At 47.8% G+C, this 71,843-nt stretch overlaps 1 protein-coding gene and 1 long non-coding RNA gene across 3 annotated transcripts; one reads left to right on the top strand and one right to left on the bottom strand.

Annotated features, from left to right (window-relative positions):
- Positions 1-12,440: 12,440 nt before the first annotated feature.
- Positions 12,441-31,480, top strand: LOC144156764 (uncharacterized). The gene is made up of 5 exons (XM_077688394.1): positions 12,441-12,599; positions 14,773-14,938; positions 22,097-22,995; positions 26,883-26,949; positions 31,440-31,480. Exons 1-5 carry the CDS (start codon positions 12,441-12,443, stop codon positions 31,478-31,480), a joined length of 1,332 nt encoding a protein of 443 aa, XP_077544520.1.
- An 11,805-nt stretch (positions 31,481-43,285) lies between these two features.
- On the bottom strand, positions 43,286-52,770 carry LOC144141320 (uncharacterized). 2 transcript variants are annotated; one of them, XR_013316528.1, is made up of 5 exons: positions 52,553-52,770; positions 50,848-50,915; positions 49,735-50,230; positions 47,963-48,256; positions 43,286-43,514 (listed from the first exon to the last, which is right to left on the bottom strand). It is a non-coding gene; the product is annotated as an uncharacterized LOC144141320 (long non-coding RNA). The 2 variants fall into 2 exon arrangements; XR_013316527.1 differs by having other exon boundaries at positions 47,963-48,259; positions 52,553-52,769.
- Positions 52,771-71,843: the final 19,073 nt, after the last annotated feature.

Here is a 71,843-nt window from a genome sequence, read left to right as displayed (position 1 = left end):
GTGGCTCAAGATGGAGTTTTATATATGGTTTAAAAGTTTTATAAACGGTTTTATATGAAGCTTCATAAGTGGTTTATAGCCTAGGCACGAAGGTGAAGAAGTACGTACTGCAGCTCCTCCGTTCACGGGCTGCGCAAGTTTAGCTACTTGCGCCGCAGTCAGTCTGGCGGGAGCACAGAGTGCGTATTGGTTCTCTGCTCCTTCCTAAATAATGTAAATGCGAAGAAGTGCGTACTGTCGCTCTTCTGTGCGCTCGGAGCGGGTGTAGCTTCTTTTGTTAGGGGGCCATATGTGATGGATGTAGCTGAAGAATGCTCCCCATTAAAATCATTTTAAGTTTAGAACACAGCAAATTAAATCAGAAAGGACTGTAAATTTCCTTTACCGCGCCAGATCAGACAGAAACAATTAGTTAGACACACATTGCTCATACGGTGCCACGTTTAAGCTCCGTGGAAGAAAAGACGTGTTTCGCTAGTCGATCGGGGGCGTATTCGTGTGCTTCGCCTGCTCGATTTCGGTCAAGTCGAACCACGAAGGAACGCTCTACCTTGATCCAGCCCACTGATCTCCACTTAGTTGCCGGATGGCGCTTCGCCGCTGTCGCGGCCGGGCGCGCGCACGGCCACCGGAAGTTCGACGGCTCGTCCCGGAAGTTAGGCGTCTGCTACGCTTCTCAACCGCTGATAAGCGTCCCCATTGGCGCATTTTGGCATTTTGTTCTCACTTTATTGCATTTTGGCTATACACATTGCGTTCAGATCGCAACTTATGCTATACCGAAATATGCGACGTTAATATGAAGCAGAATTTAATTGCAAAGGAGAACGAAAATGTCACTTGGGTCTTGGTTTGAGAGACGACGCAGCTCTAACGGGATTTATGTTAGAAATTTATGCTAGAAAGAAAACAACGTGGGCACGGCGTCAGGCTGTAGCCGAGTTCGTGCGCCCGTTCTGTCAAAACAGTTGTCAGTAAACTGGTCACTGCAGAGCCTGCTGCCTGGGGATGGAGCCCATTTGTCCCTTCCTAATGTATAATCTGGTTACACGGGCACAGTTAACCACGCTTAAGCGAACCGCGGTTAGACAAAACCGCAGTTTGCTGCGTTACACTACAGACGAAACTGCGGTTACGTCGCTAACCATGGTTAGCGCAAACTGAGCTTGGCCACCTAAGTTCGCTCACGCTAACCGCAGTTTCCGCAGCCGCAGTGCTCAAAATCGCACAATTCAGTTCGGACGCAAGTGGCGGCGCATCAGCGGAGGCGAAAAAATTCCCCCGCATTTCCCCGAGGGGGAGAATGTGAAAGTGCGAATGCACGGTTGTCGGCCCGCTTGCGGCGCTTGCGCTCGGCCCCCGCAGCCCACCGCCTCGCCGCATTCTCTTCCATCTCTTCCATCGGGTTTGTAGTATCACGTGTACACCACGCAGTTATCAAGCCGCTATTACGCCGCTGAGTCGCCAACGCACGCCGCTGACGACGTAGTTTGAATGCGTTAAAGATATAAGGCGCGTCACTAACACTGATATCGGCGTCGCGTCCGTGGCGTGGTCGGTAGAGCGTCGCGCTGCGGCCGCAAAGTCCTCGGATCGAAACCTGGCGCCGGATGCTGTTTCTTTTTTAAATATTGAGGAGCACTGCGGACGCCGCCGCCGCCGCCGCCGCCGGCGGTGGATGGTTTGGGGTCACTTCTAAAGTGCGCACTTAAAAAAAATCACCTGGCGTTCGGAAGAGACAAAGGTTCTCAAATAGCGGGCGCCCAAAAGCTGTCCCCAAGACGCGTTTGCGTTCTTTGCATCGCCCTCGCAATCAGCGCGACTGCCCGTCAGCAGCGGCTCGTTTCCCGATCCGCCCGATCAACTACGACAAAAGCCGGGCTAAATTTGTAAATTCCGCGCGTCGTCCGCCAAACATGGGCATAGCAGGCAATCTTGAAGCATTTTCAGCCCTCGGAAACAATCGGCGCGCGCGTCGGTCGTGCCTGTAAACACGCCGGCGCGCCTGCCCGCACGGAACTGCTTGCGGCACTGGTCGGCGACTTTGGCTAGTTTCGGTTTCCGAAATTGTGGCGATCCTAGCGGCACGGTGCTGCGGCGTGGCCCTTCCCTTTCCCTCAGTGTTTTTTTCTTTCCACACCGTCAACGCTTCCGCTCCTCCTCACGCATGCGCAACAGCTCACCGGCGCCAATAATTTTTTTTCTTTCTCTCGGCGCGCACGGCGGGCCAGTTCGGTACGTGCGTGAGCGAGCCGGCGTGCGAAGGGTTGCGCGGATTGCCTAAACGCTTCTACGGGCGGAAAGTTTCGCTGCATTATAAAATACATTCGAATGTATTCTAAATATGGGGCAGCGGAGGAAGGAGTGTTACCACTCCTGCGCAGCTCTGTGGTGCAGCAACACAGGGCGGTACAGTTCGACCAAGTTTCTCGCCTTCTCCAAAGACGACAGGTAAGCAAATTAGCTTTGTACAAGTTATAGTGAATTCCTTAAAAGCCGACTGATTGCACTCTTCTGTTTTCAAAATAATTCGTGTATGTAACGTGAAGTTAACGAGACTCGTCTTGGAGTGGAAACTATGTGCAAATATATCCCAGCTGTGCAGGTACGCAAAGTTTTAGTAGAAGTAAACGCGTCTTTGGCACGCACACACTTGCTCGCAAGATCAATTTGTGGTGGCATTGCCGCTTTTTGATGATTGCCTTAGTAACTGCTGGAACGTCAATTCAGTATACTTATCAAGGTATTTTTTGTTGTTTCGTGCAGCAGGTATGAGTCTAGGTTTGGGCCCCAAGTCGAGGATGGTTTGCGACTTCATTGGACGTTTCCTCCGGTGACTCTCCTCAATCCATCCAATGTCATCACGACGCACCTGCTCACAAAGAAGGCAAGCTCAACTGTACGCGCTTCTTGCCTTTCATGGCGTGCATACTACCACATCGATTGATGACGTGGAGGTGCTGCGCCCTAAGCATTTTTTCCTCCCCCGTCTTGCTCCAAAACGTATATTTGCGGCGAAACTACTGCCAAGCGTTGCTTCAGAGCTCCGAAAAATGTGACGTAACTCCGCGGTGTTCAACGCAAGTCGATTTTCACATGAAGCAGTGGAAGGCCAAACCGAAATACATGCGTTGTCTGCAGCCGCCATTGCAAGCGTTTCGCTCATTAAAAAATAAATAAAACCAAGTAGCATTACCGGCTTTGCTGTTCAATCTAAACTGCGCGCCCGCGCCTTGTCATCTTATCGCGAATGGGTTTGGTGTTCCATAGTTCTGAAGTTAGAATGGGCATGCCGTATCGGACAGGATGAGATAAGAGGCGCTGCCCAGACGCGAGTTAGAGGGTAGTTTGTAACAACCTGGCCGATATCTGCGGATTAGAATGCAGGCAAGCTTCTTTTTTTTTCTGGGTGTCTTCTCCCCCCCCCCCCCCGCCTTCCCTCCCACCCCCGGTAAGCAGACTGTTAATTTACGCGCCATTAAAAGAAAAGACGGGTGCGTTCGATTTGTGTTCTGTGTTCTACGACGTGCACATGGTTGGGCATTGTTTTTGTACGTAGATATAATCCAGCAAAGAATGTCTACAGTGCGGTCATTGTGTTGCAACAGTTTTTTATGGCTGCATTTTGTTGGTGTGAACATGATTTCTCGGAAGTGTATGCAGGTCAATGGGCGGGTCAACGCTTTCTTTCAGAGTTTGCGTTAACTCGCCCGAAAGGCAGGGCTTGAAGCATACGTGTGCGTGCTTTCTTTTAACATATAGATTCCCAATTATTGTGTCTCTGAACTGAAACGAATTTTTTAATGTCTAAAGAACATTCCTGTCTCGAGGTGAGCCCAAGAAATAAGTATACATTAAGTGGAACTTTCAAGTTCTTTTCTTCTCCCGCCGCGGTGTGCGCGAAAAAAAATCTGTGTAGGGACTAGAACTTTCGAAGTTCTTCTTTCGTAATCAAGTATTGTGTACCTAAATGTGTATTCATGGCTGTAACTTTCGCGCAACTTTAGACGGAGACCGATACAAAAAGGGACTCGAAGACCTGTACCTGTCACCGTGTAAAGTTGCGCAAAAGTTACAGCCATGAATTCAGAATACCAACTAGCCCGCCTAACCGTGTTATTGTAAATGTGTATGTAGCACGTTTTTTCCCTATTGTACAATGTTGTATGCCTAAATTTGCATATGTCATATTTTTGCTTAGTCCAATACTGTGTACATAAAATGTATGTGCAATATATTGGTGTAGTACATGTGTTTTCATGACTTCGAATCAAAGACGTCCTCATATGAATTTTGAATAAATGCATAGCAAAAATAATGTTTGTGTAACACTCCAATTATTATCGCCACAAAGACAACAATTTGACACCAGAAAACGTACTATTACCTACATGTTTTCTTCGTTAAATTATTAAACACGTTACTGCACACATAACAAATGACGGGCGGCGGCCATTTCGAGTCATCGGCGCCGCTCGTCCAACTTTCGCGCCTGGTGCCATTGCCGAGCGGCCCATGAGGCAGCGACCGGCGGCAGACGCGAAAGTTGGACGAGCGTCGGTTTCAGGGGCCGGGGCGCGGCGGCACGGCCTGGCTGCCGCGGGATAAATGACGTCAGCAGCGTCCGCGACGTCAGCAAACGCCCTTTCCCCCCTCGCCACTCGTTGCCATGGCGATTAATGCAACGTTTCTCAGAGGCCACGTACTACTAGGGAGGATTTGGCGCTGCTGGCGCGAATTACGTGGGACCACGGTGGATGCGAGAGAGGCCGCCCCGTGTTTGCGGCCCGAACCGGCCCAGACCACGGCAGCAACAGCTTATCGCATCGCCGCTCTTCGAAATCAATCTGATCGCGGAAAAGAACTTCCGCATTTAAGAAAATGGATGTTAGTGCGGTGAAAAATTGGGCTATGGATTGTAATTCGCAGTTGTAGAGATAGCGGTGGTGAAATATCTACCGCGATGCTAAGCTGAAAGTTCCCAACACCGAACAGACCTAAACAAACCAAGCCGGTTGCGAGCTATTGGGGAAGCCCCTCTTCTCGCCGCGCACGAGTGCGTTGCGTTTGTGTCAGAAGCGAATGCTTATTATGCTTTAACGATATTTCTTTTTGTCTACACTGCTTCTCTTTTGTTTTTTATCGTGAAGTTAAAAGTGTGGTAATTTATTTTTGTTGCGCTCATAGTCAAGTGACTGCGGTTACCAAACTTGCAATTTCGCGTGTAACATCCAAAACCGCAGTTGGCGATAACCGCGGTTAAAGTTCAGTAACCACGGTTAAACTTAACTGCGGTTACTTTCGCCGTGTAACTAGGCTATAAGTTTGCCACCCAACGCCGGTAGAAATCTGGCTTAGAGCGAGGGAATCGAGAGCCACATCTTAAAAGCGACACTGATATGACATTTGCGTTTCGCTGCGTATCACGCACGTCGTGCAGAATATTGTAATACTTCCAAGTAGAACGTCTTCCCAGACGACTTCTCTGGTCTGCTTGTGCAGTTGACGGCACAACAAGCAGGCATTTTTGGCGGAATGCGTGCGAAACCAGCCCATGCGTAGCATGCGCAATGCTGGAACAGCCCGACTTCCGGGACGAGCGCTCGAACTTCCGGCGGCCGTGCGCCGGAGAGCTCGAAGCGCCATTCAGCAACTCTAGTGGAGGTCAGTGATCCAGCCTGACGAGATTAAGAACTGGACAGGAGGGGGGAAAAACAATATCTTTATGGAACAGTCAGCCCGGGGTATAATAGTCCTCATTACAGCACCCCTTGAGACTGTCCAGCTTCTTGGGCTCTCTTCATCATGCCGAAGCTCTCGTCAGGAATTCGATAATAACGTGCGCAGCATATTTGGACGAGGGACAGGGACAGTGAAAAAGACAAAACCTTACAATGTTTGCGCACCATCGTAAGGTTTTGTCTTTTTCGCTGTCCCTGTCCCTCGTCCAAATATGCTGCGCACGTTATTATCGAATTCAAGACTATACCAACTAGCCCCTAAACATGCCTTTATTAACTCTCGTCAGGGCCTGAGCTGACAGTTCTCTCTCCCTGTGCTTAAGGAGGGGAAGGGGAGGCGGCTACGTAGAGGCTATGATTACAGCACTACATGATATAATTGATGGTACCCGGAGTTTCGCTGAAGCGGCATTGAGAGAAGCATGCGCGGTGGAGGCCAGAATCGCTCTAGTGGGGTGGGGAAGGGGCTTATTTTGGGTGCTTCGTAGGAGACGGGATTTTTTATTTTGTGGGCAGGTGGGTATGTTTTTTAATCTACGAGCTAATGCTGTGTGATCTCCTGGAAGGACAGCACGGGACAGTCCTGTCATTGCTCGTCGAACGCCTGATTTTTCCGGTGGGTCAGCTCCCGGGCATGCTGGTGGGCCGCTTCGTGGCGGGGCCATGGCCATGGCCCAAATAGTCCTTACGATGTGTGTGTGGGTGGGTGGGCGGGAGGGGGCGTGTTGCAGAAGAAATTGTCCTGTGATTCGTCAGATGAAATTGTTGGAGAAGGTTCTACATGCTAAAGTCCAAGAGAGAAGATTTTTGTTACATCCGGTATACATGCCAGCCGTATCAACGCTCGATGCTGGACTCCGACATTTTGTTCTTGTTTCTGTGTGCCACAGAGAGTTAGAGTGCTGTGCCGCATTGCGTTATTAGCAGAAGCAATAACGATTTACTTTAGAGATGCCTTTGTATGGTATCGCTTTTCTTGAAAGCTCATCATAAGGATATATGAAAAACGTATAGCCCATGCGTAATGGTCGCTATTCTCATTCGTGACTTGCGTGGTCTTATGTGCCAAGCGTGCGTAGCTCGCTGGATATGAAGTTTTGCGCTTGCCTGCTTATTTTAGCCAACAAAAGGCACTCAGCAGCAGTGGTGTACGTGGGATTTTATTTCGAGAGGCAACTGCCCCTCGTAAAGAGGGAGGATAACGTGAAAAGAGTAAAAAAAAGTAAAAACGGACATTTTTAAACAAGTAAGCACTAAAAATAAAATAATAAACTTTGATTGTGTAGATCCAGCTGAGATGATTTTCGACTGTTTTTTTTTTTCTTGCATGTTTTTTTCGCGGGTATCTCAGGTTGGTTGATTTTCGGGGAGAAAGCAGACGGGGAGGCTGCATAAGCTTCGTGAGGACATAGCTTGCTATACAAAAATATACATTTGTAGTAGTTATTCGATGATGTGGAGATGTAGTTGTGGACTCGCGCACCCCTCCCCCCCCACGCGTACGCCTTTGCTGAGCAGCATGGGCGATCTCCGTTGAGACTGGTACGTAATGCGTTTTTCGTATTTAATTACTTCTTTTAGCAAATAACTCATTTCTGTAAAAATGAACCTGTAACGTAATTTTGTTACTTTTCAGACTGAATAACTATTGAGCAACGTTATTTTGTTTCATTTCGACGCGAATGCGTACAACGCTAGTTGCACTACACTGTTGAAACCAAGCTCGTACCTGTGACTTTCACTATATTTCTGACATGGTGAAGGGTGGACTCGGCGAATTCAGATGAAGTACGGGTGAAGTAGTGCACCTGGAAACTTCTGAGGCGTTTTCTTTTCGAAATGAGCCAAATCCGCAAACCGAAACTAAGTCAGATAAACCTGAAGTGACAAGAAAAACTTGGCAACTTTCTTCTAGAAAAGAGGTGGCAAGAAAATAGGTGAGCTAATGCCCTGCAAATGTGTGCGGAGATCGCCGTCCGTGTCGAAAATGAGCCAGATCCTGCTGTGACACGGGTCAAAGTGAGCCAAATCCATTTGCCCAATGGGAGTTCGCCTATGGCGTGAATGTTCGTACTGTTTCGTGAACGTTTTCAGAAGTTCTTTATTTTCTTCGCTTTTCGGAGCTGCCTTATTATGAATTCACACGGAAATTAAGAGATCGGCGAAAGTTCTGTCGATAGACGTCGACAACAAAGTGAACAGGCGACGAAGGGAACAAAATGAAACTGGAAGATGTGAGACAATCATTTCATCTCGTCTCCCCCGTGCCTAGTTAATAAATAAGAATAAGAATAATGTTTATTGTGCGTTCATAAACTGTGTACATAAGTGAATATACAGAAGGAGGTCCCATAGCACTAGGCTGTAAGGGGACCTCCTAATCGGGTTATTTTTATTTTCTTTATCTGCTCCAGAAATTACGGGGAGTGCTCAAGACTTTCTAAGATTGTGAAGGTGAAAACCCAGTTGGAACTTCTGTTATCTGCCGTTGAACTTTGTGTTGAATTTTGCGGCGTGCCTTTCACCACTTGACCATCTACCAGGAGTCAGCGCAGCACTCTCCGAAGCTCGTTACGCTCGCTCGCCCTCTCCAGGAGCCCTTTCTGCTGTTTCCCTTTCCCGGAGCGCGATCCTCCGCTCATGCTCTTTTTTTTGTACCTCAGCACTTTTTGTACCGCACAAAGCGTGGCCTTGGAGCATAAATATCTAAGGCGTTCACCTTCAAAAGTGCACGAGTACTCACGTGAGATTTTGCTCTTGACCTCACTGCTGCAAATGCACCCTTTTGGTATGAAGGAGGAGGATGACAAAAATTACGCCCACCTCCCCTCGCGGGAACCCTGGTGTGATGCAGCGCATCTCATGGGGGGTTCCATTGGCGTTTTCCATCGTATTGATTACGCTTATAGCAGGGATTCTCACGCGAAGAGGAGGTGGGCGTAATTTTCCATTTTCACCATGCAATGCACATGCAGTACACGTATGCTCAGGTACGGTCTTTATTGCAGACGAGAATGAGTGCCTTGTGGTCCGTAAAGTGCACAGTTAGGGGCTCGATGATTGGATCAAGCAACCATCGAGTACTGCGAGAGAGTGCAAGCGTAACGCGGACGACCATCGACTGAGACCGTCGGAGCGCGGCATGCCGCTTTACGTTCACAGCGCCCGAAGGAGAGGAGAGCGCGGAGAGAGAGAGAGTACTGCACATGCGCAGCGCCGCCCACCGGCGCCTAGCAACGGAGTGAGAGCGCGCTGCGCCAACCCGCAGCTGTTTGGGAGAGAGTGTTCGCTATCGGAGAGAGGAGAGGAGGAGAGGCGCAGCTGTGCGGACAACGCCGGACAGACGCAGGAAGGACAGAGGGGCGAGCATGAGATGCGTTGCATCTAAAAACGTTTATTGAAACCGCTATCAAAAGAAAAGTTCATTCATAAAATGAAAGTGACAAATACATCGGTTACGTCTTAGCTTCGCCCCCCCCCCCCCTTTTTTTTTCCTTTTGGTGTTTCGTTTTACTAGTTCATTGCTATGCACCAGCTTCAACGGGTCGAACAGTAAACTTCCTAGCTTTGGTCAGTCCCTCCTTGCGGTATGTGCAGAACTTGTTGAGAGCATCGTCATCATCAGAGCATCGTCATTATGCAGAGGCTGGGCTACATTCCTAGTAGCTTGTTTCCACTGGAGGGCGCCACCTTATTTTCACTCCGCCACTGCAGGTTGGTCATTTCGTTAGGACTGCACGAGGTTCAACGAAACACTTTTTTCAACTTCTATCAAAATCCTAAATGTTTGCAGAAAGTAGTCAACCAACACACCCAGTACTCAGATTAATGGGTCACAAAGTATCTCAGCCAAATATTCCTGCTCTATGCCCATCAGCTAACTTGGAAACTTGCTCAAAAGATTTTTCTCTCCTTCCTCTTTCTTGGCGTTCTTCGACCGCTTAAAGTGCGTCATTACAGCGGTGTAGCGCCTATTGGCCGGCTTTCCTTCAGTTGCAGCAATAAACCCACTCGCCAGCCGATTTTTAAAAAATTGCCACAAAAGCAAAGCAGAAACAGAAGGCGTATCTGCTGTGACAAGCAAATCACGCTGTGCTTCTCCGTGCTGGCGATAACTATAGCTTTCGAAGTGCTTCCAGACGCGAAGAAAGGAGTGAAAGCGTTTATCGGAAGTGTTAGGCCCTAGAGTTTCTCAATATCACCTAGAGTGGAAAGTGTCGCTGCGATCGCACGCCGCCATGAGAATTGTGGGTACTGTGGGAATCGGATTGGCAGCAAGTGGCTAGTGCAAAGGGCTATTGATTAGGCTTCACGGGCCCTATGAAGTGTTTGTTAGTTAGTTTTCGGTATGCTTTTCCGTTTTTGGGGTGCCACGTTCTGGCATTCAATGGCTATCACAGATATGTCTAAATAACAGCGTGATTAGTACATGGCGCATGTGATCGCGTTCACGGGGAGTTTCTTAAGATGAAGGGATGACCACCACATGCAGCGACAGCGACAAGCGACGCGGAAAACGCAACTAAAAATGTAGAACAAAGAGTGTACTGGGCGACAGCGACGAGCGAAGGAAATTAATACACTGCCGCCAATGCCCTCCGTCGTCGTCGCTCGTCGCCACATTTCATTGTATCGTCGCTGGCTTGTTGGCTGCTTCTGGCCGGCAAAAAGCGAGCGAGGGCCCCGGCGGCCTGTGTATATATTTATACCGCTTGCCGCTGTCGCAGTTACGCCAGCCCACACTATCCGTTTCTTGCACCCATTCATTATGATTTTCGCGTCGCTCGTCGCCGTCGCTACGTGAACTTAGTTCTTGAAGGATGCGCTGCCTTGGGCAGGCGCAATGAGGCAACATACATAGCGACTCGACAAGCCAATATTTATTTGCAATTTAAAGCATTCATGCAATTTCAAAAGCCTTTGCGCGCGTGCTTGAAGACTTACTCGCGATAATAAGCTTCGCCTCTAGGTTTATTTATATCTGCTTGGACAAAACAAATAAATACGACGGGATTACATCATTCTTGCTTCTCTATGTTGCATATGCCTCGCCTGCCAAAGCGCGTAGCATACGATAATATTACTGTATTGAGAGGAAGCAAGAACACAGTTTAAGACAATGTAAATAATTTTTTTAGCTAAATATAAAAAAAACAAAGAAAACCTCATCCAGTTTGGAGTATGTAATAATTTAAAAATATACCCGGGATGGCGCGCTGTATCTGGCGGCGTGAGCCAAAGGCCGGACTTCTGTTTTTTTCTTTTCTTGGGAACCCCCAAATTTGTTTTGCAACATAAGCCCGCTAACAGAGTGTCTTATACAAAAAAAAAAACTTTGTCAACAGCGTCACTTTTGGCAGAAATTTTTCAACAAAAACAAAATTTTCGTAGCCACAAAGTCGTTGCCGGCCATGCCACGCCGAACTTCCGGCAGAGCTACAGTGAACTAGAATACTTGTAGTTCACTATAGCCGAACTACACGGTATGGCGGCACCCATGGAGGCGTAGAGCGCTTTCGCCGAATCACGTTGACGTTAGCGCCAGATTCCACTCTAGGTGAGCTAGTGAGAAACTCTATGTGTCAGGCCTCATTCACACAGCCGTCACCGTCTCCGTCACGACACCGTCACGCCATCGCAATGGAGTAGCGTCGTACTGGAGCTCTCAGTCAGAGTACAGGGTCATTTGCCGAGTGACCAGTTTAGCCTAGAATTGAGCGTGCCTAATCGGAAAAGTAAGAAAATGTCGTTATGCGTATGATGCGAGGCTACTAGATTGCTGTAATGCGAAAATAAAATTACGCCCACCTCCCCTAGCGGGAACCCTGGTGTGATGCGACGCTGAGGGGGGTTCAAGCGCAAGCGGAGAGCAACCGTCGACCGAAAGGCGGCCGGAGAGCCGCACACCGGTTATATGCGCAGCGCGCCCGAAGGAGAGGAGACCGCGGAAGAGAGAGTACAGCACATGCGCCGGCGCCAGTGTGTCTGCCGCGGCTATGACGCAACACAATCCAACACAATCCACTTTAATCCAATCCAATCCAAATCCAAATCCAATCCAAGCCAAGCCAATCTATTCGAATCCAATCCGAAGCCCCTCGCGAGAGAGGGGCATCGGGGAGGAGAGGGGGTGAGCGGCGGATAACGCAGCTCGCGCGGTGAGGAGAATGGGAGAGGGGCGGACGACAACAACGCCGACGACGCTGCATGGACAAGGCGAGTGAATGAGATGTAGTCGCATCTAAAACAATGGCTTAGATTTTTTACTTTGCCAACCGCAAACTCACTTTTCCCTAAATTTAGCCGTAAAAATTTGAGTTTTCTGATAAGCTGGTTTACCGCGGGGCGTGGTGCCGTCGCGTTGACGGAACGGAAACGCAGAGCTCGGCTTCCCGTCACCGTCGCAGCGTCTTCGGCGAGAAATCGCCCTAGAAACCGTCGCCCACGGCGGAAGACGGTGACTTGACGGTGACGTGACGGGGTGAAAAACGGCTGTGTCAACAATGCTTTACAGAGTCCATTCAAAAGTGCGATGCGAGACGGGGCCGAAGAAGAGGGCGAAGTGGGCGGCACGCGCCACCCCGCGGCACCCGGGCGAGGAAGAAGAAGCGCTCCGTTCGGCCAGGGCTCGCCCGTGACGCCGCGGTCCACCCACGGTCACAAAATTAGGCGCCGGGGGTCGAGTGGCCAAGTGCATGGATGGACAGCGCTGCCTGCGCTGACTACCTCGTAGTGAGCCAGATACTCGAGTACGTGCCCGTCAGCGACCTGTTCAACGCCAGCGAGGTCTGCCGTCTCTGGAAAGCCATCAGTCTTGCTCTGCTCAAGAGGAAGCTCAGATACCTCTGCTACTGCCACGTAAGCCGCCAAGCATCGCATGCGGGGCGGCAAAGGGGGTTCACAGCTGGCCGAGTAACCGGGGTCCGCAGACGGAAAACGCTAGGATAGGATGAGTGCGCAATCTCCGATGGTCAGCCAGCATAATATAGGATTACTGGAACCATACGACGCACTGCGTTATGGCCGGAGTGGCTTTACGAGTTGTGTAGGCCTTGCAATGTAGCCTTTTTTTGGATGCTGCTTTGCTCCCGCCTTCGCCTCAGGGAAGCACGCACAGATAAGTATTTAGGCTAAAAATTCGGGCTATAAATCTCTGCTCCTCTTCTGACGCAGTTACCATGCTGCATCTTTTATTTTAAAATGAAATAAGGCGTGTAACGTGACGGCTTGTTCTACCCGCGTTTTCTGCTGTCTATGAACTCTATGAACAGTATAAGCGCAATGTCTTAATTTTCCATGGCTTTCGTAACTCTGTTGTTCGCACATAGGAATACAAGAAAACTGGAAAGTATCCAGTGAGGAACATTTAAAACACGCGAAGGATACATTCACAGCTATTATACCCAGACCGCTTGAGGGCACTCAAGAAACTGCTTCTATGAGCAGGTGATATTAGTAACTCTACTGTATGAATAACGCGGCTATCGGAGTTGAGTACGAATAACGCGACGATCAGAGACGTGAACTTATAGCTGGCCATGTAGGCGTTGAACACGGCTGTAATGCACACGTGTCTGACATCGTGCAGAGAACTTGCTGTACAACTCTCTTGATCTCAGCTTTCCTAACGGCTAAACTGAACATTCCTATGGCTACCAATAGTGCAGTATGCCCCCTTCGAGTAGGTTGAAAACAGAGGGTCAACGGTGGCACATATTTGGGGCACGAACAGCCGTGCGTAATTTTGTTCGGTCACAAACCTGCCTGCAAAGCTCAGCTTCTGGGACTTGTGGTCTCCTTATGTCTTATCGCGAGGTAATTTAGACACAATCTCGGCATTACTTGGTAGCCGAAGTGGGTGGCTTCAGTCCCCAACATTGGTTTTCTGAACTGCCTGCGTCTACATTCAGAGGTAAAAGTGGAATCAAGGTCTGAATGACCTTCAAAACCAAGTCTCACCGGACCGTTTTAACACAACCATAGTTGCTACGGCGTAACAAAACACTCGCTGCATCTAAGATTTCAAACCTCCCCTTGCTTGAGAGAATACGCCTTACATCGGGAAAAAACTTCCATCCCATGCGTAGGATCGAACCAGTGACTATCGTCTGAATGGCTATGGCGGTAAGCACTCCACAGAATTGCCTCTATTGTTCCACTGCAACATCCCTGAGGGATTTCTGTTTTTTAAAGTTCTGTGCCTTTCATTGTCGATGGCATTTGTTCTTGGTTTCTAGAAATATCGTATAGTTACTTACAAATCGGATGAGTTGCAGCTGGATCGGGATTTTTGGCACAAACCTCAATGAAAATTTTGCTTGTGGGCAGTGTATGAGCGGGTCGGTAGGAGGAGCAGGATCACATTTATTGTTCCATAGACACTTTTGGCCCTGTCTGCGCTTTAAAGGTACACTGAAGGAAATTAGCCCAATTCTTATTTGTGGTGGGATTGGGCAGTTTCAGCGATGTAATTTATTATGTGACTCTTAAGCGGGTCTCTGGAGCTTTAGTTCATTGCAATGACCGGCAAAAGAGAAAACATTATGCGCCGTAGGCGGCGACCGCGTGAACAACCGCGATGGCGTCACACTGTTCTTAGTGTGTTCGAACTCAAAACAAGGCTTCATAATTTTTATTTTCTGCCACCGTAGTTCGGCCCGGCGGGCTTGCAGTTTGTCGCCGTAGCCAAAGACAGCAAACAGCTGGTGAGGTAAACCGGTGACGTACAAGGTATGTGGTGTGAGGTATGCGGCAAAGCCGGTGAGGTGCGAGGTGAGCGACACTTTCGGGTGCACTTTCTCGTGCAAACACGAGTATAAACCGGCCTAAAAAAAAAAAAACTCACACAATGGGGTACGCGCTCTAGATTTGGTTGTTTGTCAATTTTTACTACTCATTTCTGTTGCCCTACTGTCTTTCTTTCTCGCTGTTTTACCCTTCTTCGAGGAGCCTTATCTGCACTCTCCAAAAGTGCAATCTGATTGCGCAGGATTGCGGCCAATGCTTTTATTCTCTTTCCGCGATTTTGCAGATAAAATCGGAGGAGAAATGCCAAACCACAGCAAGCGGACAGCCAAAGTTTCTGGAAGACTTCTGCCGGGATCTCAGCCGGTTTATCCAAATTGCCCAACAAGCGGAGTGCAGCCCCACGTTCGGTTTCCTGTCGTATTCGTCCAACCCGAAGGACGAAAAAGCTGGTGAGTGGGCGCTGTAAGCGCGACCCTGTACAGCGCACTACGCGGCGTATTTTGCTACCGGGTGCAAAAAAGAGAAAGAAAAACCTAACGCGGGTTCCAGTTCGGGTTATCGGACATTTCGTTCTTCTCTTGACTAGCTCTTCTGCGTGACAAAGGAAAATGTGGTTGATGCCTCTTCCATAGGAATAGGTAAAACACGCAAGTGAAATGTGCCTTCACAGGAGCGTTTAATGTGCACCCATATGAATTTCCACATCGCTATTTATATTACGTTGGTATGGCACCGTTAGACGCATCAACGTTACACACTGGATTGCACGCGCCGGAACATTGCGTAAATCCGACTGAAGCCACATCTTGAAAACCATGCGAACGAAGCGGAACCGAAACCGAAACTGAAACCGAAAGCAGTATGTGGCGGAGGGTGCCTCAATTCACCCGCGTCCCGCGCATAGAGTTTCATACTAATATATATTAGTATGAAACTCTATGGTCCCGCGTATACGAAGACGCTGGCATAGAGGCGCGAACTGTCGGCGCTCATTAGTGTCATGATGAAGTACTTAGCTTCACTTCTCCTAGGCGGCAGTATATCCTAGACCGCGTCTGAATGAAGAAAGTAGAAGGAAAGATATAAGGCGCGTTCGTAGACCTACTTGCGCTTGAATTCGTAGGGCAGTGGGCAGAGCGCTGTGTATCTCCCATTACGGCGAAAGAGTTCGTGGCTCGAATCCGGGCGCAGTCGCGTGAATGGAACTTTTTCTGGCGACGTCATTTCTGTGACGGATATGACACCGGTCAGATATAGGTGTACTCGGGCATAAAATACTTTCGTGTTAAAAAAAACAGTGTCGTTCCGCTCTGTGAAGCTGGATGAGCAGCGTAGCTGTTTTTGGACTATTGGTTGGCAACGAACTCCCGCTCAAACCGTCCCGGGGGATTGTAGCCACGCCGACGTCCTGCGTTTTTTTGCCTTGCGGTATTCGGGATCCCGAAGGGCATCGCGCTTACGCTTGGCGTCCATGGTCCGGTCATAGTGGTGTACAACCATGTTTGTGCAAATTTCCGCCTATTCGTTTCTTTAAAATCAGGCTTCACTGTGCAGCACTTAATGTGGGAAAAGCCACCTTACAAAAAACAAGTTTACTCCGATCTTCATAAAGTCGGCTTCACTTTTAAACACAAAGGCATTGCTGGGAAGGCATTATTTTCAAGGGCAACATACGACAGTTTGTATCAAAATCTGAAGCGCAGGTTATCGCGGGCCGATAGGTTATCGCGATAGGTTATCGCGAGCCGAAGTGAGGAGGCTTTGAATACTATGCATAAAGACGAGAACGCGTACGTGTACGCACGCACACAACAGACACAACACACATAAACACACACACGCACACGCAAACACATACACACATACATACACACACACGCATTCACAGAACCCACAACCTACGAATTACCCGTCCGATGACTTTACAATTCGGCTACCGGGCCGGCTGCGTTCTCCGACAGTTTGTGGTAGTGGGTTCTGATGTGGGATCCGCTTTGCGGACGTGGGTGCCACATCCGATGATTGTGGTTTCGGATCCCACCAGGAGCGCATGTTTTCCTCCGTTTTTCTTCAAGCATTTCAATAAAACTATTTCAACACAATAAATAATGACTTACTTCTCCGCTGGCTTTCCTTTCTCTGTAATGTATGTTCGCGAGAGAAGCGGCTGTCAAACAGGCCAACAAAGATTCCTGGTTGTGGCGTCATCTGGACCGCGCACATTTTTAGGTGCAAGCTACCTCGAACCGCGTTCATTACCCGCGGGTCTCGCCCGGGTCGCCTGCAGTGAACATCTCGATTCTCAGGGCTAAGTGTGTGTTGCGGCCTGTACAATTCAGATAAAAAATAATTGGCGGCCCGCGCTACGCATATATTGTGTAAGGCCATTGTGCGTTGCCACTGTGGATACGAGTCATGTTATTTTCTGGCTTAAGGTACTTACAATGCCGTATTTTATGAGCAAAATGCTGATCTGAACGTAGCCCGCGGTGTGGTATTCTATATGGTCGTTGCAAAAAGCTTCCTTTACTCGAGAGCTCAGGTGAAGGCTCGCTTGCAGTTATTTTGTGCAAGCAAATTTCGCCCTTTCCCACGCAGTACACTCTTCGCTGAGGTTACAGTTTTAAAATTTCCCAGTTCTGAAATATTTTGACCTTAGCCGCATATACGGCGCGATTAGTCTTTCGTTTAAGCTATTGAGCGCAACACCTTATTGTTTGCTGCGCGAAAGTTGACGGTCGGCTTAATGAGAAAGCGTAGCACGTAAATATTTAGAAACGGAGTCACTAAGGTTGGTTTGTGTAGTGCAACACCCTTCGTTTCCCGAGCCGCTGCACTATTGATAAGATGTTCAACTCGTAGCCGTGCGATAGCATAGTTCGAGCAGCGATCGCTTGAACGACTCAATCGCGGCATAGGTGGCAGAGAGAGAGAGAGAGAGAGAGAGAGAGAGAGAGAGAGAGAGAGAGAGAGAGAGAGAGAGAGAGAGAGAGATAGATAGATAGATAGATAGATAGATAGATAGATAGATAGATAGATAGATAGATAGATAGATAGATAGATAGATAGATAGATAGATAGATAGATATATAGATAGATAGATAGATAGATAGATAGATAGATAGATAGATAGATAGATAGATAGATAGATAGATAGAAGAGAGAGATAGATAGAGAGAGAGAGAGAGAGAGAGAGAGAGAGAGAGAGAGAGAGAGAGAGAGAGAGAGAGAGTGAGAGAGAGAGAGAGAGAGAGAGAGAGATTTAATAAATACAGCAGAAGTTAGCCACTCGAATGGCGGACATGTTACTTCAGGTGGGGTGAACATAGTGAGACGAAAAAAAAGGGGGGGTGGGAAGGCACAAACAATGAAGAGGGAGAATAAAGGGAAATAAACAAGAAGGGCAGAAAAAGAATGCACTATCAGGAGAAAAGATCTGAGGGTCTCAAGGTTATACAAACTCGGGCAATCCAGAGTCATTTAAAAGAGTCAAAAGAGCTTCTGTGCCTAGCACCGCGTCAGCAAAGGTACGCCGTGTTCCTAGGAAGTGACAAAGTTCTAAGGTGTTTTCTCGTTTTGCAGTCAAACAAGTGTTCCTTTTGTTGTTTCTAGTTCTGTGCAACATTGCCGACAATAGCACAGGAGATGCTTGAAGTCCTCCTGCGTAGAGTACACCAAGCACAAAGGGGAATCTTCCCAGCCTATTTTAAATAAAAAGCTAAGAGTTAATGCAATATTTAGACGTAACTAGGGCAGGTCACCCTCAGTTTGTTGGGATAGGCCTTCAGGAAACGTAACGAGGCGGATGCGTTGAGACCTAGCAATGAAAACCGGGCGCGGGACCTGACGTCCTACAACCGCTGCATTTTCCTGTGTCCGATGCTGTGTCATTCTTTTACGTCGTGGCTTCTTCGGACCGCGTACGACGTTTACGGCAGTCGCTCTTAGCCATGCAAATGACAATAGGGCGTTTTGTAGCGAAAACTACAGCACGCTACCTCGGGCAGTCTTCGCTGGGTGACGAGTTTTGGCCTTGAGAGCTAGAGGTCAAACCCCACCCCCTTCCGCAAGCGCCCGGATTGGAGCAGCGCCCGATGGCGGGTAGATATAGGCTGGGAGGGAACCATGGAGGAAAAAAAAAGCTTAGGAGAGGTCCCCAGCTATCCCCGCGCATTGGCAAAAGTGTGGAGGAAGTCACGTGTTTTCGGCGGCCATTGGAGGTTGCGTTAGCAACGGCGTCCTAGCAACGGCCCGCCCGCCGTCCGCCACTAATGGAGGAAAGGCCTTGTCCGATTGCGAAGATTGCTGCTTCGCTTTGCTGCGCTGTGGTCTTGCGGAACTCGAAAAGGATGCTGCGAGTTGCGACATCTGCGCCGATGTGAATATGTCATTTAATTTCTACTTGCAAGTGCACCTTGTACCGCGTCAAGCTTTTGCTGCGGTCGCGATCACGACGCGACTATTAATTGAAGTGCAGATATCGTGAACGCGCCGTCCCGTCGTACGCGCGGACACCCGTCAGGTAGATTTTCGGGGCGTGATACACGGTGTGCAGTACGTAGGCGACTTGCAACTGAACGATTCGCAACTCAATTTTTTGGGTATCGTCGCTGCATGTAGTTTGCTAGGCCGGCAATGCGCGGCAGTGCCTTTGCAATTGTTACAAGGTAGATTCCCAGTTGATATAATTCCATCGTCCTATTACCTTAGTAGGTGTCCGTCTGTTGACTGGAAGAGTGCTGGATCTGGAATCGGGATCTTTTTGTGGTCTCGCTCTGGATTTCGCTTTTCAGCGCTTCAGACTGCGAGGATATAAGTGAATGAACGTTTTCAACTGATATCACCTTGAATTTATTGACACTGAGACAAGTTGAAACTTGGCGAAAAAAAGGTTATTGACGCCACCCACCCTCTCCTTTTTTTTGCTCAATAAAACGTTTTGCCTCCTCCTCCTCCTCCTTCGCAAAAAATTCTATCGAGGGCACGCGAACAACGGTAAAAACATTCCACAATTTTTTAGCTTGAAATCTGCATGAAGTGCTGCTTACCTGTATATATAGAACGGCCGTTTAATTGACTAGTCATCTCTGAGATTGCCAGTGAAACTGCAACGCAAACTTGGGCACTTTCCAGTCCGGTAGCCGCACGGCGTTCGCCCACTGTTTGCGGCGTTCTACATCGCTTGGGAACCTATAAACGGCAGCCGCTTCGCAAAACTGCTGCGGCCACAGTGAAGGCCGTGTAACGGTGTAACCGCGCGTTTAGGTTCACGGTCACGCGCTGCAAAACGGCCTTCTATCTGCCTATCAGCTGATTTCCGCCGGCTCAGCGCTGGCAGATGCAGACGACAATTAGAGAGGCGATACAGGATGGAGGAGGCGGCGAAGGTGCACCGAGGGAGAGGGAAAAAGAGTCCGCCATTCGACTTACAAAAATGGCGTTTCCGGCTGCGCTGGGTGTGACGTCAGGGACTCTCCTAAGCTTTTTAAATGCGAATGCATTTCTTAGTCGAGCCATGTCAGGCGCCGTGCGGCGTTCACGCGCCCGCAGGTGTTATCTCTCCGCTCTCACCCCCTTTCCCATAGCAACAGCTGCAGAGCGCGCGCGCTCCTCCTCTCCCCTAGCAACCGGAGCAGGTGGTGCGGGCGGATCAGCGGCGAGTGAGTGGAGAGGAGGAGTGCGCTCGGGCGTGTGAGGGCGCTCGCATCGCGGGAGCTCGCCGGAGCTTCCGCGTGTGTGGGAGAGTGTAGGCGAGGGTAGGCGCGGTGCGTCGGTGCTTCTCCTCTCGACGCTCGCCCCACTCTCCCACGCCCGCATGCTTCTCAAAGACCCTTTGACTGTGCACTTTACCGACCACAAGGCAGTGATCGTGGCCGTCAAGTACAACGACAACACAAACAGGTGTTAAATAAATGGTTACGCTACAAATCACCGTCTCCTCATTAATTATAAATTCCGCGCACTCTCGCGCAAAAGAAATGCATTCGCATTTCCTCACGATTCCCTTCGGGGAGGTGGGGTAAATTTTTTTTTCCTCGAACGGAGAAGCGCGCGGGACCCGTGCCGCCACCAGGCGGAGGAAGGCGAAGACGTCGCCGCCGCAGTGATAAGTGCCCGCGATGAAGGAAGGCGACGTGCGCGCGGAGCCGTGTGCGCTGGAGTAGGACGAGCATCCAGCTGTGGTCGCTCGTACAGCGGTGACGCTTAAACAACGCCATAAGGCGAGAAAAAAAATAAAAAAAACACGCTACTGTTGCGTCCAGCTTCGCTACCTTCAAGTCTTGCGCGTTAGTGTGAGCTTCCTTCATTTTTTATTACTACAACGTGAAATTCTTTGCGCCTCTTTTATGCGCACCCAAGTACCAAGCCGATGCCCTCTCCGCAGCTTGTTATTATGCGCACAAGGGCAATGGGAAATTTATCACTGCGTCATGACGGCATTTACTGAGGTCCAATGAGCTCACAAAAAGTATCGCAATATTAAAGACGATAGTATTTCTTGGGCTACTTAAATCCAGAAATTTTGGTCTGTCTATCTGTCTGTCTGTCTGCGACTCAATTCAGCCTCCGGGTCAAAGCAAAGGAAATATTGTGCAATAGTCTTATATAGCCACAGCCAAAGGTAACCGTCTAAGCCCGGTTTATATGTTCATACTTGTCAACTTTGTTAAACAAGAACAAGACATTACGCAAATATAAGACAGGAAATTAGTACACAAGGGATATTTACAGTGTTCATTTATGAAAAAATTCATGGATTCTTGGTTTTTCGATAGCAAATGATATTCTACATCTACTGCAGAAAATGCCGCATTCTGTTGCCCGCGCAACTTCCAGGCGGTATATGAAAAATCACGCGACAACAGCTGCGAAAGACGATGATGATGATGATGTCCTCAAAGATTTTCGCACGCACCCACAAGGGGGGATTGGCCAGGGCTAAATCGCTTGTTCCACTAGCTTGGTTCCACGTTCTGCTTGGAACGCACGTGGAGCACGGCCACGTGGTTCTATAAACTTTGAAGTCAGTCGCCTCGATTCACACGCGTCACCGCCGTACTGCAGCTCTGACATCGAGGAACCCGGCCTGTAGCAGTGGAACGCGGTAAATTCAAATCGCCTTGAGCAAACCCTTGGTGTGTTTACCTTGGGATGAGTGCTACGGTACAGGAACAGCATGAGAGGTGAGCGGGAAAGCAAAAGGGGGCATTTCCATGGCAAATGTCTACAAAGACATTTTGACAACATTTTGACAAAAGACATTTTGACAAGGTCTTTTGACAACATTTGCAACGAAAGGAGCAGATACGCGGCCAATTGTTCTCAACGCCGTAAATAAATCACCTGAGGTGGACGGACGGAGATAGCCTTGCGCACATCATTGGAAGCCTTGGGCTTGAAAAAGAAAAAAGGTAATCGTACAATGGTGCGGAAAGGTGGTTCGGGACGCAAATAAAGTGTATTTTGGCAGCTTTTTAGCGCTGAGGTAAACTGCAGGGTATACAATCACGCCGGCCGAAAACCTTTCTCTTATCTCCCCCAAGCTCGAGCTGCAGTGACGAGTCAAGCCGGCTAAAGTGGCGTGACCGTGTCCTTTCTTTGCGCAGTTGTCCAACAGGTCCAGAGGCACCTGTCGCCAAGATGTGTGGTTGTGTACCACCGGTCGAAAACTATAACTATGCGGCCCCGGGACGACCCTACCAGGGCGTGCAGTGTGCACAGGGGAATAACGGGGGCGTTCCTGTTCGGCCCGTCACCGCCGGGACTTACGCCGTGCCCTCCCCGCACCAGCAGCCCGCCTGCTGCTCCGGGACAGCCGGGCAGCAGCCGCCGCAGCCGCAGCCGCCGCCGCAGCAGCCGCAGGTTGTTCCCTGCTACGGAGGCGCCCGATGCCCCGGAGGAGCCCCGCTATCGGCGCCAGTGCAGTTTCAAGCGCAGCCGGCTGGAAAAGCTGTCCAAGCTGTGGCGCCGCGCTGTGCTGCGGCGGCCAGTGGAAGACCCCTGTCTCCGGAATGTGGCCCCGGGTGTCATGCTGTTCCACTCGTTTCGTATCCCCATGGAGGACGGCCGCTGCCTGACAACTCACTGGAAAGAAAGCCATACGGGGAGGGTTGTGGCCGTCTCCTTTATGCGCCTCTTCCAGGAGCGCGATGCAGCTCATGTCCGCAGCCTGCTCCGCAGCTTCCGCAGAGAGTTCAGCCCCTGCCGCAGCCGCAGCCGCAGCAGCAGCAATATTGTACGCCGCGGCCGCAGCAGCAGCCCCACCAGTACTCGGTCCAGCCCGTCGTACGACAGCATCAGCAGCCGCAGCAGCAGCCTCAGCCGAAGCAGCAACAGCAGCCTCAGGGACACGTTTGTTATCGTCCTGCAGAATTCCATGGAGGATACGCGGGAGCTCCAGGTTCTAGTGGAACTGTTCCCCCAAGTACCGGTCATGTCCATCAGTGGTGAGTTCCTGAAGGACGAAGAGCTGCTGCTCATGGGAGAGCCGCTGTCCGAGCGAAAGGTGAGCACTCCCCTCATTCCCAGCCGGCTTGTATACCGTCGAGCAACGTGTATAGTGTACGGCTTTGGCACATGCTGGAAAACAACTGCCATCGCAGCGCCTAAACTCATGAGCCTGCGCGGAACGTTCTTGTGCGCATCGCTGCCATTCACAGATGAATCTGGGACACCACTAAATTAAACGACAGACAGCTGTAACTATTGGGTGTAGCTCAGTAGGCACACTTGTCTTTCGATTTCATGAACGTAATACTTGCCCAGTTTTCAGAGATTCTACGCACCGTAGCTACGGCTGGCAGATGAGGTAGGCCGTAATGGAGCGACAAGAAGCACTTCCGCCACCATGGCTACGGCGCGCCGTAAGGTCGCGTACACAGGAGATTGCTTTTTTTTGTTTGTTTTTTGCCCTCGCCAGGAAAATAGCCGTGAAATCTGCGGATAGAATAACCGACCTGGCGTGATAAAGCTCATTCGGTCAATCTTCATGCCAAGGTTTGCAACTTGCGTCAGCCATGCTGTCAGCTTAGAAATAATGACACCGACAGAGGAGTTGCTTCTATTTTACGAACCAATCCTCCCCCCTTTTCTTTGTGCTTAAACATTTTCTGATAATGTGAAACACAAGTGCTACTTCTCACCCATATTCCTTAGTCCAAAACTCTATCACTGCCTATATTCAGTAAGCCACGTTTTTATGCAAGTTGCTAACGTGAACATTAGAGGTGTCGAAACGATATCGATCGCTTGCAAAATTGTGAAAGAAGCTTCTGTATACCATCTTCAACACAGCACGTACCTTCTCTCTGGCCTAGGCAGACAAAATCACGAATACAGCACGAGTTGTGTTATATCTTATTGAGTATGGTTAGGCGGATACAGATGAGAATTTGTGGTTTGTAATATCTTCAAATTTAAAATCATCTCGAGCATTGTTGGGAAGTAACATTCATGTGGAAAATGCACTTTGTAATTTTTTTCTTCAAATGAAAGAAACAACACATTTCTATTGTGTGTTTCTGAGCGCGAAAATGCCAAAGGGCCGAAGTAAGACACTTTTGGTAGTCATACTATAGATGCATATACGGTGGAACTTGTGTTCTCTAGCCGATAATATGCAGGCCTTTTCCTAACATGGCATTCGCTGCTCATCAACTAACATCAACTAACAGTTACGGCTGTAAGGCGCTTATCTGCACATGCGCTAGCAAAGGAACGCGCAGTTTAGCTGGTGAACAAGATTAAATTGAGTTATAACCAGTGATGCCTGATGGAGGTCTAGATGCGAGTCTTTTATAAGCGATATTGCAAATACACAGATCGCTCAACAATCAGGGCCTCACTTGCGTGGTGAGCATAGCTGGCATCGTCGCCATTACCAACAGATACGGCGGGAAGAGGTTCGGTCTCCCTCTATCTCATTACAGTCTTGGTATTCCACTCTTTGTGGCTGGCGCAACTCGACGTCGTAGAGGGCGTCGGAACAACATGACCACACGGCACTTGTTTTCGCCAAAGGCTCAGTGGTACGGGTATAGGCCCAATACAGACAACTTCGTACAGCTGTATCACGAGACTGCTCCGCCGCGATCACACTGAATTCAGGGATGCGATAACCCCATTGAAGGCACATTATCGCCCTCAGGTACTCTTACAGTGAAGTTTCATATGGTCCACTCCACGGGATTTTTTGGGATTGTGGCCCGTCAGCACAGTAAGCTTTGCTATAAAGCCAAGTTAATCGCGGATGTTGTGTTGCTCTGAATCTAATGTTAGATGTCTTGGTAAAAAATGATAGCGCAAGTGGTTGCTAATACAGCTCTATTGCAGTAAAAGCTCGTTAATTTGTACTACTCGAAGGGGACCATAATTTTTTTCGAATTAAGCGGAGTTCGAATTAGCGGGCGGGGTCTAGAATGAATGGACATTGCGCCACACTGTACGGCCAGAACACAGAGGCCACCTCTGGACTTGTTATCGCGAAATAGGCGCTACTACACGTTAGTGGCTGGTGATTTCGTAAATAATTACCCTGTTTATGCTCGAAAACACGTTTACTTATATGCCACGGTCGAGGCAACCATAATTAAAAGCAATCGCCCAATGCGGAAGCAAAGTAGGCTGTCGCAGCAGCGTAGCGCACGCGCTACGCTTTTTTTGTTTCTTTGTTTTGCATGTCTAGTAAATTCGTTTGGTTTGGATTTGCAACACATCGTAATCACTCTAGGCCGACTTTTTTTTGGGAGGAGCGATGGAAACCAGGGATCCCAGTTCGAATTAGCCATTCTTGATACCGACGTGTTCGAATTATCGGGAGTTTTTCCCCATTGGAACATACAGGGCTGTGTAACTGTTAGATCGAATCAACCGAGTTCGAATTAATAAGCTTTTACTGTATTACACTGAGTTTCGTTTACTTGTAGTTGGTTTACCATTGAGTTACAAACAATTCGGGATTCCTGTCAGCTCTCAATACATGCACGGGCTTCTACGGTAGGAGTTTGTTTACAGAAAACGGCTGTTACACGGATATAATCAGAACATCCCGAAATAATGATATGACGTTGGACTGCTGAACCGACTACATAACCACGAGAAGTTTTATCTCCCCGAATATCAGGAATGACTATCAATCGCAGTTTTAGTAGAAATAACACGAAGCCGAGTACCTAAGCCATTTTCGCCACCTCACAAAGCCGCCATTGAACAGACAGCCCAGCCCCATGTTTGCCTGCTAGTATAAAAGTGTACTCCTTCCAAGTTTCAATGAGCTAATTATAATTCCGAAGAATGTGAAATTGCAAAAGTTTGAAACAATCGCGTTGTTTCATGCATTTGTTTCTACTGAGCCCTGTCAATACACGCGTAAATAAAATATTGTCAAGTTAGCATTAAAAGCACATTTGTCGTTCATTTCATAATATCTTCACCGGCGTTTCAGCATACTCGTCGTTCAATTATGTAACCAAGGCTTACTGTCAATCTTATTTTTTCTATCCACCGTGTGGGTTTCCTAGTTATTTGATTTATACGTGCCTCGCTGGTTCAGCCACCCGATGGTTTGTTTTCTCGCTTCCGACGCCTGTCAGGCGTCAGTAGGAGAGCGGACTGCTTTTGAGCAACGGTTTCTCCAGCGTTTGAGCCTCAAACGAGACAAAAGCTGTTTAGCTTTCCTCTGCACCCGAGGTATAGCATACCGCTCCCTACGGCTTCCATAGCGAGCCACTGAGAAAATAAGCGCTGGTCTGATGTCAACACGAGTTGTAGGCACAAGTTATCCGGGCGCGAGACCTGGTTAATCGAGACTTAGTGCTTTAGACGAGCCGCACCGACGCCTAAATTGGGTATCTGTGAAAAGCCAGTCGTAAGGAGAGAAAAAATATTGATCAGTCCATTTCGAGAAACTAATTGAGCTCGTAGCCGGGGGCGTAAACTGCATTATAACCGAAATTTTATTTCATGGGCGTTGGACAATGTTCGACTCTAACCACCGCAGCCAATTTGCGTCACTAACTTCATGCGGTAAATTTCTATGAAAAGACAAGTTTCATTCAGCAAACCCTCATAAATATCAGAAGATTCAAAAGTTTCCAACACAGTATGAGAAGTGAACTGTGCAGCTCTTAGTTGACACAGCTGCTGCGCTCATACAGTAGATACGATATCTGAAAGGCTTCTTCGAATCGCGTGGACCGTAATCGGGTTAATCAAAGAGGTCAGGTAAGCAGCGAGCACCCGGAAGAATGCGACCGGGGGAACGTGTCAGGTCACTAACACATTAGAAGGCGTTTTGACCCCCGAATTCCACTTCACCTTTGCTAGGCCCGTGATTGTCCAGAGTGGCCTAGGTGAAAGCGCATGCAGTTAACTGCCATCATTTCTTGTTTGCAGGTAATCATCATGGTCCTGAGACTACTGCCCCCCGGCGCCGAAGCCCACGTCATTCTGGACAACAAAAGTGACTGAATAAACGTTGAGAGCGCCTGGCATATTTGACGCATGTCTTCCTCTAGTGCACATTGCACCGACCCATGTCCTCCAAAGAGTGCTTGTGTAGCTACCGGATTAAATCACGCGTATTTTTAAAGGTACCCAAAACTATGCATGCGCCTTGTGGAAAGTTTCGAGAAGCAAAACTAGGACGTGTAAAAGTGTCGCGTCGCTGACGTACAGGTGCCGTCAGAAGTAAATGGAGCACGGTAGCTATGGCCAAACCGTATAAGAGCGCCGTGTAGATGCACCGGCGGTAAACGAAAGGAGCAGAAGACGCATGCGCGCCTGCCGATGGTGGTAGCCTATCCATACTTCTCAACCCACTTCTTTTAAGGCGGCTTCGAGCAAATTATTCGCAGCATACTGGTCTCAGCGATGGCGGTGATAGCGGGCCTACCTAAAAATATTGGAAAGGAAAAATTCAGTTCAGATCCCTGTGATTTCGACGCTTCTCCAGCAGCTCGCGTGCACTGAAAGTGTGTGAGCGACGCTGCCAAATACCACCTTTGCCATCAGCGCCGTCGCTGAGACCAGTAAGCTCTGAATAATTTGCTCCAATCCGCGTTAAATGAAGTGGGTTGAGAAGTATAGATGGACTATGACTGTTGGAAGGACCGCATGCGTGTTCTGCTCCTTCAGTTTGCCGCCGGTGCAGCTACACGGCGCTCCTATGCGGTTCGACCACAGCTCCCGTACTCCAATTACTTCTGACGGCACCTGTACATGCTTTTAAGAAGTTCAAATATCCATGCACAGCGTCCAGACGTATCGACTGGTTGTGCCAAAAATTGTATTTGAAGAATGCGGAGTAACACAGCCCGGAAGTGCATTACATATTTGAGAGGAGGTCGGATGATACTGTTCTTTTGCTTTGTGCGCCGCAGTCATTATAATTATAAAAAATGTTCGAAGTTTAGGCAAACAAATTTTAGTAGATGGTCGACACTAAACGAATATGGAAATTCCGTGAACGTAGAATTTGCCACCGTAATTTGCTAGTGCGAGTGACTGCGGGTGCGGGCACAGTTTGATCAGAAGGCTGACATCCTGTTCTGGAAGTTATACACTGCTTCGATTACTAAGGAATGACTATGATTCTTTGCAGGCGGCGGGCAAACTAGTATCTGCCATGGGAGGAGCCAATGACAACTACACGTACATTGGTAATAAACTTATATTATAAGCCATCGTGTTTTGATGACCCCCGGAGCTATGACATCCAAGCAGGTTCTGACTGATGATAGTTTTTAGCGGCAGCCAGTAACTGGTCGAAGCGTGAGGAAATGGGTCATCGGGGCACCTGGCTGCTCCACAACACCCACACTCCCCCTCTTCGTTCTGTACACATGGTCTTGTCTTCACGGCTTCGCCATTAAAAACTATCAATACGCAAATTGCGACGGCAGCTTTTCTTTAAGCATGCAAACACAGTGTGTACTTACATTTGTGTGAACATATCGGTACCGCGATGCTCTGCATCTGTAACCTTTAACAGCATCAAAAATGCGAATGAAAAAAATAAGTGGTGCTTGAAGTCAAGTGCGATGTGCGGAAATGATGTACTCAAGTCAAACCACTTAAGGGGCTCTAAAGGCTGAATTGATTGGTTAATCTCGCACGCCCGTGTGTACGAAATTACAGCGCATGTTAAAGATCCCCAGGTGGTCAAAATTAATCCAGAGCTCTCCACTACGGCGAACCTCATCGCCTGCGCTACGTAGGCACGTTAAACCCTACTACCGAGGATGGGCTTGACCACTTCTCGTCAATGGTGTTAGTTGGCGGCCGATCACACAAAGCGCGCACAGTGCTTGCCATGGACATGCAAAAGGCATACGACAACGTTGGCCACGGAGCCATCTTGGAAATTCTCCAAGGTCGCCTTCTACCGGAAAAGTTCTCATTTTTCCTCAGGAACTTCCTCACAAAAAGATCCGTTTTGGTTCGCATTGGTGGGACAAGTTACGGTCACTTTACGCCTGTCCGCGGAGTGCCTCAAGGATCAGTAATCTCGTCCTTCCTTTGTAATATTATGTTACCGCTTGCCTGGCATCTCGGCTCTATGCCTGACATGCACTTTCTGATGTACGCGGACGACATCAAAGTGTGGATTGCACACTCAGACCTGAGTCGCCAAACCGCGTGCCTCCAACAAGCCTTGTCTGACACGCAGAAATGGTGCGAATATGCTGGCTTAACACTTTTCGCCGAAAATACAGCTATTCTGCCTGTGGCCAGTGCTTGGGGCCGTCGCCGACTGAAGGTGTATCCAATCGCATTACGACTCTGCGGCCGACCTGTACGCCCTGCCACCTCACTTCGCGTGATGGGATTAGAAATTTATGCGACTGGGTCAGCATCTATGTGACTACGTTCCGCTCGCCAAAAAGCGGCACAGATGCTCCACCTCATCTGACGCATCTAACAGAAGTCTGGTGCCTTATGTTTCAAAATGGCCCGTCTATTGGGGAGGTCTGTACTCCAGCCTCGGTTTGTTTACCAGGCCCAATTCCAACACCTGAACCAGGCGGAGTGGGCTCGACTTGAGGCAATTAACAGAGAGCGAGAGATAGATAGATTGAGAGAGAGAGAGAGAGAGAGAGAGAGAGAGAGAGAGAGAGAGAGAGAGAGAGAGAGAGAGACAAAACTGTTATTGCCGCAAGGGCTAATTCTGGGGAGGGGTGGTGACCGAGGGAGGAAGGTCCCCGGTGACTTTGGCAGCCCGGGCGACGATGGCATCTTGCACCGCCGATTCCGAGCTGCCCAACTCCCTCGCCCAGTGCTCACCGTCTCGATATAGGGGGAATGGGTTGTGGGGGCATTGCCAGAGGAGGGGATCTATGGTTTGGACCACCCCACAAGCGGGGCAGTGGGGTGAAGGGTACAAACCGGGGTACATGCGGTGCAGGCGGGACAAGCAAGGAAGGGTGTACGTTTGCACTAAGCGCCATAGGCGTTCTTCGGTGTGAGAGAGTAGCCGCAATGCGTGCAATTACCTGCCTCCCTAGGATAACACCGGTCCCTGCTCTTCAGGCTGAAGCTCAAGTTAACACTTCGGATGAGCTTGTCTATCAGAGTCGGTCCGCCCGCATGCATAAACTCACCTTTGTTGCTGAGGCAGCAGCGTTAGGTAACTACTTGGGTCGTTCACTACCCACATCTCTAGCCTGCGTCGTTACCAGTCCACCTTGGCTATACCACCAGGTGACAAACAGGCCACTAACGCGACTGTACAATCGATCCAACGGACATTCTGACACGCTTTTCACGGTCGCACAAGAACTGGCGGCTTAGTCTCAACCCCAGGTGGTGCAGGCATTTGTGGACGCTGGGGCCAAGGACGACGGGGTGACCACAACACTACAATGTCCTTACCCAGAGTCCGGTCAAACGTGCTTCTACGAAACACGCCGCACCCTGCCGTCTATACTGGCCGAGCTTACGGCCATCCAGGATGGCTTGCAAGCACTAACTCCTGCCCTTCATCAAGCCCCTGGAGGTACTACTTTACAAATTTATACAGACTCCACGGCGGCCATACGTGATTTACGACTCGTAAATAACAACTCAGCTATCTCGAGAGACATTCATGAGTCAAGATACGTACCCCTGCCCTCTGCAGCTCTCGTGGGTCCGGCGAAATACGCTCCGCGTTCACATTGCGGCGGATGGTGCCTGCCACACTGCATTTTTTCCACGACCATTGCGTTTACTGACACTAGACACCCAAGGACAGTTTCTCCAAAGGAAAGAAGATCTTCGTCGCGCCAGACGAGCTCTAATTCGGCCGTGTGGAACGGACCTCCCGAGCAGGCTCGCTCGCTGGGAAAAGGTCTTGCTGCGACGACATCGTGTTGGTGTAGCCCTCTCTCCCGCTTTTACCCGGAAGTGGCCACCACGCTACCATGCCCCGTTCGCACAGAAGTGCCCCTTTTGCACGGCTCCGGCCGAACATGCGGTCACAGAACATTTTCTGTGGACGTGCCCTTCATTGGAAGCGGCCATAACACACCTTCGAGGCACAGGCCTCCACCCTGGCAGACCACCTGACCTTCATCGGTGGATATGGTCCAGACCCCACCATCGCTCCCTTCTTGCGTTTCTTCGCGAAACAGGAGCTAATATATACTTGTGACATAGTATTTATGCCAACGGGTATGCTATCGCAATAAAAAAAGTAATCATAGGCATAAGCATAGAAGGTTCAAATTCGCCTGATCATTTTGTTGTCATTGGAGTAATGGTCGACATTATCGCTTCTCCACGTTGAATTGATACGTTCTGGTGGTTTTAGATGATGGCTTGCCTTCAGTAAAATAAGCTGTTGGGCTGGTTCGTTCATTGCTTAAGGAAAAACGCATCTGTCTCGTCGTTCTTCGCTTTTTCTGTTCTCGTTTGTAGCGCTCGTTTTTCCTTATGCCTTGCCTACGCGACCTTTGCTGCGCTCTGTTGCAGGGTTGAGCCAGTTGAACGACGACGACGGCCAGTTGCGCTAGGATCAAAACTTACACACGTATTTACAGTTTGTGCATAGTAGGCAAAGTACAAAGCAAAGCAAAGTACTTTTTTGCAATTTTTAGAATTTTTTACAAATATTTACATAGCAAACTACTGAGCTTGGTGGTGAGGCTGTGCGCCACGGCACTCCATTCAAGATGAACTGCGACACTGCCAAAACTGCCCGCTCGTTCCCCTGCTCCAGCACAAGAAACCTCGCGTGCCATTCAATTTCCTTCTTCCACGCGCTCTCCTCTCACATTGCACATGAAATTGCTCAACCCCATTCCATAGTCACGGGGCCATGGAGCCATGGCCCGGCATCGACTAGGAGGGCGACGGGTGGCTGAAGCAAATAGATCGTTTCATCTTGTAAATATATCGCTTCGTCATCAACCATGCATGGTTCCGGTCACTTCCGTCCTGCCGCCACGTCTGACAATGCGTAAGAGGTGGTGCCGACAGCAGTAATCGCAAACTGTAAAAGGGAAACAAAGGCTGGGGAAGAGAGAAAAAAAATGGCACCACTCCACGCTGTGAAGGTAGTTGACTGCGAAGCTGTAAACGACACCCAGAACGATTACCCATGCGACGTCACTTTAATTCACACACGTGGCTCTACGAAGAATGAAACCAGAGATTACCGAACGCAGCAGCGACGGAAGAAAGAAAGCGAGGAGGAGCGTCTGGCGAAGGGTGAGGGGTGGGGCAGCACGCGCGGCTATGATGTCATCTCTCTCCCTGCCTCCCCCTTACTCTTGTTTCAGGCGTCGCCGCCGAGGCCTGACACTTTCCCCAGACGCTGTTCCGTTTGCCGCATTACATTACATTCCCATACATTATGCGATTTGCACTTGACACGCGGTCTTTGAATGAGCGCAGGTGGTAGACGTGCCGCTGTGCTCGTTGAGTGCACTGCCTATCTCCCTGTCTCCTTGTGTAAGCGTAGCTGGGTCGGTAAGACGACGGGCTGTCCTTCCGTTACTCTATTCGGGTGCAAGCTCGATGCCTGGCGGTGCCAGTAATTTTTTTTATTTGTTCGCGGGAGTGTTCTGTTGACGCCGGTGGGGGCGACAAAACCCTTCGCAATAAAATATATACTATACAAGAAATGTGTGCGTGCGTGCGTGCGTGTGCGTGTGCGTGTGTGTGCGTGTGTGTGTGTGTGTGTGTGTGTGTGTGTGTGTGTGTGTGTGTGTGTGTGTGTGTGTGTGTGTGTGTGTGTACCGACAAAATGTCTGTGGGCACACGTATCGCGCCTGATGGGACGCCATAATAATAGTAAAAAGATTTTCAGAGGGCTTGTGATAGTGCTCATAAGTGCGAGGTGAAGCCACGATAGCAGCCAGGGGAAGGGAAATATCGTTGGTCGCCGACAGGGAGATGCGAATCAGTGGAGCGAACAGTTCTGCCGCGCAGTTTCGTGTTGATGAGTGGAGGCGAAAATGAAACCGTCCTTGTGTCGAGGTTTAGTCTCGCGTTAGAAATCGCCAAGTTGTTTAAGCCAGCCTGCAGCCCTCCCCAACTGTGCGCCTCAAATACAAGGCCTAGCTTCAACGCGTAAAGCCCGTTCTACATGGAGCGAATTTCGCCTGCGAATCCGCTGGAACGAACATTCGCACTTGCGAAGTTCGCAATGCCTGGAATTGTCGTCTACATGGGGCCTGCGAACGCCGCGATTTTCGCCTTTCAGATGCGCCTTGTTTGCAGACTGAATTAAGTTTGCCACCAGCAAAGGTTGTTGTGATTTTAACGAGGGTGGTTTTATTTTACTTTCTTGGCAAGTTATTTCTGCCTGGTTTGCGGTAAATATAAGTTTATTTGCGGTTTTATATAAGAATCGCTAATTCTTTATCAATATACGCACACACAGCAGAGAAGACAAACGTTTTGGTGTGCCCGCGCTTTTGTCGCGTTCATACAAGCAACGCCATCTGGTTTCCAAGCGTGCAAGTGGTGCCGAGCTGTGCTCCTATTGGCCGCAGGTCCGGCCTCTCTACGCCGCACGAGCGGCGTTTGCTCGACCGCTTCAAATGTTTGGCACTTTGCCGCAGCAACGAAAAAAGGTGGTTTTGCCGCACGAGCGGTGCCGCATCAGCGAATTCGCAGGCGAAATCGCTCCATGTAGTACGGGCTTTAATTTTTGGCTTTGGTTTGGCTCCCGTTATTGCTAACACGCACGGCAGAAGGAAGTGGTCACCGAGAGTCGCGACATGTATGAGACGGCACAGTAAACGGACGGGAAAGCACGCTGGAAAAACGGTAGTAATATGAGCGCCCAGATGTATTTCTCACTCTTTGGTGGCTTGTTGCTCTTAGGTTAAGCATATTAGATAACTATTGAGTCTCAGCGTCCTTGCAGCGTGGTTTGGTGCAATGTACCTGTCTTCGTGTAATAACAGTCCAACAAGGGCTCAAGCTGTTTCCAATTTTGTGATCAGTTTTATTGCTCATTTCTACTTTTTCTTCTTTTGGATGGGCTTATACGACTGTTATGGTTGCTTACTTGAAGATCCATAAGTCCCTAACATTTGGAGAGAGGTCCAGGTACTTTAGGTACTTTAGGTAGGAGAGGAGAGGTACTTTAGGTATATTAACACCTCTTTAACACCTCTGAACGCTACAGAGAGAAACACTCCCTTACAGAATAAAACATGCAGAAAAGACCATCACATCTCGTGCCTGTCTGCTTCTGTTACGAACTTCGTTGGCACACCTTCTAAAATATCCATTGTTCGCCGCGTTTTACACGGAAACTTGTTAACGTCAAACGCCGCAAGAGAGAGATAGAGAGAATATTTATTCGCCAAGAATTAGAGCTCGGGCTCTCTCTGCCGCGTGCGTTGACAGTGTAGTCATTTCCATGTCGTCCTCTACAGAAAGTAGTGGCCGAGAAGCTAAAAGTAAACCAAAAATAACTGCTACCATTTTACTCGATGACGTGGGGACAGTCAACAGGACCACATGGCGACCAGATTCGAAAAATTAAAAATTTGGACTGGCATGCATTACAGCCACCCTTGAGTATGGGCTGTGGGGCAAAGACACGGGTGTTCAAGATGCTAAAATTGCACATTCCTTCCTAACGAATGGGACAAGAAAATGGATGCGTGCGCTCACACTCATGCACACAGCTTTGTGACATGTTTCACTGAGGATCACATTGCGCCGCACCCAGCACGTAGCCTTACTACTTGAAAAACACCCTGGCATGCGCGTACGTGCGTATTTCTACGCCGAATCTTGGGCGAGAACATTATTCTGCTTCTCACTCCGCTGCTCGCGTTAGGGAGAAGCGAAATGACTGTTCCTTATACCCCAAGTACACTCTTAAGCGGGTTCCATATAAGTTCCAGTTAAAAAGGGTGATCCACATATTTTATGTGCATCCGAACGAAAAAATAACTGGAACGAGGGATATAGGTGGATCTTATCTGGAACCATCCACTTGTTTTCTTTATGTTTGTGGTTTTTATCTGGAACCGAAAAAATGGGGTAATGCCATGTCGGCGGTTCCGGTTACTGTTCCACTTATGTTCCAGTAAACGGTTGTGGAGAGTGCGTTTGTATATTTTTTGCTCGTGTCTTGTTCCACATAACTCGTGCACGGCAGTGAAGTATGCACTCTTTCAAGCATCAACTGGAACAATGAACCGCATATATATTTGGTGCTTCTTGACCGAAGATGCACTTGCGTGTTTAATATACACGCGCACACCGCATATCATAATGAACTTCGCCGACATCTATGAAACTGCCTTGCAGCAGTTAACTTTCATAATACGGCTAAGGTGTAGTTTTATTGATGTCCTTTGACAGAAAACGAAATCGCACTTCTTTGCCAACGCCGTACAAAGCATTGAAATGTCGAGAGAAGGCTATCTTAGGGAAACGAAGAAATTGCAGGAACCCACTTCCAGATGTTCTGCGGCACCCAAACCGCTTTCGTGAACATTGTGTCTTTCTAATTTGAGGCGTCAAGTACAAAATCACCAGTGACTTGAATTTGAGAAGGACTAAACGTCTTCCCTTTCCTCATTTGCCGTTCGGGCGAAGCCATAACTGCTATAGTGCTGAATAATTCGTGGTGCTGTTATGAGCACCTTTATAACGAAATACTTGTTGAGGCTATTACATGTTATGCATCTGGTTTACAAAGCTTCGCAGAAACAGCAGTTTTTGTTCAACGCTCATTCATCATATCGCTGCGGTGTAGTACGCGCTCAATGGTACTTAGTCCACGTTACTTATGTTGTGATGGGGTACATACATAATGGTAACCGACTGCGTCACAGTTTACACCGCACACATCATGCTACGCATGCAGTTATATGCTTAGGAGTTCGTTTTTGTATTTTGTCTCGTCTCGGCTATTATTTTCACAAGCAAAAACGAAATTCACTAGTACGGATTCTTGGGCAAGTTGGTGTGGCGATCTTGATGAATTCATAGCGCAAAAAAGGACGAGGACAAAGAGAGAACACACAACACAGCGCTAACTTCCAACTAATTTTATTTCACACAAACGTACAAATATGTATCCCCAGCCTACCCGCAATCACTTCCCATCGTCACCGCCAATGCTGACGTGTTGCAGCCATGCGCAGAAACGTTGCCTCCTTATCCGACAAATTCAGTGACGGCACACTCACACAGGACAACCCCGCTTTACTAATCAAATCTGCCTCTACTATTTCTCTTACTTTTTGTTCCTTGTGTCTCGACCGTATCACACATTGCTCAAACCTTGGCACGCAGCCGCAGTCGTGGCAGTGAACAGACAAATGGCCATCCCTGTATTTGCTAACCTTCCGCCTGTGCTCGCCTAACCGGTCGTTAAGACAACGGCCGGTTTGGCCTATATAACGCTTTCCGCACGAAAGGGGAACATCATACACCACACCGACTGCGCACTTAACACATGGTTTCCTATGTCCTTTTACACACCCAACCGGTGCTTTACGGAAGGGGTTAGTCAACTTGCAAATTTTGTTCAATTTGTTAGGTGCAGAAAAAACAACCTTTACGTCCACCCGATTTGCAATCTTTTTGAGACGGTGAGACGTATTGTGCAGATATGGAATTACTGCTACTTTTTTCTTTTCACCCTCCTGTGACCTGCCCTTCCTCTGTTCTAAATTCTTGAGGTTACTCTCAGCTACCGACAAAAGAATGGCCGCCGGATACCCAGCAGCGATCAAGCGCTTCGTTTGCTCTTTGAAGCTACTCCCCATTGAATGGTGGCACGATTTTTCAAGAGAATTCTTAAAACACAGGTTAATTATTCCTCTTTTTGTGAGCTTGGAGTGAGCCGAATGAAAAGGTAACAGGCCCTTGTTTGCCCTCGGGTGATATGCCCAACATACATGTCGCTCAGAGAGCGTCAGTTTAATATCAAGGAACTGTAGCACGTTGTTGTCCGGAACCTCATGAGTTAACACCAAAGGACGAAAACACTCTCTAAATAGCGCTAAAAGCTTACAGACAGCCATCGGAAAATAGGCAACACTGCTGTCAAAGATTACTAAGAAATCATCAACGTATCTACAAACTTTAACAACATGAACATCATCTAAACGGTCTGCAAGACACCTGTCCAAGTGGGCTAAAAACAGGTTGCTTAAAACGGGAGCCAAACAGGAACCAATACACACTCCCTGCTTTTGAACATAGTATTTCCCATCCCATTCAGCAACAGTTGACCTCAAATAAAACTTTAGTAACTCAAGGAACCCGTCCACTGAGACCAGGGCCGCATTTTGGAAACGCACCGAGCCAAACCGATCAATGCTTTCTTCAACGCTTTTAAGTAGCTCTTTATGTGGCAGCGAATAATATAAATCCTTGAGGTCTATCGAGCAGGCCAGAAAACCCTTGTCACTATTTAACTTCAAAAAATCAACAATTTCTTCAGAATTCCTCACCATGAACGGGTCGTCAATAGCTAAAAGGTTCAGTTTCTCTTGCAGGAACACTGCCACTGTTTTTTGCCATGTGCCGTTTTCCGAAATTATAACTCTGAACGGGCAATCCACTTTGTGGCTTTCATGGTGAGGAATTCTGAAGAAATTGTTGATTTTTTGAAGTTAAATAGTGACAAGGGTTTTCTGGCCTGCTCGATAGACCTCAAGGATTTATATTATTCGCTGCCACATAAAGAGCTACTTAAAAGCGTTGAAGAAAGCATTGATCGGTTTGGCTCGGTGCGTTTCCAAAATGCGGCCCTGGTCTCAGTGGACGGGTTCCTTGAGTTACTAAAGTTTTATTTGAGGTCAACTGTTGCTGAATGGGATGGGAAATACTATGTTCAAAAGCAGGGAGTGTGTATTGGTTCCTGTTTGGCTCCCGTTTTAAGCAACCTGTTCTTAGCCCACTTGGACAGGTGTCTTGCAGACCGTTTAGATGATGTTCATGTTGTTAAAGTTTGTAGATACGTTGATGATTTCTTAGTAATCTTTGACAGCAGTGTTGCCGATTTTCCGATGGCTGTCTGTAAGCTTTTAGCGCTATTTAGAGAGTGTTTTCGTCCTTTGGTGTTAACTCATGAGGTTCCGGACAACAACGTGCTACAGTTCCTTGATATTAAACTGACGCTCTCTGAGCGACATGTATGTTGGGCATATCACCCGAGGGCAAACAAGGGCCTGTTACCTTTTCATTCGGCTCACTCCAAGCTCACAAAAAGAGGAATAATTAACCTGTGTTTTAAGAATTCTCTTGAAAAATCGTGCCACCATTCAATGGGGAGTAGCTTCAAAGAGCAAACGAAGCGCTTGATCGCTGCTGGGTATCCGGCGGCCATTCTTTTGTCGGTAGCTGAGAGTAACCTCAAGAATTTAGAACAGAGGAAGGGCAGGTCACAGGAGGGTGAAAAGAAAAAAGTAGCAGTAATTCCATATCTGCACAATACGTCTCACCGTCTCAAAAAGATTGCAAATCGGGTGGACGTAAAGGTTGTTTTTTCTGCACCTAACAAATTGAACAAAATTTGCAAGTTGACTAACCCCTTCCGTAAAGCACCGGTTGGGTGTGTAAAAGGACATAGGAAACCATGTGTTAAGTGCGCAGTCGGTGTGGTGTATGATGTTCCCCTTTCGTGCGGAAAGCGTTATATAGGCCAAACCGGCCGTTGTCTTAACGACCGGTTAGGCGAGCACAGGCGGAAGGTTAGCAAATACAGGGATGGCCATTTGTCTGTTCACTGCCACGACTGCGGCTGCGTGCCAAGGTTTGAGCAATGTGTGATATGGTCGAGACACAAGGAACAAAAAGTAAGAGAAATAGTAGAGGCAGATTTGATTAGTAAAGCGGGGTTGTCCTGTGTGAGTGTGCCGTCACTGAATTTGTCGGATAAGGAGGCAACGTTTCTGCGCATGGCTGCAACACGTCAGCATTGGCGGTGACGATGGGAAGTGATTGCGGGTAGGCTGGGGATACATATTTGTACGTTTGTGTGAAATAAAATTAGTTGGAAGTTAGCGCTGTGTTGTGTGTTCTCTCTTTGTCCTCGTCCTTTTTTGCGCTATGAATTCATCAAAAACGAAAGCCCATTGCAAGAGGAGAACGACACAAAACCTGGAGAACTAAGTCTACCCCGCGGCATCTGCCTTACATTTTATATATTTATACTGAAATGGCATTCTTATTTCAAATTATTCATTGCAGTATCGGGAAATCTGCTGTGTTACCCTAATGTTGTTACTTGCCATAGTAATTCAAGTTCACCGAATGACCTGCCTTCTCCTGCAGCTGTTTTCCTGCACTATTGGTGTTCATGAAGAAAAACTGCTGGAAAACGGGCAGATGTATTATTACTCGCCAATTAGCTATGTCACACTGGATTCCCTATACGGAAGTAGTTTTCTATAACGTGGGTATCAAAGAGCCTCGCAGTATATATTATTGGTATTGGAAAGGCTTGTTGTCAAGAGAACGCAGTCAATAAAGAAGCGTCGTGTTGTTTTCACTGCAAACAACGAAGTAAAGCTGTCATCAAAGCTTATGCACACTAACCGCACGCGCTCACGGCCCGCGGCGAGAAACAACTTTAGCACAACTAACGTGTTAAATTTGCTAATATCTGAGCTCTTTGTTCCAGCCTCAGAGCCGCGTAGACGTCCGCTTAGAGGCCTACTCCCATTTTCCGAAGCAAATAAAAGCGATCAAGGGTGCCGAGTTTGTGATCTCTTTTGCGGACTGGTCAAAAGCCACGGCGTGCATCGCCCAAGCCACGGAGGAAGAAAAAGCTGGCCGAAACCATTACGAAACGATCGCCACTTCAGTGCGGCATGCCGTGCGCATTCGTTGACAGCCACAAGGCAGCGCCGCTTGCGTTGATGCGTGGTATACGCCCCGAGCAGCCGAGTATACGCCCCGAGCAGCCCCGAGCTTCGCGAGCGCTGCGCCGCCTGCCGCCGCATCTCCGCGGCGTTGACGGGGTTTGCGCTACGTGACTTATAGGGGCTCGTGCAGTGTTCTGGTTCTGTTTTGTTTCTGTTCGCCTTTCCGCGCCCTAAAAAAAACATGCTATGGTGACGCCTATAGCAAAGAGTACGTTTGGGTAACTTAAAAAGCAGCTGCGTCTTCGTAGAGTACGCGAGCGCCTGCAAGAGGTATACCCGGGGACGCGGTTCTGCGCGCTTCGTCGCCGCTCTTCCGGGCGTCGGCGACGGTAGCAACATATAACCCCTGTCACCTCCAAATACGTCAAGCACAAATGAATTCTACTGCCGCCTCGTTTAGACCTGATACTGGCACAGTGAGAGGTTGGCTTCATTTTGCAGCGTGGACAACGAATGTGGCTTTGCTTCGAATATATACGTCGCAGAAAAATATGTTTCGGGGATGTGATTACCCAATCCCGGACAAAAACTTGTGCCTTTTATATGAATATAAACCATGCGAAAATGTTAAGTATGTTCCAAGCCTGTGCGTCGTTAAATATGTGCCCACACACGCCTTATAGCAAGAACCAAGGCAAGTGAGGGAAACCACGGAAAAATAAATGTTGTGCAAGTGCAGAAGAAACATAATAGCTCTAACGGAAATGAAAAAAAAAAAAAAACAGTGCAGCTTCTGACATGCTAAAGACGTTCGTCGAAACTTAAGCCAGGTAGGGTTCACCAGACCAACTATACGCGAAATGCACTGCTATTTCGCTAGACATCGGTGGGGGGTAGCGAGGGGGACGCTGTGTACAAATGCGGAGCGTAATCAAGCAATGAATGTTTTAGTAATCACACACACGAATCTCGCGTTCACTTTCCTTTTATTTTTTTACTTCAACGAACAGCTGATCGTACGGCGGACGCATTTTTGGAAGTATACGGGGTAGGCAGTTCACCAAGCGATGGAAGGTGTCGTTGGAGGAGTGTGACATGTGATAGGCCCTCTGATTTCACTTTGTGCTTTATTCTGCAGGCTCTCTGTGCCATATGACGATATTTCGAAGAAGCATTTTTCGCGGACGCAGATTATATCCTAAGCCCGTCTCCGCGCTGCTCGCAGAGGATATATGTAGCAGATGAATGTTTGCGGGCGCTCACCTCACGACAAGAAAACTCTGTCGTGTGCTGATCCCCGAGTATAATTATGCATTGTCTACCGTACTTTTGTTGAATATTTCCGAAATTAACACAGACTGGCTTGTAAATGGTGATGATAAATATCTGAGGTATAATATTGGCAAACGTAACTGGCGTGCTGTCAGGTATGAGTGCTCCGCTGATTATGTAAGCGCACAAAACTGATTTACATCGTAATGTATAGCCGTAGCATGAACATCTGAGGAACCGGTGGTTACGGAGACACTGCTAGTAAATTTAGGTCAGTGTAACTACAATCGGCTCCATGATACGCCGGTTCCGCGACGCTGGCCTGTCACACACACCTGGCGCTTATACAGACCGAATATGCCATACTAAGATCGCTTCAGAAACATTTACACTCACGTAAACACACCCTATTTGCGAACAGAGTGTCTGCTCCACAAAAACATGGATTTCAAACGCCCGCAAACGGAAAATCTCCGTCGTGAACGTGCCGCGAAAGCAGCAGTGACAGTGGGGAGCGGGACGCGGACTCCCGCGCCTGCTTTCGAAACGGGCCGCTAGGGGGATTTCAGTGGCGCCCCTACAGGCCGCGCTCGAGGCGTGTACGGGCGTTTGAAATCCATGCTTGTGTGGAGCAGTCCCTCTGTTCGCAAATGGGGTGTGTTTGCGAGAGTGTAAATGTTTCCGACGCGATCTTAGTGTGGTATTTTCGGTTTGTATAAGCGCCAGGTGTGTGTCACAGGCCAGCGTCCGGAACCGGCGTATGATGGAGCCGATTGTAGTTACACTGACCTGAATTTACTAGCCGTGTCTCCGTAACCACCGGTTCCTCAGATGTTCATGCTACGACTATACACTACGATTTAAATCTGTTTTGTGCGCTTACATAATCAGCGGAGTACTCATACCTGACAGCACACCAGTTACGTTTGCCAATATAATACCTCAGATATTGATCACCACCATTTACAAGCCAGTCTACGTTAATTTCGGGAATATTCAACAAAAGTACGATGGACAATGCATAATTATACTCGGGGATAAGCAGACGACAGAGTCGTCTTGTCGTGAGGTGCGCGCCCGCAGATTTTCATCTGCTACATATATCCTCTGCGAGCAGCGCGGAGATGGGCTTACAATATAATCCGCGTCCGCGACTAAATGCTTCTTCGAAATATCGTCATATGGCACAGGGAGCCTGCAGAATAAACCAGAAACTGAAATCAGAGGGCCGTATCACATACCACACTCTTCCAACTACACCTTTCATCGCTTGTTGAACAGCCTATTCCGTATACTTCCAAAAATGCGTCCGCCGTACGATCAGCTCTTCGTTGAAGTAGAAAAACAAAAGGAAAGTGAACGCGAGATTTATGTGTGGGATTACTAAAACGTTCATTGCTTGATTCCGCTCCGCATTTCTACACGGCGTCCTCCTCCCACCCTCCCCACCGATGTCTCGCGAAATAGCTGTGCATTTCGCGTATAGTTGGTCTAGTGAAACCTACCTGGCTCCCATGAAACGCAAAAAGGGCTATTGTAAATCTAAAAGACATCTACACAAGACGATTCGAACTGCTTAGAGACATCTTGGCGAAGAAGTTATTTATAAAAGCAGTCCTGAAGAAGTCTTGTAGCTGTGCTAACGCGACGCTTATAGCCGTCTATCTGGGTGCTTGCAAGACATCTACAGGACTTCTTGTAGGATGGCTCAGCACCTTCTTGTTGACGTCTATACAACTTCTTTTGAAGGAGTTTTAAGACCGTTTCAAGAGGTTTCAGGAATTACGTTATCCACGTTTACTCAGGGGTTCCTTCGTGGCACCCACTAAATTCCTTCTCTGTACACACAGGCTAGCCTGAAATATCGCTACGAGCTGTCCCCACAACTGACGCACCCAGCAGCTGCTTTTGGAACACCGACTCGACTGCCCGCTGTTCTCCGAATAAATATCTTTGCTTAAACTGGCACGCAGTTTAAAAGATACTTAATCGGAGAAGGGCTGGTCATTGCCGACTGTTCTGGAAGCAACCACTGGGTGTGTTAATTGTTGACAGCTGGCAGCAACATCCACAACCGGCCTGTGCGAACAGAGAAAGCATCAAGCGGGCAGCACAACTGAAGGTGGTGTTAGCACAACATAAATAGGGGGTATTCGCATAAACTCTTAAGAATAGAGTTGCTTGATGCCAGCTAGGTCTCATTTCACATGTTTTGTGTCCTGTGTACAAAATGATAAAATCAACCTGAAATCTTTTGAAAACCAAGCTTTATTTGTAGTGCAACATTAGGTATATGCATTAAAGTAGAAGGAATTACAGGAGAAACCTCTCACAAAAAAAGGTAACCGTCAACCCGCTATATACTTGTAAACAGGGATGATAGCTTCATGTGGCAGTCATCAGCAGTCTGACTTGTTCCCATGAAGCTGAGTGTCCTTGCTTCTTGCCTCCAGCCGTGTTGCCCGTGCCAGCAGGATGCCTGGGTAGAACACAAGGCACTGTGTCACTTACAATGTGTACCAGTAGTGAACAGTGAAAGGTATCAGACAGACAGCTACTTATTAAATTTCGTTGATGCGAAAACAAGCTAGACAAATGGTTCGTTGGGGCGAGGACTGTGTTGCACTGACTTCTCTGGCTAACTGATGGGGAATTGGAAATTTTTCGTCGAAACGGAAATTTTGTTGAAGCGGAGTTCGTTGTAGTGGGGTTCGACTGTATTATTGATGGGTATAGGTGCCAGAAAGCAAGTATAAGAATTAAGGCTGCAGTAATTTTTATCCTTTACCAAAATGAATGAATTTCCAGGAAGGCAGAAAGGAATGTGCACCAGCAGCTGTAAATTGTCACACTAGGGATGGACACCAGTATGTCCACTCGTGTGGGGAGTGGGGGAGGGCATGACAGGCAGATAGAGAGGAGAGACAAAGGCACGAGGGGGTATTATGTTTTACGCGCCGACGCTACACAGGCGATGAGGTGCGCCATAGTGGAGGGCCCCAGATTAACATTTTGAACACCTGCACGGGATCTCGAGCACAAGGGCGTTTTTGCTTTCGACTTCCATCAGAAAAGCGGCCGCCACAATTCAGAAGCAAACCTGCGACCTCAGGCTCAGCTGAACGCCTTAGCCACTGACGGCGGGTTGTGACTCTGCGACGGTGCCAGCGGCCCAACCAGCTGAGCCAATTCAAGGGGTGTGTAGTCGTTCCTATGTTCCTAAGGACGGCGTATGTATAGGGTCGTGTCTTGCCCCAACATTCAGTCACCTCCTACGCGCACGTTTCAACAACTTCGTCAGTTGCTTCCGTTGCTCCGCACTAACGTCATTAAGATTTTCCGCTTCGTTGACGACTTCCTAGTGCTGTAGCAGCTCAATCCAGAGGGCACTACACATCAAGTTAAAGAAGTGTTTTGAACTCTTTCGCTCCACCCTCAATGTCTTTTCGTAAACAATAGAAGCACCGGTCGGGAGATTGATGCAGTTTTTGGATATGGAGCCCAAGGTGAACTGTGACCATGTGTGTTGGATCTATTCCCCTCGATCCAAAAAGGACTGCTTCACTTCACGTCAGCTCTCGGGAATGCGCTGCAGCGCTCGTGCACACACCAAGCTGAGGCGAGTTTCTGTTCACAGGTGGAGCGACTGAAGGAAGCAGGGTTTCCTTGCGACCTTATCTTGGCAGTTGGCGAGAAGCTTCTTGTTGAGTCACGCACCAAGACGACGACGTGTGAACGGGACAAGGGCGACAAGATGGCCGTTTTATCTTACGTCCACAATGTTGGGTACAGGATCAAGAAAGCTAAGGAAAAGGTGGGGGTTCGTGTTGTTTTTTCGGCACCTAACAAGCTACACAAGTTGTGTAAGCGTGTAAACTCTGAAGAAAATAGACATGCGGGGTGCCGGAAAAGACACGAGAAGCGCTTTGTAACTCTTCTTGAACCGCGCAGTTTTAAAACTTAGACAAGGGAAGAGCACACAAGGACGGGACTCGCGCTTTGCCCCGTCCTTGTGTGCTCTTCCCTTGTCTAAGTTTTAGAACAGCGCGATTCAAGATGTATAATCAACTAGCCCCCGTTTTAGCCTTGCTTTTTTAACTGTCAAGCTGCGTCGTCTACGAAACACCCTTGTCTTGTGGGTGATCGTACATTGGCCAAATGGGCCGATTCATTAATGATTTACTGAGGGTACACGCCGACAGCCTCCGCACTTTTACCGGCAGCAACCTGGCCACCAACTGTAAAGACTGCAAAGGCTGTGCGCCACGCCTCAAAGCATGCAAAGTGACAAAGCGTTACAGGGGTGCGTGCAGCAAGGAGATTTTTGAAGCGTACGCGATTCTCAAAATCAAGGCGAAGATTGCGTCAGTTCACCGCCAGTGTCCCTACTAAGCACCGAGATCGCGTATCGTAACGGGACTCTTGGGGGAGATTTTTAGTGTCCTTGGACTACCCCGGCCCTCACCTTGTTTGTTTATGTGCGAAGCGATTGCACATGCCTAGTGTAGGGTTCTTTGCCCCCCGTGTTGCGCTCAGTCTTTTGGCTGTGGTTTTGGTTGTTTACCTTTGTTCTGTGCCCTAGGTTACCGCAGTTTCCTTCATGATGTGTTTTTCACTAAAATAAAAAATCACTTGCTAGTCTGCACCCTATGTGTCTATTTGTCTTCTCTTGTGTCCTTGTTTTATGTGCAGTTTTCTTTTTTGTACATTTATTAACTTTGATAAAGCTTCTCCCACCTTCAATTGGCCTTTGATTTTTTTTCACTAGCGTACCAGTCAGCGGAGCGTCGCATGTGTGGAGTGAGTTAAAACAGAATACAGTCTACAAACTAACAAACTAAAGGCAGATATTTCCAGGCACAAACGGGTCATGGCTTAGTTTCAACTGAGCAAACAAATTAAAGGGACACTGAAGTGATATGTAAACATTGCGGGATTACTAGCGCAAATTGTAGTCCGGAGTCCCCAGGCCATGTTTCGACCACTCTAGGCGCGTTTACGCGATTTTATTTAGTAGAAAAACTAATTCGAAAACGCTGTCCTCCTCTCTTTACGCTCGCCCATTTTCTGTGGCGTTTTCGTGTGACGTCAGGAGGGGATGAGCTGGCAATTGGCTGCGCCACGGCTGCGCTACTGCACGGCTCCCCGGCCGACAGAGTCAGTCGGCCCAGCGTCTCGTCCGCCGGCCGCCGGCGGGTCGTCGCAATCAAGGAGGTTAAAAAAAAATTGCTTGGTCGCAATTCGTTCGCTTAGTTGAAACGAAGCCAGGACACGTTTGTGAATGGAAGAATGTGCCTTTCTTTACTTGGTTTGTTTGTACACTGTATCTAGCTCCAAGTCAAGGTCGCTTCACACAAGCGCTGCACATGCGACGCTTCGCTGACTGGTACGCCAGTAGGAAAATATAAGGCCTCTTGAAGGCGGGAGAAGAGTCAGCGAAGTCAATATAGGTACTAAGGAAATAAAATCAACTGATATTTTTACCGTACAGCGTAAAACTAGGGCGCGGGAAGCACTTCTTTGCGCTGGGCGAACAAGCACAGCGGTCAGCAGCACGACTACGCATCTGCGAACGCTTTTCCGTCTACGAAATGCAATTGCTAGACGTGAGCTACTGTGGAAACTCGGGCGACGCTTACTGCACGATCGCAGTACAACAAATAGTCACCTAAACGGCTTGAAATGCCAAAACTAAATAAAAGTGTAAACCGGTTGTACAATATATACCCTATATTAGCAAGGCATTCGCGTCCCGCTCCGTGGTCTAGCGTTCTGGGGCGTTAGGAATTCACTGCAAATGTTTTGCGAGTCACGAGTTCGAATCCCCGCGGGTACGTGCTTTTTTTTTTTTTGTAAGTTAACTTTTTTGTTTTCCGCCGATGTTTTCTATATTGAGTTCACCTTTTTTGGGGCCGCAACGTTCATGGCTACACGAACTAGTTCACAAAACGCGCGCAGGCTGGCACTGGCGCGCTAGCGAGTTCTCGTTGGCGTGCTGTTGCCATAAGCACCGACTGCTTGCAGGCAGTGGGCACAGGCCAGAATGAACAGACCCTTGGCCTGGTGCGAACACGCTTTTTACGATACAGGCATGAGGGAGGCAAGCTCCAAATATGGGGGAAAAGCGCATGGCATTTGGGCGTCTGCGGGTACGCGGAGGGCGTTCATGCACTGCGTAGGTCTCGGCTAGTGAATGCTACGACTACAAGCCGTCCTGGGAGGCTTATCTTGTGCATTTTACAGCCGACAACATGGCAGAAGCGCGGCACGATGATTACTGAGATATTGAGAATGCCCATCCAACAAAGCCATTGGTTATGTTTTACAGAACCGAAACCGAAACTTGTGTGATTGCTAACCTTGGGCATCGTCCAATCACGGCGCCCCTCCTCTCAACGTCACAGCCTTAGTTGGTGCGGCCGCCGCAAACCGCGCATGGTAGTTTTTCTTCTTTCGCGCTTTGTAAAATAATTACCGATTTGTCAACCGGATAAACGATGAAAAGTGTGCTAATTTGAGCCAGTCTACGCAGTGCAAGCAAAAACGGGAGCTTGACAAATTCACTTCAGTGTCCCTTTAAGACGACCCGCTGGCGGCCAGAAGACTATACGCTGGACCGACTGACTCTGTCGGAGGGTCGACGAGCCGCACAGTAGTGCAGCCAAACCTTCTTGTTTTGATGTCACACAAAATGTCAGGAAATCAGCAAGAAGGATGCGGAGGAAGGCCGCATTTTTGAATTGATTATTTCTACCGAATAAATTCACGTAAATGCCGCGAGTGGTGGAAATATGGCCTAGAGACTCCAGACTACAATTCGCACTAGTATTCCTGCAATATTTACAAATCACTTCAGTGACGCTTAAAAAGGGGTATTAAAAAAGACGCACACACACATGCACAAGAGAAGATAACAAACAAACAAACCCTCAGTTCCTCAATGTTGTTCCAAATCAACCGGGCTGGGAGGCGAGGCGTGGGGATGGCTCCTGAGGCATCCAGGTAGGAGCCCAGGACCTTGTGGACTTTGTCCCGCTCCCTGGCACAGCCCGGCAGCAACAGCAGCTGGTCCAGCAGCCGAAGATTCCGCCGTGCGGCCAGCAGCTCGCCTCCCTGTTGTTAAATCTGGCCACTCTCCATGGCCAGCAGGCAGGGCTGTCAGCCACCTCCAGGTGGTGTTTCTCTGCTTGGAACCCACATGGGGCACAGGACGGCTGAGAGCTGCTGGAAGGGGAGGAAAACAACTAAGAGGAGCCCCAAAAGCAGCATCCTGGGCACACAGAAACAAGTAAAATGCCTTCGGTACAGACGAGTTTCTGCCGCACAGACGTCTTTTAGCAGTGACTATGAAATGCCTCAGGACAAGCACCAAAAGAGTTCATGCGATGTGTACATACACCACATGAGCCAACAGATCATGAAGGAACTTGACTTTCATTTAAAAAACGACTATCGGGGTAGCATTCAATTCGGTAGGCTACAGAACTTTTCATGAAACCAGAATGAACGAAACACAGTCACTTAGTGAACAGTTTGATGTACACGAAAACAACATCCTGAAGCTAAAACGACTACCTGGCAATAAAACACAATATGACTAGATTCCCTGAAAACACCTTTGAGCTTGTTTAAGTAGAGCTTGTTTAAGTAGAGCTTGTTTAAGCAGAAAATGAAACGAAACAAAACAGACACTTGTGCTAAACCCACGTTTCTCTGGTTAAATATGCATGAAAGTAGAACTATCGTTACATGTCCAAAGTTGTTTTTTGTGCCATTTTGTCCAGTGCTGCCACCATTCTAGCTTTACCCTCAGGTAAAAGAGACTGCCCACTTTCGACATACCTGAAGCTCTTGGACTTTATGTCGAGGCTAATTAGATGCTCCGTATTCGCCACCATGTTATTTTTGTGGTCTCCACTTCTTGCTGGAGCCTGTCTCGGGCATCATGACTAGGACCAGCCTTGGCTGGGTCAAGACACCACTGCTTAGCTGCCTGAGCTTTTCAGCCGCAATGAGCTCTTGGCAGTCTTTGCTCGATGTTTGTACTGCTCTCAAAACCTCTGGTGTCACATTGAAGTGACTTGCATCTCCGTCAAAGCGCTTGAAGAACGAAACAATGTGCCTGATGCCATGAACAGTTTGTATCGCACACTGAGCCCTTTCATTAAGGTGCCGGCAGTTCTTATTGAAGCCCATTTCCCCAACCGCTTTTCTATGTGGAATGCACAGCAATGCCTTCACTAGCCAAGCCAAGAGAGGGAATTTGGTTTTGTTGTTAGCCTCCTCCTTCTCAAAACTCTGCTGCCAATACTCGTTAATTCGTGTAGACGGATCTGATCAACATGTTCAAGCTGGACGAGCATGTATTCATCCATCAAAGTCAATTCATCGGTTAGATCACTTGCAGCACCCTAAAATGAGCTCTAGAGGACTTTTCTTTCCTCAGCTGTGGGCTCAAGAAGCGCAGGCTCTGCAAAATGAAAGGCAGTCGTTGAAAGGCAGTCATGCAGAAGGCACTCAGCACATTTTATGTAAAAACTTCCTTCCACTTCATTTTACGTAAAAGATGCCTTCAACGCCCGTGGCGTAAAGGACTCCTCCCACCAGAGCCAACACATTGCGGAAACCCGGCGAAACGAAGCTTCGGCACAAGATTGGCGCAGATTGCTTGAAATGAAGAAGGATGTAGCAGGATTTACCTTTCGGCACGGTTCGGCGCAGATATCACATCACTGGTTCGTTGCCCTTGAGCTCCCTGTGTCTGGGCTCCCACTGCGGCCGCAGCCAGGCGCCCCGATACAGCACTCCATGCACCACGAGTGAGCACAAGTCGCCCTCCGGATGCGCAGCAGGGCCACCCGGGAGTAGCATTGCAGGGCGCAGCGCTGGGGTCAGGTCCAGGCTGACACCCACCAGCTCGGCTGTGGCTGAGGATACAGCACACTACAGCAGCGCCTGCCGGGTGACCTCCCCTAGCATGGCGCCTGCTGAGGCCGAGCCCTGTCGCTGCCGCACAGAGCCGCCCGAATAGGCCAGGGTGTTGCCCTTCAGGTCATCTCGGACGATGGCCCAGGCCAGCTGAGCTGCCCACAGTGGGGCCGTCCGTTGTTTGCTGCGCTTGCCCAGGATTTCCAGTTGCACCTCGGCCACCAGAGCAGGAGACCAACCACGGCCCTCCCATCCAGAGGCCACCACCTGGGACATTTTATGACTACTGGACCAATAGGTGCAAATAGCAGTTCGGAAGGGGAAAACACGCATTTACCTTAGGAAATAGGATATAATGGTGTGATAAACATTGCTAAGCCACAAGTGACAAAGCTCTGAGGTTTGCAAGCCCGTCGAATTGCCCTGCAGCTGGCTAAACAGCAACCACTTGATCTCCCAGGTACGACGCTGAAATTGAAGCCTTTGTCATCTCCTGCCCTAACATCATTTTGACGCCACTTTAAGCCACTCTAGAGTACATATAACAACCTATGACAACCCAATGAACGTAGTTATAAATATTCCTAGGTGAAACCTGAAGACAAGAAAACTAGACACAAGGGCAGCTCTATGCAAAGCGGTAACATGAAGGGCAGTGAGTACAAATTGCACAGCTTCTCTCTCATTTAGTGCACACAAATTGCATACCACATCCTGCCAAAACCTGATGCACCCAGCATAACCGGTTAATTGCACTGTAAACACATCATGGGTCTGCAAGAAAAATTCCAATTGCAACATCAGCTATACACAAAAAGTGGTTACCTTCTGTAAATGAGAAACGTCCTAATTGACCCTGTGCAAGCGCGGCTTGGCCTACTCACACATGGACAGGTTGATCAGCGACACCTCCTTGGCAGCTTTGTTGACATCCAGGGCTTGAAAAGGTGCCCTGAACACACCGACCAGATGCCGGCAAAAATGCGAGATAATAAAGTGTACACAACTAAAGCACTGAGAATTAAAGCAGTTTGAAACTTAAGGTAAGCAAAACTTATCTCGAGGTAAACAAGGATGCAGAGGGGTTTTACTACTTTAACATGAAAATATCCTACTGCACAAGGACAAAAAAGAAGTCAAAAGCTCATTCACTGGCCTTTGCCTGTGAATGAGCTTATCTTATTCAAAAATCTCAAACCTGCTACAGTGAAAGGCTTGGAATGAATAAAACTCTAGGGCAGTGCCTTGAACATGCACACAATATTTTGGGAAGGTCTGGTACTATTCATAACTCAAATGTGAGTTAGCAGAAGAAAACTAAAATATGTCAGACACTAGCAATACCATTGCAAACTTTCTCCATAAACACACGTTTGCAGCTAGATAATATGCCATTCTCCTTTTGTCATACTGTTTTATGTGACAGGAGACAACTAAAATGGAACAAGCAGTAAGGCAAATGTGCAGTCTATTAGCTTCATTTTAGACAGAAATTTACTAAATATGCCCATCATGAATATCTCAAGACAACTGATCACATCAACAATAAATGCAGCATGGAGATATGGTAACGGTCAGTGGCAATGCAAATTGTCTTAAATTGGCCCCACTCCAGCTTTATTTTTGGCCCAGATTACAAAATCGCACGACATGCATTTCATACGGGTTTTTGGAAAGAGATGGTGTATTAACTCCAACAATTTGTGTTCAGAACAACGACAATTCCTCCGTCATTTCCATTGTTTTCTTTGGAGTTATGAGTAGGATTATTGTATTGTTGAGTTTTAGTTTGCGGACGCACCATAATGCGCAACAACTGTTTAGTATTTGTAATGTCCATATGCTAAACTGTGCTCTTAAACGCACTGATCTATGTAGGATTTTATCACATCAAAGGGACCTTACAAACGATTTCTGATTCAGTCTCTGTAGTCACATGCGTTATCTACTGGCTATTTTCCGGAATCTGTGAGAAACATTGCGTACATGCGGACTTACTACAAACTTCTTGCTTTTTGTTTGTTAGTGTCATCTTGGTAGCAGTGACAACAGACAATGAGTGGAGCCTGGAAGAAACTACAACTCTGTCTGGTCAACGTGTTCTCAGACGCTTTCTTTTACTATTATTTCTTCTCGGCCAGTGCGTCATATATAATCTGAGAATGTGAGCGAAAAACAAGAAAAACGGGGTTACAGCATGAAAGGCGCCAACTATAAAAAAAAAGTACAGTTGCTCCCCGCCATTTTGCCTTAATAGGGTATTTACATTGCACTCCATCGTTGTGCTGTGACATCACCGAAATTTATGAAAGTTTTGTGCATCACTAGTCCATAAATGCTCAGCGCGAGCTCGGCTGATAGCCTGTGCATTCGTTGTACTGCTTGTACCATTTCAACAGTTTTCTTTAACGAGAAAGGTAATGCCAAAAGTTTGCAAGCTCAAGCGTGTACTTCTTCACAAATTGTGGTGCTGGGCACCGGTGTGTGCTGCGCACAGAATTCGCCAAACTACGGTACTGTGCAGTGATAGCTCATTAACGACGACCGCAAGAAACTCTGCTACTACTTATCACGCTAGTAGCTACTCACCTTTGTTCGTGCCGAGTCGTTTCCGGACGCTTGGGGAACCGTGGCAGTCTTCACGCATTCAAAGGCTTGAGCAAGGTATTTTGGAGATGCATTTAAAACACCATTTACCTATTTACTCTCTCAAAAGCATTTTTTTTTTGCGCAAACAACCTTACAAACGCAAGAGCAACTCTTAGGAACGACAAACGCGACTAACGGTTATTGTGTTTGAATCACAGAACAGGGTTTGAATCATGGATGGTTTGAATTGAAGCGACAGAGGAACCCCTGGTGGTGCTGAAAACTACTACCTACTACCACGAATGCATAAACTAAAAAGTAAAATATTTTCGCTTAATAAAAAGCAAAAAACGTTTTATAAGCCAAGTTTTTTTTTAAATGCAACAAATTACTCCTTTATTGCAATGTTTAACGGCTTTTTATCTTTTTTTTTTTTTGAGTGAGCACTCAGCGCGCGCTTTTTGAAGTTTGCAGCGGTTCGGTTCTACAATTTTGGATTGAATCAATTGGAGTTGCGCCTGTCAAAATGCTTCTTTAAGTCTTCGGTACTTTGCCCATGCGTTATCGGGCACTCTGCCTATCTTCGGCACCGTGTGGAGCAAGGAAGCAACGAGTTATTTTCCAGAAAGGTGGAATAGGGTCGTCTGCTTCGCTGAACGCTAGCGAGCCTTTTTGGTAGAAAATAACTTTCGCTATCCCAAATGTTCCCAGTTGGGTGCATAGCTGTTCATTTTTTTAGCTCTGGAAGATGCTGCTTGATGTGTGCATTGTGAACGCCAGCCTAGGCCATAATCACTAGCTAATCACTAGCGCCACCCTTAGTGCTATTACGCCGACGCAGCGCAGCTCCAGCCCAAGCGAGGTCTGGGACGCGCTCGTTAGTGCGCGTGGTTCAACCAGGTTCAACTCCGCAGTTGCACAAAACATTGCAGTCCGATTCGCCTCGCCATGCCTCATCAATGCTCCAGCCTTCACGCCAGCCCTCACATCTTGCGCAGTCGATGCCCGAGCCTATGTGCAACCACGCAGCCACGCAAGTACGCCAACGCTGTAACTAAGCCGGCCTTCGCCGTTGGACCAGTGCGCCATTTTGTCTTCCTCACCCAAGCGTTTTGCACCGTTCACTCGCTTGCCTCCTTGTGCGCGTCTGCGCTTGCTTGCTGGCGGGCGCTCCAGCAAGATTGTGTTTTGTGTGTGACCGCCTGCGTGTATCCGGCTCGGCGGCATATCATGCCGGGCATTGTGTGGGAGCGGCTCGTCTCAGTGACAATGTCGCGCCTATTCATCGACCTCATACGGAAAGAATTGGCACGGCGACAGCTGGACACTGCCGGTTTCAAAGAAGAGATAATTCGGCGACTGGAAGCCGACATTCGGCAGCAGCATGAAGCTAGCCCCCCGGTTGAACCGAAGGCTTCTGCCTCGTCCGCCGCGGTGCCTTTGACGCTAGACCCAGCCACGGTACTTAACCTTGCCAGACACAGTGCCAAAGACGGCCTGCAACATGATCCGTTGCCTTTGCCAGAGCAGCCGCCATGGCAAGTGTTAGTAGCCCAAACATTGCCCTCACGAAGTGCCCCTGTCGCATGACACCGTCGCATCCGACGCGGTGTTCGCGCGCCATCATCCCAATATTCCATCGTCCCGCTTCGCAGCCAGCCCACTCCCAGCCAGCACGCAGTTATAAAAGGTACATTGGCCGAACACAGAGCTGTTTTTGCTTGCCACAGCGATGATCTTGACCATATCATTGATATGAAGCTCCGTGTTTACCTCCTAGCGTGTTGCCCTACAGTCGGCGCTCATACCGGTACGATGGAGAAGGCAAGCAGTTCCTGAAAACTCAGGGGCCCTAATGAACCATGGCTTTAAAGGGGAATGTAATGAGCTACAATCAAAGCCATCATCCGTGCCTTGCTCATCGCAGCCAAGCAGCCGCTAACTCTACAGCTTCTGTGCGAATTCAAAACGAGTAAAGGCCAGGAGCTTCCATTCAAACAGTACGGCGTCTGTGGCCCCTCCGCTTCCTTCTGAGCCTCCTGGATGCCGTATGCTCGACACGGGGGGGTGGCGAAACCAAGTTCTGTCAGGCCAGTTCTCGCAAAGGAAGTCAAGCACATACAGAATTCCTTCAACAGCCAGAAAGAGGTCATACCGTCGGTGAACCACCTGCCAACTACTTTCAGCCCAGCCAACAGCAAGCCCAGCATGCCGAAAACTTTGTCCATGGACAGAAAAAGGGAAGAACGCTCGTGAGCCAGCCACCTACAGGTTCCAAGCCCGTCAACAGCGCCAACCAGGCGCGAGCTGTGCAGCAGCCAACGCCCAACTCGAGCCATCTGTGGTACCATAAGAGATTAAGGACAACTCGTGCCGCACCTGGCTGACCACTTCGTGAGTGGCATCGATGTACTTCAGCTGGACAAAAGCCCATGCCTGAAAGTTTTTGCAGCAGCACCGACCATTCAGCATTTGGCTACAAGACGAGCAAGGACTTCCTGCGTAGCAATTGTGGCATACTGTGTGCCACATGCAGCTCCATGAGACTGTTTGAGAGGGTGTCGGCAACCTCCTGTCCAAGGACAACTGGCACGCCTTTCACGAACCTCGAAGCCAAGGCTAAGGCCCTTACCATGCTTCCGTGTGCATGAAACTGCCAGTGCAAGGAAGCAGGACAGTGTAGACTCACATCTGCAGTCAGTGCAGTCACAGCTTAAACGGTACAATGCGCTTATTGGCTGTCTAGCCACCTAGATGACTTGGTGCACTAGTGAAGCGTGTGGCAGTGTTTCCCCCGCGTGTATGAGTGTTGTGCCTGTTGTGGACAATGTGCGGATATTACTGTCCACGAGACGTGGTCAACCAAACTGGTGGGGCGGGGTGCGAGCAGCCAGCCACATGTGCTGTAGTCATTGGGGGATCACTAGCGTCACCTTCAGTGCCATCACGCCACGCAGCTCCAGGCCCATTCGAGGTCTGGGACATGCTTGCTTGTTTGTGCTTCATTTGTGCCCGCCTCCGGTGTGGTCAATCGTGTTGTATAATGTTCAAATAAATGCGTTCCTTTAAATAACTCCCATTCGCCTCGCCATGCCACCTGAATGCCCCAGCCTCCACGCCCAGCCCTCGCAGTACCGCATACGGTGCAATTCATGAATTGCGAGGAGGACCAGAGATAGCGCAAATAAAAGTAATGTCGTTTTAGCAGCACAATATTTACAACAATCGAGGCCTAAACCTAAAAAATAGCCGCAGTGATTTCATTGAATCGGCAGATTTGAAGATCCACGGTGGGTAAAATGGATCACAAAAAGAATATGGCTTGGATGTTTTTAAAAAAGCATAGTAGAGATAAAAAATGGAGGTGATTTCTTGCTGAATAGATGTCGGGATTTTTTACTATAGAAGTGTAGAGCATGTGTGTGCTTAAATTTGTTTTGAGATGGGGCGTGTTCAGACGTATTTAAGCGCAAATGTCAAGGAAAGCATTTCTAGTAAATTTATCATGAGTGGTTTTCAAAGTGTCAAGACGCGTAACAAACAAATAGGCTCGGATAACACTTCTTTACCATGTCTCCAGATAAACCTCTCTCAAGCGACGTTTTTAAAACCTCTTGGTGTAGCATATGCTTGTGTTGTTCTCAGCAAGACATCTTTTACACGTTTACAAATAAACTTCTCAAAACTGCTAGCAGTAAACGTTTGCAAGATGTCTTCCGGTAAAGGTAGACGATTGTAGCTGTTTCAGGCTGTTTCAAGACGTCTTCAAGACAACTTGTGTTTCATGGGAAGTTTAGACGAACGTCTTTAGCATGCCAGAAGCTGCACTGTTTTTTTTTTTATTTCCGTTAGAGCTATTATGTTTCTAAATTCCGCATTGGCACAGCATTTATTTTTCCGTGGTTTCATTTCCTTGTGTGGGCACATATTTAACGACGCACATGCTCGGAATATACCTTACACTTTCGCATGGTTTATATTCTTATAAAAGGCATAAGCTATTGTCCGGGATTGGGTAATCACATCCCCGAAAAATATTTTTCTGCGACGTATATATTCGAAACGAAGCCACATTCGTTGACCACGCTGCAAAATAAAGCCACCCTCTCACTGTGCCAGTATCAAGTTTAAACAAAGTGACAGTAGAATTCATTTGTGCCTGACGTATTTGGAGGTGACAGGGGTGATATGCTGCTACCGTCGCCGACGCCCGGAAGAGCGGCGAAGAAGCGCGCAGAACCGCGTCCCCGGGTAGCTCTTGCAGGCGATCGCGTACTCTACGAAGACGCAGCTGGTTTTTAAGTGACCTAAACGTACCCTTTGCTTATAGTCGTCACCATAACAAGTTTTTTAGGGCGCGGAAAGGCGAAAAGAAGCGAAATAGAACCAAAACACTGCACGAGCCCCTATCAGCCACGCAGCGCAAATCCCGTCAACGCCGCGGAGAAGCGGCGGCAGGCGGCGCAGCGATCGCGAAGCTCGAGGCGTATAGTGGGACGGAAACGGGTAAAACGACGGTGAGGGAAAAACGGGACTGCGTGAACACTTTTAACGATGGCAGCGCCCGTACGTCTCAACGTTTACGCAAGCTAGTTTTTTATGATGATGATGATGATGATGATTCCTGTTGGTTTCCCCTTTGAAGCGGGGTGTCATCTTACCAAAAAGGACTAATATAACCATGTTTTACACTCTTGGTTTAATACTAACGCTGCTTATGGCAGGCCCTAAAGCTTATTAGGCCCGAAATACTTTCTTTTCCCTGTTACAGGTGGTAACTGTCCAAGGCAATATTCCCCTCTCTGCTTTTCGTCCACCAGCATTCTAATCTTCTTTTCGTACCCTCGACAGCCTTGAAGTTAACTTCCTCTCTGATACCCTTAAATCCTAGGGCTTCTGAAAGCCCAATATTCCCTTCATGTAGATTTGGATGGATACCCTCACATTCTAACACTATGTGCCGCATAGTTTCTGTTTCTTTTCCGCAGACCACACATACCCCATAATTTTGTGAATACTTCCCCACAAAATTCTTAGTTCGCAGGCAACCTGCTCTAGCCTCAAAAAGCAAAGCACTGCCCTGGGAATTATCGTAGAAATTTTCCTTTCTGATGTTCATCTTCTCAGCGCTGTACATCTCTAGCGACGTTTTAGCTTCCATTTTTTCCCTCCATTTATTCGTTTCAATCTGCCTTGCCTCTTTTTTGGTTACCTTGGCTGTTTTGGATTCCCCACTGTTCTTTCCGTATTTCATCGTTAGTCGTCTAGTCTTCCTTACCACTGCGTGTCCACGCTTTTCAAGTATAGGTACCTAAAAACCTTAGCTGCCCACCTTCGTTGATCCATTGCCCTCAACCTCATCTCAAAGCATATTTTACTTTGAGCTTCTCTAACTTCAAACGACGCCCAGCCCATATCTCCCTGAACTGCTTCGTTAGTTGTTTTTCCATGCGCGCCTAAGGCCAAACGTCCTACCGTTCTCTGGTTTACTTCAAGGCCTGATAGAACGTCTGATTTTAAGCAGAGTACAGCATTCGCAAACGTGAGGCCCGGAACCATTACTCCTTTCCACATTCCTCTTACTACTTCATATTTGTTATACCCCCACAGAGCTCTATGCTTCATTATAGCTGCGTTTCGCTTTCCCTTAACCTTAAGTTGCTCCTCCCAAATATTTATATTCCTTCACTCTAGGTAATTCGCCTTGCTGGATAGACACTACGTCGGTGGTAGCGTCATTGAAAACCATTATTCCTGATTTTTCTGCACTGAAATTTAACCCGAGGTCAGTGGCTTCCTGGCCGCAAATATTTATTAGCCGCTGCATATCGGTTTGGTTATCAGCTAAAAGAACAATTTCGTCTGCGTATAACATTCCCGGAATATGCTGTCGTACCACTTCGCCTTGCAGCATATGGGTTAGGCAAAACCCTACTTGACTTTCTTCCAGTTTCTTTTCTAACCCTGCCATGTAAAGCATGAACAGTATTGGGCTCAAAGGGCATCCCTGTTTCAGTCCCCGATGGATGTTGACCTGCTGGGCGCATTTCTGTCCTTCCCAAGTAAGGTGCACTCTATTGTCTTTATAGATTGTTATAAGGAACTGTACTAACTCGTCATCTAATCCCTGGAGTTTCAGCGTTCTCCACAGCCGTTATCTGTTTACGTTGTCATATGCCCTTTTAATGTCCAAGAACGTAATCCATAGTGGCTATTCTGTGTTTTCGCAATTTCAATGCATTGCGTTTTCACGAACAAATTGTCATCCAGTCGCCTGTCTTGTCTAAATCCATTCTGCAGTTCCCCAAGTATTTCATTTTCTTCCATCCATGCTTGAATTTCTGATTTTATCGCCTGCATTAGGAATCTATACACCACTGACGTTACTGTGAGTGGTCTGTATGAATCAATACTGGCTTTGTCTCCTCTGCCTTTATATATTAAATTCATCCTACTTTCTAACCAGTCCTGTGGTATTTGTTTGGTTTCTATCACCTTATCTATTGCCCTCATAAACGATTCCTTACTTTTAGGTCCAAGTAGGTTTATCAGTTCCATTGGTATTCCGTCCGGGCCCACTGCTGTCTGGGGGGAAACCTTTTGCTCTGCATTTTTCCAATCAAGGTTGCTCAAACTTATTTCCCTTTCCGCAGTCTTTTGTGGCGCTGATGTTATCGGTGCAGGTTTCCCTAACACTATTGTCCTAAACTTCTCACTAATCACTCGATGAATATGCGCCATCGCATGCTCTCCTTCTAAATGTTCCCCCTCCTCATCAATCAGGAATTTTTGATGGTTATCGTTTTTTGAGCTTAGTGATTTTACATGGTTCCAAAACTTCTTGGATGCACTTTTGTCCTTCTTCCGTATTTCTGCCATCCATTGTTCGCTTTTCTGCTTGATCTTTGCTTGCACCATTTTCTGCACTTCTAGTTTTTTCCCACGGTAGACATCCCACTTTTCCTTCACTACCTCCGGTTCCATACCAGTTCTTTTTGCTTCTCTATGTTCTCTCGACGCCTTCCTTCGCTGGTCAATAGCCTCTTTTATTTCCTTATTCCACCAGCTTCTCGGCTTTCTCTTCCCTTTCCATCGGTTTCGTTCCTTTTCTTCATTCATCTTACCCTTTATGAACGCAATCATTTCGTCGTAATCCCAATTTTTGCCTGGGTATTTATTGATTTCATCTTCCAATCTATCAGCGATGATCTTTAACTGCTCATTTTTCAAATTATTTCCTCCTATTGTACCTATTTCTGCATTTGTCCGGGTTGTTCCTCCAAAGTGCAAGCTAAACCGCTTGTGGTCGCTTCCTAAGCTGTCTGTTCCATTTTCATCTATCCTCATTTCCCGGAGCCTTCCGTATACTGTCTCGGATACTAAACTGTAGTCTATGCTGGAGTGTCTGTTACCGCTTTCCCACGTTATTTGTCCATCTCACTTGCTTTCCGTGTTTACTATTACAAGCCGGTTTTCCTGGCATAGATCTATCACTAGAGAACCGTTGTGGTCTGTGTATCCATCCAAACCTTCTATATGGGCATTCATATCTCCAACTATGATTATTTCGCCCGAGTCTTTGAAATCGTTTATATCTCTTCTCAAACAGTTTACCATTTCCTCATTTTCCTCCCTAGCACTACTTCCGGTCCACAGATACACCACTCCTAACCATGTATTTTTCCCCTCTATGGTGCCTCTAACCCATAGATGCTCTTTACAACTTTCATGCACTCTCTGCCAGTCGGTCCCTTGTTTAATGAGCATGCCAACACCTCCCCCTTTCTTCATTCCTGTGGTCCTGTTGCAACCTTCCCAGACGTAATTGTCCATGATAGGTGGGGCTTCTAGGTCCCGGAGGTGAGTCTCGGCTAAAGCGTACACGTCTATTCCTTCCCGTTCAAGTTGCTTTTGAATTTCCACCCACTTATCTGGCTTTCTGCCTCCCTGCATATTTATGTAGCTGATTAAATATTTATTGCATTTGTTTTTCCCTTTCCGCTTACGGGGTCTGTTTTTGTCTTTTTCAGATTGTTTGCTCCATTGTTTCCACTGAAATGGCTTCTGTCAACGCTCTCAGTTACGTCCGTAGGTTCTCCGTTTAGCTCTAGGCCTGGCTGCCTCCCAGCGTTGAGTGTGCAAGTGTCTCTTGCTTCCCCTTCGTCTCCTAGTTTGCCTTCCTTAGCTGCGCGGGGCCCCCTAAAAAAGCTACCGCTCTCCCACCTAAGCGCCACCCCACCTTGTTTCCTAGCCTAGGGCTGAAATGAATCCCGTCCCACTGAAAAGCTTGCCTATGTCCGATGCTGCCCACTACCCTGTTCACGTCTATCACTTCAAGCCCAAGTTCCCTGCCGCACCTCACGATCTCGCTGTTAGCAGCGAGTACTACCCGTTCGGTGTGCACGCCCTGCTTCATCACCTCCGGCACGGTGCAGACTGCAATGCGCACATTTGGGGCCGTCGCCCGCAGGTCCTTTACCCCCTTCGCTATCTCCTGGCCAAGTTTTCCCTCCTCTCCCTTTAGAACATCGTTAAGCCCCGCGGCAATCACCACCAGGTTTCTAGCTTTACTAGACAAGGCCAGCTGCCCCTTCGCTGCAGTCATCACCGTCTGCATCGTTTGACCTGGGAAACACCCCACTTTCACACTCGTATCCCCCATTACCCTTTCCACTATGGCAGCGCTGCTCCTCTTCATGTTAGAGTCACCCGCAATGATTACCACGCTATCATCTGGTTTGACCCTTCTTCCGCATGCATTGATTGATTGATTGTAGGGGTTTAACGCGCCGACGCAACGCAGGCGATGAGGCGCGCCGTAGTGGAGGGCTCCGGATTAATTTTGACCACCTGGGGATCTTTAACGTGCGCCGAAATCTCGTACACACGGGCGTTTTTGCTTTTCGCCTCCATCAGAAAAGCGGCCGCCGCGGCCGGGAATCGAACCCGCGACCTCGTGCTCAGCAGCGCAACGCCTTATAACCACTGAGCCACCGCGGCGGGTTCTTCCGCATGCAGCGCCACTAGTGGCGTTCCATAGCGATTTTCTCGATTGCTCGCATTATGCGCCTGATGTACTAGATTAACTCATTAACTGTCCGTCAGACTGACGGGAACGGTAACCAGTTTGGTTGTAGCGTGAAACTGCGGATTTCTTTGTTTCTTCGGGCTGTATTTACAGTTCGACGAAGTGAAGCTTTGCCAGGAGGCGCAAAAAGGTCAGTGCTGCTTATTTATGTTATGGTAACAGTTGTTGTTCATTGACTTGTTGATTACTGCGTCCGATAAACGTGCCGCTCCGCTGCCTGTTCGATGCGAGAAACGTTTGCGGCCGTTATTCACTTTAAGCTTGTGTGTTTGTGGGTCGGAGTCGGCTTGACATTTCTAACTACGTACGTTAGCTAGTGCTATTTAGAAAGTTGCTGGTGTGCGCATTTCTCTAGTCTGTATGTCCTCTTATGGTGTGGCGTTGCTTAGTTGCATATTGACGGTTGTTGTACCTGTCAGCGGTACTGAATTTTCTCGGGTTAGTCGCACGCCATTGTCTCGCGCGCACACACTGCACAACGTGTTTGTCAGAGCGTCTGTCTTTAGACTTATCGGCATTTTCAAACTTTCGTGTTAATTGCGTTGTGTTGGTCTGCTGAGAGCCATAAATTTACTGTGCTAATCACGCTATTCCGCCTAATGTTAATGTGCGTTCAAGGCGTTAGCGGCAGCACTGCTTACGTTTATCCGTGCTGTGTGTGTAGTTATTCCCTGTTTCTTCCAATGCCTTCGGTGAATTCAGATGTTCTCTTTACACTAGTCAACTTAAGTTGGCTCCCTGACGTGTAGTGAAATGCAAGGGAAAATGGTTGTCTGAGCACTAGCGTAGTGACGAAACGTTCCTTTTGTGGAGGGGAAGGCAGGTGGGAACACGCAGAAAATGTGGTGCCGTTTCTATGCTGTCAATATCAGTGGTAACCTGAGACCTCACAATAATTACCCATAAAGCTCACGTGTGGACTAATAGAAGTTTTAACATCACAAAGTAAGTTTAAAAATAATCCATTCCTGAATTTTTATGCTATCAATGTCAGTGGCAGCTCGAGAGTTGGAATAATTTTCAAAACGCTTAGGGTCAAATTTGTTGCATCATGATGTGCACCAAACGTTAATCCATTTCTGTTCTCCTTTGAGCGTAGAAATTATACTGCAAAAGCAGATGGCTACATTCTGTATTCATACTCTATGACCTGTTCAGAAACAGTCTATGGCTGACTGTGGAGACATTTGGCCCTGCACTGATAGGTTGTAACAGATGTTTTTGTTCCTCTGCAAAAAAACAATGAAAACAAATTATTTCTATTATTTACATGCTCCTGCAAAGTCATGGCTGTGGAATTCACTATGGCTGAATACATCTTCGGCATGCTGAAGGGTCGTTGGGGAGAGTGTGGCGGATTATGAATGCCCTGTGGAGTTCATAAGCCACAAAAGAGTACCTTTTGAGTCGTGCATATTGTGCAGATATTCACCAGTTCGCATAGACCACGAACAGGTGAGCTTAAAGTATGTTCAGATATTTTATATCTCAAATGGTTAGGAAGAAAAGATTACCAGGGCTTCCGCTGTAAAAAAAAAACATTCGAGTTTCGTGGAACAAATGACACAGTGTTCAATATTTTCTCCTGCTCCCTGGGTAAATCAAGGCATAAATTTATTCTCTGATATTTTTGTACTGTTTATTTTCTAGGCAACAGGCTGAACATATACCTAAAACAGCGGAAAAAGGAATGAATATGGCCATTTTAATTGTATTTGGACCCCTTGTTGGAAGTGTATGATCACAAGGCAACGCATTAAAGCTCTTGCACGGGATGAAATCATTGCATTCTACAAGTAAGTACGCACTGCCATTTTTGGGTCTTTTATGGCGCGTTTTTAGGTAGTTGCTTTATAAATAATGGTTTGAAACTTCTTTTCAGTGACAGCTTGGCCTGTGGTTCAAGGTGACAGTAGGAGCTTTTCGGAACACGTTAGCAAAACTTTCCTTGAAGTGCACTTTGAGACGGCCCTGGCAGAAACACCCGGATCTTAATTTTGATTGGGTAAACTGGTATTTTGTTTTTGCGGGACTCAATTTCTGGGACTGTTCATCCTAATAAAATCTCCCTGTTAAGAAGGTATCGTGAACGCCACTGTGTAAACATTCCACCTATTACGGATGCTCCAACAGTGGCCAAAAAGTCCACTATTTTGTATTTAGTTTTGTAAATATTTAGCGTTTGCATCTTGAGAGTTGTTGCGGTGATTTGCCAGCAGCACGGACACGCCCAACGTGGTTGCTGCTACAACAATACGGTGGCAACTGAAGATTTAAATTTCCCTCTTTTAATACGCCCGTAGTACCAATAATACTCCCAAATACAGGTGTAGCCTGAGTAATGCTTGCATTGGATTTTGATAGGTGGCTGAATAAGGGGTGATCATTTTTTTAAGGGAATTGTTTAGAGTACAGAAAGTGGTGTCTGCAATAAAATGTGCTAGAGTTGTGATTTTTAAGGAAATTGTGCAACAGCCTAGTTCAGCATTAGTCAGCTCAACTTCTGGCTCATACCACTACGCACCATGGAGGTAATACATATCGAGAGGGAAATATTTTAGGTGGAACTAATTCCACAAAAAAATTTCTGCCACAGTGCGATATTTATGATTTCCTATGACTGGCCATTTATTTCTTTGTGGTAGAAACATCGTTTAGCTGTAAGTTATAATAAGCCAGCCTCACTACAGCATTCTAGGGAGCACATTATACAGTACAGAGAACATTTTTGTTGAGAGAAGCTTTGTAAAATATAATGCCAAAAGGTGATTATAGTAATTATTATTTGATTAATAAACGAAACATCGCAAGGATAAAAAACATTATATTCAGAATACCCAGGCAGCAAAGTCGGATACTTTCCAGAATCAGGGCAATTTCATTGATTGTCTGTGGTGATATTGTTTAGCGCACTTTAACCTTTAGCAGCACTCCCAGAAAAAAACCCAAGAAATCACTGATTTTAAATCAATTACTGTGTTATAAAAGGGCCTAAGCAACTCACTCATTTAAAGCAACCATGTAACAAAAATTCCCCCGCATTTCCCCGAGGGGGAGAATGTGAAAGTGCGAATGCACGGTTGTCGGCCCGCTTGCGGCGCTTGCGCTCGGCCCCCGCAGCCCACCGCCTCGCCGCCTTCTCTTCCATCTCTTCCATCGGGTTTGTAGTATCACGTGTACACCACGCAGTTATCAAGCCGCTATAACGCCGCTGAGTCGCCAACGCACGCCGCTGACGACGTAGTTTGAATGCGTTAAAGATATAAGGCGCGTCACTAACACTGATATCAGCGTCGCGTCCGTGGCTTGGTCGGTAGAGCGTCGCGCTGCGGCCGCAAAGTCCTCGGATCGAAACCTGGCGCCGGATGCTGTTTTTTTTTTATATATAGAGAGGAGGACTGCGGACGCCGCCGCCGCCGCCGGCGGTGGATGGTTTGGGGTCGCTTATAAAGTGCATTCGCACTTAAAATTTTCTTGTTTCCTTGAAGGTACATGAGGTGAGCAGTAAGTCTTCTCGAGGCCCGGTTATTCTGAGAGAAGCGACTAGCGGCATCAAAGATGCCCGCAAGAAACACATCACGGATGTGCCGCCTGCATTGTCACTTCGGGATGTGGTCATCCTCTTCGCCGCATGTCATTTTTTTCGCACTTAAAAAAATGACATGCGGCGAAGAGGATGACCACATCCCGAAGTGACAATGCAGGTGGCACATCCGTGATGTGTTTCTTGCGGGCAATTTTGATGCCGCTAGTCGCATCTCTCAGAATAACCGGGCCTCGAGAAGACTTACTGCTCACCTCATGTACCTTCAAGGAAACAAGAAAATTTTAAGTGCGAATGCACTTTATAAGCGACCCCAAACCATCCACCGCCGGCGGCGGCGGCGGCGTCCGCAGTGCTCCTCTATATTTAAAAAAGAAACAGCATCCGGCGCCAGGTTTCGATCCGAGGACTTTGCGGCCGCAGCGCGACGCTCTACCGACCAAGCCACGGACGCGACGCTGATATCAGTGTTAGTGACGCGCCTTATATCTTTAACGCATTCAAACTACGTCGCCAGCGGCGTGCGTTGGCGACTCAGCGGCGTTATAGCGGCTTGATAACTGCGTGGTGTACACGTGATACTACAAACCCGATGGAAGAGATGGAAGAGAAGGCGGCGAGGCGGTGGGCTGCGGGGGCCGAGCGCAAGCGCCGCAAGCGGGCCGACAACCGTGCATTCGCACTTTCACATTCTCCCCCTCGGGGAAATGCGGGGGAATTTTCATCGTGTCACCATGTTCTTACGGTTATGTGCCTTTGGAGAGTTCTTGGGACCTTTGCAGCGAGTTCGTGGAAAGCATGAGAAATTTGAAAGTGGCCTGCTGTCATTTAAGTTGGAGTCTCTGTTGAAATACTTCAAGTGTTCAGCTCTACTTGGGATTTTAAATTATTGGTAGAGGTTAAAGTATCTCTTGAAAGGCATGAAGGAGGTCAGATAGAAGGCATGAAGGGGGGAGGTCTGATGAAGAGGTTTAAGTTACTGGCACATGCAAGTTTCATGTCAACTGAACACTGAAGTCGTGCCATGCTTTACGATTTTTCATCATTGGCACAATGCGCAGGCTGCCTTTGAATCTATAGTGGGTGTTAATGTAGTTCATGGCACCGCATTGTAACGTCCTTATTATTCAAGTGTAGCTCATAAGATTTTTTTTCGTGGCAGTGCTGCTGCTGATGCAAAAGTGACAGTGCTTATTTACGCAGATGACTTCCGCCTTCATTGATAAATTTTAGTACTGTATATGATCTGACACCCATGCCGTAGAAGAATTTAAAATGTGCATATTTGGCTTGAACAAGTTTTCTACTTTTAACAAAGTTACATTTCTTGCTTGGCAGAAGCAGGGCTTTGGTCACAATTACACTGACAGCAAGACGGGAGGGTTTTTATAGCACGCAACTGTGAATTTTACCTAAGGTAAAATGTTGAGGCTGGAAAAAAATGCTTTCAAGTCTACTTTGTAAAACTGGTCACCTGTATGATTCAACGCTGGCTTGTTTGCTTCTTAAGGATGTCTGACTTGTTCCCGCTTGAATTGATGACGTGTATATAATTAGTCTGCTTGTTAAATTTAAATATGTGTGTCATGCTCTCAGCTACCTGGTTTGAAAAATTATATAGGATTCACGTTGGTTTTGTGAGATTTTGTGGGATGAATTATTTTAAACAACTACAAATTGTTTGGGCAAGTAACGTGCCTTAAGTCAAAGGCCTTTTCAGGGTGCTCATAAAGTATTTTGTCTACGAATAACTTGATGTTACACTTGCGTCTGGTGTCAGGAAACTACTATCTTTAATAATCATGTTTTAATTGTGGCTCATACTGCCACATGTGACCTCTTGTGTCAAGATGTTTTATCGTTAATCTTGGCTCGAGCGTTCTTTTCCTAAACTCTTGCACTGCACTGTTGTAGGTTTGTGATAATACAAGAGTGTAGGGCTTGTTTTTAGGCCTTTCCCTACAATTTAATAGCAAACTGCATTTTCCCAAACAGTTATGCGTAAATATAGTATGGCAAGCGAATGGGTAATTCCGCCTTCGAATTACCTTGGTTTATTTGATAAGACAGCATTTTTGATACTCACTGTATTATAATGTCTGTGTCAGTGCCGCGGTAGGCGCACAAGTGTATTTATTTGTGACGCAGTTGCCCCTAGAACCGTCTTATTACCCATGTTTTTGAGTAAAGGTGAATATGTGAAAATGCCACTTTGCGCCTAGTGTTATCGTTATGGTATTTATCCCTTGTACGTTGGTCATTTTCCGTGCAATTTAAAATAGACAGCTATCCATATCTGAAATGTATGCATATTTACACCCAATAAAGTTGTACAGTATATTTAAAAGCAGTGTATGAGTCATAATAGTTGGTTTCGTGCGTATTTTAATGCAAGTATATTGTTTCTTTTACATGCAGCTAAAACCCAGCACAGTATTCTGCGGGTGAAGCCAAAGACTGTGTGCCGCTCTAGGTGCCTCAGACCAACTTTTATATAGAACTGTGCTCCGATAGGCAACTGTTGGGAACTGTCAGGGACCACACTGCTGCGGTGGTTTCTGCTTTCCAATTGTTGGTATCACTGCGGGTCATATATCAAGGCTGTGTTAAAATGGTGCTTGCGGTTTCCTGCTGATACCGATGCATCCGCCAGCCTTGATTATGACCTCGGTGTATACCGACAGGAAAGCAGAAATATTGGAAAAGTGGAGTTCCATAGACAGCTTCCCAATGTCTCTCGGAACACCGTTTTATATTCGCCTCGAGCGCGGCCTGTAGGGGCGCCACTGAAATCCCCCTAGCTGCCCGTTTCGAAAGCAGGCGCGGGAGTCTCCGTCCCGCTTCCCACTTCCCGCTGTCGCCGCTGCTTTTGCGGGATGTTCACGATTGAGATTTAGCGTTTGCCGGCGTTGTAAATTCATGTTTATGTGACGCAGTCACTCTGTTCGCATATGGGGTGTGTTTACGAGAGTGTAAAGTTTTCTAACGCGATCTTAGTGTGGTATATTCGGTCTGTATAAGCGCCAGGTGTGTGTCACAGGTCATCGTCGCGGAACCGGCATATGCATGGACATGATTGTCGGTATACACTGCCCTGAATTTACTAGCAAGGTTTTCGTAACCACCGCGGTTCCTCATATGTTCATGCTACGGGTATACACTACGATGTAAATCAGTTTTGTGCGCTTACATATACAGCGGAACACTCATACCTGACAGCACGCCAGTTACTTTCGCCAATAATATACCTCAGATATTGATCACCACCATTTACAAGCCAGTGTGTGTTAATTTCGGGAATATTCAACGTAAGTAGGACGGATAATGCAGAAATAAACTCGGGGATCAGCACACGACAAAGAGTCGTCTTGTCGTGAGGTGAGCGCCCGCAAACATTTATTCGCTACATATATCCTCTGCGAGCAGCGAGCAGACGGACTTAGAATATAATCGGCGTCCAGATAAACGCTTCTTCGAAATATCGTCACATGGTACAGGGAGCCTGCAGAATAAAGGAGAAACTGAAATCAGAGGGCCTTATCACATACCACATCCTTCCCCTTCCAACGACACCTTTCATCGCTCTTGCAACTGCCTACCCTGTATACTTCCAAAAATGCGTCCGCCGAACGATCAGCTGTTCGTTGAAGTCGAAAAACAAAACGACAGTGAACGCGAGATTTGTGTGTGTGATTACTGAAACGTTCATTGCTTGATTACGCTCCGCATTTGTACACAGCGTCCCCCTCCTTTAACCCCCCCCCCCCCCTCCCGCCACGTCTCGCGAAATAGCAGTGCGATTCGCGTGTAGTTGGACTGGTGAGCGCTACCTGGCTTACCTGGCTTAAGATTCGACGAACGTTTTTAGCATGTCAGAAGCTGCATTGTATTTTTTCCGTTTCCGTCAGAGCTATTATGTTTCTTCCGCACTTGCACAGCATGTATTTTTCCGTCATTTCATATTGATTGCTTCGGTTCTTGCTATAAGGCGTGTGTGGGCACATATTTAACGACGTACAGGCTTGTTCTACTTAACATTTTCGCATGGTTTATATTCTTATAAAAGGCATAAGTTATGTCCGGTATTGGCTAATCACATCCCAGAAACATATTATTCTGCGACATATATATGCGAAACGAAGCCGCATTCGTTGTCCACGCTGCAAAATGAAGCCAACCTCTCACTGTGCCAGTATCAGGTCTAAACGAGGCGACAGTATAATTCATTTGTGCCTGACGTATTTGGAGGTGACAGGAGTGACATGCTGCTCCCATCGCCGATGCCCGGAAGAGCGGTGACGATGCGCGCATAACTGCGTCCCCAGGTAGCTCGTGCAGGCTATCGCGTGCTGTACGAAGACGCAGCTGCTTTTTAAGTGACCTAAACGTACTCTTTGCTTGTAGACATCACCATTACAATTTTTTTAGGGCGCGGAAAGACGAAAAGAAGCGAAACAGAACCAAGACATTGCACGAACCCCTATCAGCCCCGCAGCGCACATCCCGTCAACGACGCGGAGAATCGGCGGCAGGCGGCGCAGCAATCGCAAAGCTCGAGGCGTATAAACAGCTGGTCTGAAGGTACCTGGAACGGCGCACCGGATAAATTCTATAATCATTTTACATGGATCACTGTTTCAGTAACCTAAACTACCCTTTTATTTGGAACAGTGATCCGTATACTTTTATTTGGAACACCGATCCACATAACTTAGTTGCAAAAATATGTGGTGCACTGTTCCTGTTAATTTTCAGGGTATGTGGAACACGGTTCCAAATATATAAATATAGGAGAAGCGTGATGCAGTTGCTCATTCTTCGACTCTTCTCGCTAGAGAGAAGCGGGGCGAAGGGCCTTCGTAAGGCTCGGCTTCGTGAACCCCACCCTCATTCCGCTCCTCGCGATAATGAGCAGCGAGAAGATACGCCACTGCCCGCGACCAACTACCTCGCGCAGACCAACCGCACTATAAGCCCTTTCCAACCACACAGAGTTGAACTCGGGCAAGTGTCGTGCCTTCATGGGTAAGGTGGCTTGACACGGGGCCCCTAAGTGTTTCGCTCTCACTTGACATGGCTTGCAACATGGCATCTCTTCGCTCCGGAAACGGAAAAAATGGTCCAGGAAAAAATGGTCCCGGAAAAAATGGTCCCAGTGACCATCTAGGAAAAAATGGTCCCATGGCCCAGTCAACGTGTTTCTCTTCAAGTTAGTCGGAGCTGACTTTTCTTGCGGTTTTATTTTGTCCCTTTGCGTTTTAGCTGAAGGGTTGAGAAAGAGATGGAATGCTTTAATATTCCTATAAGGGTCCGAAATAAACGCCTTTGGGGCTAAAATATAACAGAGAAAATTGGGTAGACAGGCAAACGGACGGACGGACGGATGGTTTGATGGATGGATGGATGGATGGATGGATGGATGGATGGATGGATGGATGGATGGATGGATGGATGGATGGATGGATGGATGGATGGACGGACGGACGGATGGACGGACGGGTGGATGGACGGGTGGATGGACGGACGGACGGATGGACGGACGGGCGGATGGACGGACGGATGGATGGACGGACGGATGGATGGATGGATGTAGGGCTGAGCATGGATTAAAATTTTTACTGCAAGTAATTGGATTAAAACCGCACAAACAACTGCGAGGCCTGGAACCGTCCATACACGCTTTAGCAAGATTTAAGAGAGATAGACGCTGCAGCTGTCTTCAAAAAGGCCCATTCTTCCTTCACGACGATATTCTAGACTCCGTAAAAAAAGCTGCCGACAACAGTATTTGCAAGTTTATTTTAGCGCCACAGTGCTGCCGGAATGAAACACTTCACATTTTCTGCATTTTGGGAGCAATAATGTTTGTAAAGGTGCTGTCTTGCGATAGTGGGAGTGTGCCTTTTATTTAGAGAAAATTACTTGCAAAATACATCGTAAACATCGACTAATTTCCTTAGCTGATGTGCATGCAGCAAAAAAAGAGCGAGTCTACATTTAGAGTGCTGTAGTAAATAAAAGGGTCTGCGAAAGGATTTGATTAGTTGGCTGCGTAATGAATGTTTCCTGAACAAAATATACAAACATAAATATTGAAATGCTCAATTAATTCAAATAACTGGCGCCAATAAAAATGGCATCAATGTAAATGTGCAAGCACTGCAGTAGATTATTGAGCTCAATAACCCAAGTTACGCGGAAATATAGAATGACTGTTTAAAACAAGTAAGCACCAGATAGTTCGTTTACCGGAAAGCTTGCGCACCGAAACGTGCATGCGCTCAAATGTCCGTACACCGAACTGTCCGTGCACCGAAATGTCCTAGACCCGAGCGGAGAGGGAAGGGGGGGGGGGAATAGCGTTTACCGCCATCGTACTTTGAACCCTCATCTAAATTGACGCAGCTAAGGGAAGAAGGAATAACGCCCCAGTGCTACTTCGGGAAAGCGGCAGGCCCAATCTTCTTCTTGAGAAGATCGTCAAACCTTACTTTACTCTAATTTAAAAAAAATTATAGTCAGTGAAAAGAAAATGACGCGCCATAATATCGCCCCGGGAAAATGGGTCGGGGAAACTGGCATCGGGGCAAATGGCACGCGGGGATACTGCACGCGGGGCAAATGAGACACGGGGCTAACGTCGCGGGGTTTTCGCGACG

The sequence above is a fragment of the Haemaphysalis longicornis genome, unplaced genomic scaffold (assembly GCF_048455015.1).
Source record: "Haemaphysalis longicornis isolate Haplotype H1 unplaced genomic scaffold, Haemaphysalis longicornis Haplotype H1 scaffold_1, whole genome shotgun sequence".
Classification (NCBI taxonomy): Eukaryota; Metazoa; Arthropoda; class Arachnida; order Ixodida; family Ixodidae; genus Haemaphysalis; species Haemaphysalis longicornis.
This window is presented reverse-complemented; position numbering and strand designations above follow the sequence as displayed.

Excerpts from the sequence above, each read along its gene's own strand:
- LOC144156764 (XM_077688394.1), top strand. The coding sequence starts at position 12,441 with ATGGACAGCGCTGCCTGCGCTGACTACCTCGTAGTGAGCCAGATACTC. Across the intron at positions 14,939-22,096 it reads CCCGAAGGACGAAAAAGCTG|TTGTCCAACAGGTCCAGAGG; the intron begins GTGAGTGGGCGC and ends TTCTTTGCGCAG. Across the intron at positions 22,996-26,882 it reads AGCCGCTGTCCGAGCGAAAG|GTAATCATCATGGTCCTGAG; the intron begins GTGAGCACTCCC and ends TCTTGTTTGCAG.